The sequence below is a fragment of the Cornus florida genome, unplaced genomic scaffold, assembly GCF_030987335.1.
Source record: "Cornus florida cultivar Cherokee Brave unplaced genomic scaffold, ASM3098733v1 CherokeeBrave_3.0.0_Hap2_Chr04, whole genome shotgun sequence".
NCBI lineage: Eukaryota > Viridiplantae > Streptophyta > Magnoliopsida > Cornales > Cornaceae > Cornus > Cornus florida.
In genome coordinates, this window is record NW_026775574.1 from 93,603,855 (window position 1) to 93,675,943 (window position 72,089).

At 36.9% G+C, this 72,089-nt stretch overlaps 5 protein-coding genes across 5 annotated transcripts in view; 1 reads left to right on the forward strand and 4 right to left on the reverse strand.

The window, feature by feature from the left end:
• Positions 1–14,374: 14,374 nt before the first annotated feature.
• Positions 14,375–19,419, forward strand: LOC132305377 (uncharacterized). The gene is made up of 2 exons (XM_059803025.1): positions 14,375–15,267; positions 19,020–19,419. Exons 1-2 carry the CDS (start codon positions 14,375–14,377, stop codon positions 19,417–19,419), a joined length of 1,293 nt encoding a protein of 430 aa, XP_059659008.1.
• A 1,946-nt stretch (positions 19,420–21,365) lies between these two features.
• On the reverse strand, positions 21,366–40,804 carry LOC132303973 (nuclear transcription factor Y subunit C-1-like). The gene is made up of 2 exons (XM_059801433.1): positions 40,106–40,804; positions 21,366–21,615 (listed from the first exon to the last, which is right to left on the reverse strand). Exons 1-2 carry the CDS (start codon positions 40,735–40,737, stop codon positions 21,612–21,614), a joined length of 636 nt encoding a protein of 211 aa, XP_059657416.1. The 5' UTR covers positions 40,738–40,804; the 3' UTR covers positions 21,366–21,611.
• Positions 40,805–43,886: 3,082 nt separating this feature from the next.
• Positions 43,887–49,998, reverse strand: LOC132303974 (protein NUCLEAR FUSION DEFECTIVE 4-like). Its single transcript, XM_059801434.1, has 3 exons — positions 49,401–49,998; positions 44,974–45,905; positions 43,887–44,857 (listed from the first exon to the last, which is right to left on the reverse strand). Exons 1-3 carry the CDS (start codon positions 49,734–49,736, stop codon positions 44,359–44,361), a joined length of 1,767 nt encoding a protein of 588 aa, XP_059657417.1. The 5' UTR covers positions 49,737–49,998; the 3' UTR covers positions 43,887–44,358.
• A 15,195-nt stretch (positions 49,999–65,193) lies between these two features.
• LOC132303976 (ATP-dependent Clp protease proteolytic subunit-related protein 2, chloroplastic) lies at positions 65,194–70,496 on the reverse strand. The gene is made up of 9 exons (XM_059801435.1): positions 70,343–70,496; positions 70,118–70,161; positions 69,937–70,000; positions 68,299–68,419; positions 66,751–66,888; positions 66,525–66,641; positions 65,895–65,963; positions 65,693–65,788; positions 65,194–65,506 (listed from the first exon to the last, which is right to left on the reverse strand). Exons 1-9 carry the CDS (start codon positions 70,399–70,401, stop codon positions 65,369–65,371), a joined length of 846 nt encoding a protein of 281 aa, XP_059657418.1. The 5' UTR covers positions 70,402–70,496; the 3' UTR covers positions 65,194–65,368.
• A 1,354-nt stretch (positions 70,497–71,850) lies between these two features.
• The window catches only part of LOC132303977 (protein cornichon homolog 1-like), a 7,978-nt gene continuing 7,739 nt past the window's right edge, over positions 71,851–72,089 (reverse strand). Inside the window, exon 4 of the mRNA XM_059801436.1 lies at positions 71,851–72,089. This exon is cut by the window's right edge and continues 252 nt beyond it. The gene's annotated coding sequence lies outside the window, so the exon portion shown is untranslated.

Consider the following 72,089-nt stretch of genomic DNA (forward strand, 5'->3'; position numbering starts at 1 on the left):
AAAATGAAAAACGCTGAAAATCATAAACGTCACAATTTACCCTCCTTAAAGAAATTTCGTCCTCGAAATCTACCCTCCTTAAAAAAAAAAAAGGCCCACAGCCACACTCTTACCAAGATCGCCCTACAAAACTCCGAGACTATGAACTCACAGACATTATTGCCCTTGACACCGGACGTCATCCGGCAAATACACACCATTGTCACCAAAACCCAAAATGGTACTCATTTCTCACCTCATCATAAAACAAGACCAACTAGGCTCCACGCTGAACTCAAAACAAACATCAGTCCACTCCACACAGCCCTGAAAGATTCCAAAGCCCAAAAGAAAAACGATCACCACACCACCAATTACGACAACATTCAACCTTAACTCATTCATCAAAGGACACACAAAATCTCAATTCTATACATCCCCTTCAGATCAAGCACTCGATATCCAACACAGAACTACACAATCATATGACTACACTAGCGACTACTAATCGCGCTATACGACAATCATTATACTTATCAATCTCAAGATGACCAAACGATAACCCTCCCAACAGCTGCATAAACATTTGTCACCAAATTCATAAAGTATACTATCCTATACCCAAGACACAAATCCTCAAATCAAGATTTTCAATAATCAATGATCGAATCAAGAATCTTCAAAACACAATCTTCAACAGTCATTGGTTACATCACAACCCCTTTATCGGACGCTTAATCCTCCCTACCACACCTCATCACCTGAGACAAATCATCCAAACCCACACTGTCACACTAACACCACACCTAATACCATGCTCTTACTATTTATGACAACTTGAAATAATCATTGACCTTTAACCTGACATCGTACTAAAGATGGATTGACTCAGGAGAAATGGTTGGCCAGACCATTCTCATCATCGATCCAGTCTCAACATAGACGTCGTTCCTATCCTCAGGTCTAAACCTCAAACACAACCCTACACAGTCCACAAAACAACTATGATATCCACTCACTATCTATCCGTTGCTACACATAACCTTAATAACTATACAATCATAAACCTATCCTCAGAATCCCAATCATATCCCAATCATATAACCATAATAAACAAAAACAACCTGGCACTAACTGTCTCAATCATCAACCAACATTAATGCTCCCAAATCTTCTCATAATACCAATACCAGGTAAACAATTCCATAACATCACTCGATTTAAATCTGACCTCGTCAAAACATTCAACACAACCATCCCACGCCCGAGATCTCAAAACCAAAATCAATCATTCCCATTACCCTCAATGAAGTCCCATAATCATTCCCTAACTGCATAACATTCAACAATACCAACACCTGCCCTCAACACATCGCTACAATCAATCACCTATATAAAAAAAAAAAAAAAAGTATCTGAATACATGAGTTGCATCACATTACCTATTCATCCTCAACTTTTCATTCATGACAATATCTTTGCCGCCACCGCAATTAACAAACATTAGAAACACCGTCCCCATTCGGTAACCCGTGCCTCATCTCTTACCAGTCAAAACCATTCTCAAAACAAACACCACGAAACTAAAGGCTATACCTCCCTTCGTGGAAGTAAGTCGACCCCTTCAATCAGAACTTCATTCGACAAACTCTAATAGCGTAACACCCACTCACAAATCCGTCTGTCCACGAACGCGCACAACTCCTAGACAGAGACAAGACCCACAACAAACGACGTCCTTGCCAAGACTAGAACAAACGGAAGGGTAATAAACCCCGCTCTCACAAGAGACCAACAACTCGCACCTTAATGAACCAGACACCCTATCACACACTACTCACCAATCATCCAACCATGGACACCCAATCTCACCTGAGATGAAATGAACTCCTTATACCCAAGGAGAAGAACCAACTTAGGACGTATACGGAACCACGAACACCAATCTAAGCGACCTCTCCCATTACTGGACCGTCCTACAGAAACAACACAAAAACCTCGCACAAACTTCCCCGCAACACTATGCTAACCAAAACTAATCAGATAAAAACACCAACGCCCTTAACGTACTGACACTAGGAACCATCATTGGACGTTAGACACTATGTCCCATCTTACCCGATAATCTCCCAATGAGAAACTCTATGAAATACAACGACACCTGATCACGTGTTCCACCTCTACCCTTTAAAGTCGACACCACCTCAATCACTGTACGCGCAAGATCCGTGACCTCAATCACAATAACCCACTGACTCTTTAAAAGAAAGAGGTGCCTATAGGGCAACACCGCTCTCACTAGTTCTAAAAATTAAGCCGTCCACAATCGCCACAACTGGCATACAATCCCATCACCTACCTGTTAGCACACAACAACACTTAAAAAATTTTAACTTACATTCGGATCAAACGTCAAACCATTATGTTGATTAATGCCAACCATCACGTTATAACACTTCAACCACCATTCTTTCCAAACAACAATCCAAACCTACCATCCCACCGGCTATCAAGCCATTGCTAAGTGACTCATCCTCAAATTTCTTTAAGACATTACCATCATAACAATAAAATGAGCACCACTCTCAGTACTTCCCATAACAACCACTATTTACCACAAGAAAAGAACATCCTTTCGGCAATGCTATGCCAACATACCGTCAAAATAAAAAAGAGCATAAAGATCCAAAATGTTCAACACCCAATTGTCTCCTTAAATCCATCAACGATGCAATCAATTATCACTTTCTTTCCGAATACTGGGGTCACCCCTAAACTGACTTACTTTCCAGTACTGGAATCTCAAGTACTAATACCCCCATGATCATCCTTTCCAAAATAGCTGCGCAACTCCAATCCCTTCGAATCAACAAGCCTCTACTACCAACCACTCCTACAAAAATGATGCTAACTCGATAAGAAACACACATTACTCATGATACCGGACACCATAGTCAACAACCCGTTACAAGAAAAAGAATCATACGTGGCACACTATAGAAACAATCTCTAAGAGGAAAACAAACACTACGCTAGATGGTCAATCACATAAACTGCAGTAGACGACGACTACAAAACAATAGTCTCTCATTGGCATCTAACTGGACACTCAAGTCATACCTACAACTATGATTACCATCCAACACAATGGGATGGTCACATCAATTTCATCTGAGTTGTGTGCCTGTACCTCGCTCAGTGTGGTAGCCTTCTGGTGCCACCTGTACACGCTCACACACACCCGCCGACAAGGCCACAAAACAAAGAAATCAAATAGAACAGGCTGCCAAGCCCAAGGGGTCACTCCTCATTCTGGCTCAACACAATCTGTGACCAACACTCTATGGTCACAAAACAACATCACACTTAGTCTCAGTCTTCCTCACTGGAAATCATAACAAAAGGTGTAACCTACTCATCTTGTCGCCAACTCAAGATCAACCTTGACTTTTACTCCCAAAACAGCAATCCAAGAGACAAATTCGCAATCTTAAACATTAATGAACTTCTAAATAAAAATCCAAACACAAACCTTGCTCAACCCGCACAATACCTGAACCTTACAAGTCATGCACTACATACCACCTCACATCTCGTGACATCTAATCAACTTTGCTTACGTGAAAAGATCCCATGACTCACACACCATACCATACGAATCCATCATTCCAAGAGTCCACTCGCTATGCTAAGGGAAATATAACTCAAACTCTCGCCCTTGCAAGAAAATGGGAACTTCCATCTCAGAAAACACCTAAGATCAAACCCTTCCATCGTTACTAGCCTCTAGGAAAAAGACTCCTAATGGAACAATGCGTCTTAAACAAACCAGACTCAATAGATCATGCTATTCACATCACCCATGCTCACAATACTTACACCTTTCCCGTCGTAAAGGATAACTCGCAGAGCTAATACAACATAGGAACGTGTTTGCTAAACAATTACATACTGAAAACATAACACCTATTTATGGATCATTTAAGTTGGTAGTACACACATATAACATATAAGCATATGATCACGTAAGTAAATTAGCACATAGGCAATTAAACAGGTAAGCAAATGAACAAGTAAACATGCTTCTTTAAATATCCAGACACGTAACAAATAATCTCATACGTAATGCAAACAACCTCCCACGCAATCCTACATAGGCCTCTACCCGTCGTCCAAAGGTTTTTGAACCATCGCCCTGATACCATTTTATAATGACCCAGCTCCTCATGGATCCGGATCATTAAATGGGTCCTTACTTGACCCAAAAACATCCAAGGGTAATACGGTCATTTCACGTTAAATTTAAATATCAAGGTCCGAAAAGGGTAAGATGGTAAATTACCATATTTCAATAAATTAAGACCCAAAGGACGTAATAGTCATTTACTTGTATCCCATAATAAATAAAAATGAGGTTCGGGGCTATATAGTCCTTTCGATGGTTAAAACATAATTAATGCATTTTGGTAGGTCGTAAAATAATTACGTGTAATTTCACTTGGGTGCCAAAGTGTAATTTAAAAACTTAAATAGTAATTACATATGTGACGTAAACCGGTCGACGTATATACATCATACGTCGACTAGTTTGGGTTATGAACAGTAGTAATACCCACTGCCGAGACACCTGTCGATGTATGGGAAGCCATACGTCGACTGGTTTGGGACGTGATACCGGTCGACGTATAGGAAGCCATACGTCGACTGGTTTGGAACGTATGCCAAAAATGACCCACTGACAAGATACCAGTCGACGTTTGGGAAGCCATACGTCGACCGATTCTAGGAAATTTTCACTTCCACTTCCCACTGTCCAGTGATAACCTAAATACACCAACATTTGGTAATTAACCACCCACGTCACTACGTTCATGTACAAATTCAAATACATTTCAACACTAAATTGCACTATCAACCACCACGTTCTTAACGTAATTTGCCACACGTTACTTAAAATACACAAACTGATCGATTTTGAGTGAGTAAAACTTCATTTCATTCTCTCAAATAACCATATACACAATGAACCTCAAAACAACACACATTGCAAAAATAATACACCTTGAGTTAGTACTTTACAAAATTAGGTTCATTTACAAAAGATAAGAAAAGAGGCATTTCTCTACTCCAAGCTAAGGCTAAATTGGATTATCGTCAGCTACTTCTTTTTCATGACTTGAAAAATGTAGAATATGATGGGGTGAGCAATATGCTCAGTAGGTGACACTTAAGACACGTCTCTTATATCCCCGTGAATCCAACCAAAGAATAGGACAATAGGAATGGGGATCATACATTGTTGGAATAACACAACATGACAACAAGTCTCATTATAAACAATAGAATGCTATGGGATGCAATGCATGCCGATGTCACTCCCCATTTTCAAAACCATCACTTTCAAACCGTTAATGTAACCCCTTTGGTACATCCTCAGCGCCGAGAGAAGGATTGGCTACTGTCCCTAGACCATTGGTGACTCCGCAGCGTCATCGTGGGGCCCAGATAGCTCAACCACGCTAGGGCAATCTCCCTAGTTCCCTCTAGGTTACATTAACCTACCGGCCCGTTGGTGACTCCGCAGCGACCGGGTTTTATCAAAACAATTCTTCAACATACTTTCCCAAAACTCCCCTTTTTCATTTCAAAGTCAATCCTTCCCATTTCTTGTCCAATGTAAATGCATAGATGCATTTATATCATGCCAATATTCATCATTTCACAATTAGCTCAAATTTAATTAGCAAGACACAATTCATAAACATTTCTAAGGAAGCTACAATATGCTTTCATACAATAGCATCTAACATGATAGGCATATAAAGAATCATCAAATAGGCATGCACTTCACATAAACCATTTATCACACATAATTGCACAAATTTATAAGTATACATCACAACTAATCAATTGGCTAGAGACTATACAAATTGAGCATGCTAAACAATCATTTAAGATAGATTAACTCACAAAAGCACAAGAACTCATGGATTAAGAGCCCCTACCTCTTAATTGCACAAAGCCCTCAAAATGGCCTAGATTTTTTAAGTTGCTAAGGAGATCCAAATCTGAAATTGTTGGTATCAATGCATAGAGCTCGTCGTGCTCTCCGTTTTGCCTCAAACAACACTTAAATCCAGCAAGTAATGAAGATGGAATCATAGCTTGAAGTTTGATTGTGAAATTGAAAGAAAAATGCAAAAAAATGAGATGAGAGAGAAACTTACGAGAGAAGTGAGATTTTGAGACAAAAAATGTGGTCTCTAAGTCATTTAGATGGTGGTAGTGGGTCCCACCCATTTCCTTTATAATTTTCCTTTTTCTTTTGCCTTTAATTCTCACCACACACCTATATGTACACATATTAAATCATAACCATACACAATACATTAAATAAAATAAATATGATGCAAATGAATCCAATTAAAATCCCTATGCTTGACAATTCCGATAGCGAGTCCCACACGGGACCGTCCGGCTTGAAAAGCTGAAAAATGTAAAAATGGTCACCCCTACATTTCAAAGAGTCCTGAACTTAATTAAATGCCCCAAAAAAATTCTAGGACACAACCGGTACACTCCACAATGTTCGGCAAGAAAAATGTGAAAAGACGAAAATGCCCATGCGGCGACAAAATTCTAGAAAAATAAAAAACGCTGAAAATCAGAAACGTCACAATACTAATCGACTATATAATCATATGCAAGTATACGAACAGCAGTTGTCATCTTCTATATAGAAGGCAACCCTAGACGACCAGTTGCATCCTCTTTTTAGACAAATTAGTCATTAATAAGTACTTAAATGTTGCACATTTCAGCACCTAAACTAGGGTGTTTTAGTTCTTGCATCTATCTTATTTTCATATTTTAGTTCTAAATTATGTTTCTGTCAATTTTAGGTCAATAAGGTTCAAACGGACTAATTTTGGTTCATTAAATCCTTTTGGGAATCAAGCAAAGACATTCAAAAAAAGTTCAAAAAATTGTAAAAAAAAGTCGCAGCTCATTCCTCATATAGTGTGTTTATTCTTCAAAAGCGGTCAATCTCGGGCCTTTGACGATATTCCCAAAGATGAAGAAGCAAACCAAATAGCCCGGGGCCAAAATGGAGCTAAATAAGACTTAAAGGAAATTTCCAACTCTGGGGGATCGATCCCCAATCACAGAACTAAAAATGCCCTTGGGGGATTGATCCCCAAGGCTGTAGGATGGATCCCCCAGCACCTGGCAGCATTACGGGATTTTCATATTTTGGGCTTATTTTTGTAACTTATGGGCTTTAATAGAGTTTATTATTTAAGGCCCAGTGAGCCATTAGTTTAGGGTTAGTTATTATTTTATTTAAGTGAGTTTTTAATTTATTAATTAAGTAGTATTGTTTCTGTATCGATATATTCTCTTTGGAAAAACACGCAAAAGAGGAGAAACGAAGAACGGGCTAGGGTTTGGAAGAGGAAGCTCAGAAATGATGAAGCAGATGATAGAGATTGTTCCGTCTTCGAATCCGTCAATCATGAGTGGTTGATTCTTCTACTTAGGGTTCGATAAACCATAAGCATGTAACCTAATCTCTCTCTTTTCACTTTTTAGGGATAAATTTGTGTAATTAGTGTATAACCTTGAATGTTTATGAATAAATTCTTCCATTTGATTATCTATGTCAATATCATGTTGTCTTATGTGTGTTTGATTGTTAATCAAGTTCTACACTTGAATTATTTGTTAATTGATTCTTGTGATGGCTATGTATGGTATTAATTAGATGTAATTGTATTTAAATTGATGAAAAATTACTTCTATTTGATGGATGGCACTACATGTTTAGGTTAATTTATTGTCTAATTAGTTTTAAATTCATGTTTAATTAGTTTAATTTAAGTTTAATTAATTTAATTGCAATTCAATTATTAGGTAAGTAGACTATCCATACTTATGTTTGAATTCCATATTTTTTGTCACAATTGCATTATCTTCTAGATTAATGTAGGCTAGAATTGTAACTTGAATTGATGGATCATTCTTTGGATTGGTAAATTGCATTACACTTAGTTTATTTGTTATTAGGTAGGCAATTCAGGCTTGAAATTAATGCTTCATACTTTTCTTTGCAAGTATTAGCTACATTAGAATTACACTTAATTATTTCCCCAATTAGTTGAAAGTGAGTGAGTTAGGGAATGTTTTTAGTGGTGAATTCTACACCCTAAGTCTCTTTCCAATCTTTTAAACTCCATTATTTTATTACAATCATTTAACTTAAAATTAGTCTAATCACAAAATCAAATCTTTTTAGCAATCACATAAGCACTAAAGTAGAATTCAATTATGAAAAACCTATAATTATTTAGATCTCTTGGGACGATCCCTGCTCACTTTATACTCCATAGTATAAATGTTTAGTGGTTTTATAAATTTTAAAATATGATGCCCACTTGACATTATTTCTAAACCTAAAGTGTTGTGCATTATTTTGTGCACACGCTCAGTCGCACCATAGTTTTGGAATTCTAGCTGAGACTGAAAGGCGTGGTCTCACCTTTAATCAAATACTTACCATTACTGAACAAGATGAATGGGTATACAGTGATGAGAAATCAACAACTTGTGTTGCTTTTATTTTATTTTGGAAATGTATAAAGAGGCTGGAGTATTTGGTCCTATTTCGAAGTCAATTCAAATAACTAAGTTCACTATTGGAGATGCATACATGCTGAAGATTTTTGAGAGTTGCCCCTCTCTACCTCCAAGTTATGAGAGGCCCGTATTTCAATGAATGTAATGTTGTTGGTGAAGATTGTATTATGTGATTTTCTTAGCTGAAATGATATATAATTTTGTTATTTGCTAAAACAATATGTTCTCTGTTTAAAGTGATTAAAAAAAAAAAAATTGCCAAGTATCATTCCGTCTTGCTAAAGACGTTAAACTTAGCTCATTTTTCTTTTTCTTTTTTTATTTTGTAGGTTGTATATACATGTTCTTTTTCTTTGTTTCTTTAAAAAATAATAATAATAATAATACCACAAAAATTCAAAAATATGTGTTACCGGTATGCCCTTATAACTGGTTATGAATGTTTTCAGATTTTATCAAAGATTTCATCTCATATCTCTTTGCATTGTGTTATATATTATTTTAAACTGTATGAATTGCTTATCCCATGTGATATTTGATGTAAGTTTGCTAGTATGGTTATATAGTTAGGTTTTTGCATCCAAGTTTGGGCAAGACATCTTTCCTACTGGATCATTGCCGGATTTCATAATCTTTGCCATCACGGTATACTATTTCCATTATTTTTCATTGTTCTCATTGCACATTGAGGACAATGTACAATTTAAGTTTGGGGGTAAGGTCATCATGATTCATTCTATTTTAAGTTAAGCTTTAAATGCATGATGAGATTTGAGATGTGTTTAGCAATGATTTCGAACTTTTGAAGCATAGTACCTTTGAAAAGCAAGTTGTTAGAGTCTAATACTTCTTGTATGCTCTAGGATGTCATTTAGGGGTAAATTTTTAATTTTTGATATCATATTTGCTCTTGTGGTACACATCATCTTGTTGGATGAAAATGCTTTGAGAGTTGATTCTAGAATTCTACACATGCACTTGCACACACTAGCATTCAATTTGTGGGGTACATGCTTAGTTGATTATTGTCTTGGTTTATCCCAATTGAGCTAGTATGCTTTGAAAGTTTTCATTCTTGATAAAATGACCTTGCAAAGAAAAGAAATAAAAGCACTCACCAAAGGTGAGGAAAGAAGAAAAAAAAAAAAAAAAAAAAAAAAAACTGCATTCTTTCAACATGTCAACTGATTAAAAATGAAGACAAGGAAAGAATGTAAGATGTATGATTAGTCTGAGTTCGTAGCCTAGCCATTTTGAGTCATTACACCCTTAGGAGTGTCTTTACACTTAACACCCTAAGACCATCTGGTTTGGGAGTCGTTGGCTCAACGCTTGTTACATGGGGTGATTAGAGAGCTTAAAGAACTTGAACATTGCACATAGTCATACATTTAAAAAAAAAAAAAAAAAATGAAATCAATAAAAAAAGAATGTTTGATTGAATAACAAGGTTCATTCAATGTCTTGATGTCTGGTACTATATCTATATGCTAGTTTGAAGGTAAGGCTACGCCATTACTTTGATTTGCTAGGTTAGCAACACATTTTGATACCGGTTCACTCAAAAAGAATGATAGAATTGATTCAATTTGCATGATTAACTTGCTTGATGTGTGGAGGACCATTTTTGCTTACATGATGTTGAAATGTTGAGAATAGCTTAGAAATGGCAGAAATTTACATACTTGAAGTAGTCTACTTTCAACACTTGTTTGATATATGTCATTGCTTATCAAGTAAGAAAGAGCTGTTGATGTTTGTGAGTACCATTTCTAGAAACCCTCACTAGACTTCACTCGTCCACTAGGGATAACCTAGGGGTTTAAAAGGCTTGTTGCATATGCTAAATGCAACCATGATCCCTACGAAAGTGGTGTTATCTTTATTTGCTTTATTAGTTCATAATTGTATATATGTTTGTTTCATTTTCATACTGTAGTTCATTACTATGGACTAGCAATATCTAAATTTGGGGGTGTGATAAGTGCTTAAATGTTGCACATTTCAGCACCTAAATTAGGGTATTTTAATTCTTGTATTTTTTTTTATATTTTCATATTTTAGTTCTAATTTATGTTTTTTGTCAATTTCAGGTCAATAAGGTTCAAACGAACTAATTTTGGTTCATTAAAGCCTTTTTGGAGTCAAGTAAAAACATTCAAAAAAAGTTCAGAAAATGGCAAAAAGAGGTCGCAGCCCATTGCTCGTATAGTGTGTTTATTCTTCAAAAGCGGTCAATCTCGAGCCTTTGACGAAGTTCCCAAAGATGAAGAAGCAAACCAATTGGCCCGGGGCCAAAATGGAGCTAAATAAGGCTTAAAAGAAATTTCCAACTCTGGGGGATCGATCCCCGACTATTACAGAATTAAAAATGCCCTTGGGCGATTAATCCCTAAGGCTGTAGGATCGATCCCCCAGCACCTGGCAGCATTACGGGATTTTCTTATTTTGGGCTTATTTTTGTAACTTATGAGCTTTGATAGGGTTTGTTACTTAAAGCCCAGTGAGCCATTAGTTTAGGGTTAGTTATTATTTTATTTTAGTAAGTTTTTAATTTATTAATTAAGTAGTATTTTTTCTGTATCGATATATTCTCTCTAGAAAAACACGCGAAAGAGGAGAAACGAAGAACGAGCTAGGGTTTGGAAGAGGAAGCTCAGAGATGATGAAGCAGATGATGGTGATTGTTCCGTCTTCGAATCCGTCAATCATGAGTGGCTGATTCTTCTACTTAGGGTTCGATAAACCCTAAGCATGTAACCTAATCTCTCTCTTTTCACTTTTTGGGGATGAATTTGTGTAATTAATGTATAGCCTTGAATGTATATGAATAAATTCTTCCATTTGATTATCTATGTCAATATCATGTTGTCTTATGTGTGTTTGATTGTTAATCAAGTTCTACACTTGAATTATTTGTTAATTAATTCTTGTGATGGCTATGCATGGTATTAATTAGATGTAATTGTGTTTAAATTGATGGAAAATTACTTCTATTTGATGGATGGCCCTACATGTTTAGGTTAATTTATTGTCTAATTAGTTTTAAATTCATGTTTAATTAGTTTAATTTAAGTTTAATTAATTTAATTGCAATTCAATTATTAGGTAAGTAGACCATCCATACTTATGTTTGAATTCCATATTTTTTGTCACAATTGCATTATCTTCTAGATTAATGTAGGCTAGAATTGTAACTTGAATTGATGGATCATTCTTTGGATTGGTGAATTGCATTACACTTAGTTTATTTGTTATTAGGTAGGCAATTCAGGCTTGAAATTGATGCTTCATACTTTTCTTTGCAAGTATTAGCTACATTAGAATTATACTTAATTATTTCCCCAATTAGTTGAAAGTGAGTGAGTTAGGGAATGTGCTTAGTGGTGAATTCTATACCCTAAGTCTCTTTCCAATCTTTTAAACTCCATTATTTTATTACAATCATTTAGCTTAAAATTAGTCTAATCACAAAACCAAACCTTTTTAGCAATCACATAAGCACTAAAGTAGAATTCAATTATGAAAAACCTATAATTGTTTAGATCTCTTGGGACGATCCCTGCTCACTTCATACTCCATACTATAAGTGTTTAGTGATTTTATAAATTTTAAAATATGGTACCCACTTGACATTATTTCTAAACATAAAGTGTTGTGCATTATTTTGTACACATGCTCGGTCGCACCAGTCATCATAAGCTTTGACATCATTAAGAATACGAAAAAAAAGTTCTCGTCGCATCCTGAATCGCCTGTGAAAGTACTCCGGTGGATATGTGTAGTTCTTGTTGAAGTAATCTTTCATTAGCTGATTGTGGCTTCCTTCTTGATCACGGAATATAGCCGTTATAACCATTAGAAATATAGAAAATTCAGATAGCATAATAGAGTGCATGTTTTTTGTGAGCGAAAGCTGTCGATATGGCTCTTGAAAAAGTTGATGTGGCATTTTTAGAGAGTTAAAATTTGAAGAGATTGGTGCAAATGGCCTTAGATAACCTGCCCAAAGATCCAACCCACCTTAATCATTGTGGGACCGATCGAAACATAGGACTATCCAACTGTCAGTGATGCGTAAAGCACTCCACATTCATAGCTTGAATGGATTATTGTTACGATGGATACATGGAAAAGTCACCTCCCTTTATGGGGCTGATATTTCTTCTATTTATATACTATATACTAACTTGCACTTGATATATAATAAGTGTCTATTAGGTTTTGATTATTAAATTCCTGTTTCTCATGGTAAGGTGTGCCTACCCTAAATTGTTTAGTTTAAAAGATTAATATATGCAATTTTGGATTTGAAAAACTTGTCTCTCTCTCTCTCTAATCGAAACTTATTTAATAGTATTATTATACCTATAAGTTATCATAAAATTTTAAACCCAAATCAATTTCTCATGAATATGTTTTTTAATCACAAATGCAATTCATCCGATCTTTGAATAGAGACCTGAAAATAATTATTTTTGATAAACTAAGATCCCACACAAAACAAGTAGATAATGCAACAATTCCACTGTATTCAGCCAAGTTAGAGACATGGCAACCTACTGATTTACTTAATCAGATTGGTTTTTATGAAATTCAAATCCGACCCTTATGAATTACTTATTTATGAATCTGCCGCTAATCTGATAGACTGAAAAACTAATCCGAACTGTACGAATTGGATTGGATCAGATCAAATGAACATCTCTAATGCCCATCATCTTACCATTTAGTGTTTACTAGTTGGCGGCCACCATCACCATAAAAATGCGTCACGAACTCGAGGTACGTGGCTGCAAGAACTATCAAGAAAGTTTAGAAATGAAAATTCCATTATCATGGACTCAATAATTTAATTAGTCAATGTTGAATGAATATTGTATGATTCAATAGTGATATAAAATAGTAAGCCATGAATTGACTTTTCGATGTATCTTCTTTGAAGGCTATGATCAAAATCATAAAATTGAGATTGTGATCTGTATCATCTCAATAACTAAGAATCCTAAAGGCCAGAGGATATGAAATCCCATTGGAAGCAGCTTTGGGATACATGGGATCTCCGAGGCTTCATTATCTTAAGCCTTTCACTGCAAACATTCTTAACTTTTGTCGCCCCCTTGAGAAAGCGAATGTCAAGCAGTTGGATAATCATGCCCCTCTGGTCGGCATACTTGCTTGCAGACTGGGCTGCAAACTTTGCTGTTGGGCTCATCTCTCACAACAATTACAACAATTCTGGTGCAGTCATTAATGGAGATCTTCAGACATTTTGGGTTACCTTTCTTCTGCTACACCTCAGTGGCCCGGATACCATAACTGCTTTTGCTCTCGAGGATAATGAGCTGTAGCTCAGGCATTTGCTTGCGCTCATAGTCCAGTCTTTAGCTGCTGTTAATGTCTTCTTTCAGACATTTCACAGTAACAAGCTATGGATCCCAACAATGCTGGTGTTTGTGGCAGGAATTATCAAGTACTCTGAGCGGACACGTTCTCTGTATCTTGCAAGCTCGGGTAATTTGAGGGAGTCCATGCGACGTGTTCCTCCTGTCTACCACAAGGTCGTAAAAGAGTTCCATAGAGGCAGGGCTCCTGTGGTCAGGATTAATCGAGAAGGCACTGCAGGGGCAGAAGGTGTTCTGGAGGAGTTAGAAGTGATATCAGAGGCTAGTTCCTTTTTTGATAGTTTGAAGGAGTTGATGTTAATTCCATTGTAACCTTCGAGCTGGACGATGGCGAATACTTATTCAGAACAATTATGGCAGGAGATGCTTTCGGAATTATAGAGCTTGAACTGAATCTCATGTATGAAATTCTCTACACCAAGGTGAGTGTGGTGCATTGTAAATCAGGCTACATTTGCAGATCTGTTTGCTTCAGTTCAGTTGTTGTAGCCCTTGCCCTCTTTCATTCCGAGGAGAAGCAGGGATTCGATGGGTTTGATGTTGGGATTACCTATTTCTTGCTTCTTGGTGCCATCGTCCTCGATATAATTGCCATCGTCATGCTCTTTTTCACCATTATTACCCTCATGAGCATACAGTCCAATAGAACTTGGGTTAAAAAAATGCTCAACTTATTATTAGCTGTCAAGAATAGGAGGATTGCGGATGCAGCAAACCCTCCTCGTCCTTGCTATATGCAACTCTTGCACCATGGGTGGTCCGAGTCTGTCTCGCAATTCAACTTGATAAATTATTGCATACATAAACGTTCAAGATGGATGCAAAAACTCATTGATATTTTCCATCTTACCAACGTTTTCGATAGGCTCAACTATGTGAAAAGCGTATCATTCACCGGAGAGTTAAGAAACTTCATCTTCAACGAGCTACTAATTATAGCTAGGACATGGAAACATGGAGCAAATGCCGAGGAGATCTATTCAGGCAGAGGGGAAGGGGTTCTTCGTGAGAGAGGTCACCACAATCTACTTCCTTCTGTTGAAGAAGTCGAATATGATAGAAGCCTTCTATTGTGGCACATTGCAACTGAACTCTGCTACAGTGACACTAAAAGCAATGCTGCTGCTAGTACAGGGGACGACGACGACATTGGCAAGTATCGTAATTTTTCGAAGCTCCTGTCAGATTACATGTTATATCTTCTAGTTATAGAGCAACAAATGATGGCTGCAGTGGCAAGTGATGGGTATATAAGATTCATGCATACCTGTTCCGAGACCAAGCATATATTTGGAAGAAGGAAATTGTAACGACCCTAAACTAAAACTATTTATACAAAAATTTCCGCCTAAAAGTGGTCCTGTAAAGTTTTTGACTTATCTATATATATAATTAGTATAATGACTTTTCAACTGTAGGGCCCACCTAAGATATAAGGGTCATTATAGACCCATTTAATTCCAATTTGCTTTCTCTCTCAGGCGCTTAAATATCTCTCTCTCTCTGCTTCTGTTTTTTTTTTCTTTTCTTTTTCTTTTTCAACTTCAATCCTTGATTTCTCTCTCAATTCTTGGCGGATTTAGGTGCCGTTTGAGGCAAAACGACGAGCACGACGAGCTTTACGTGCTAGTACTAGAAATTCCAGCTTTTGGTCCTCTTTGGGAGCTCGAATTTAAGGACCCATTTTAAGGGTTTTGTGCAAATTTGAGGTAGGGACACCTTAATCCACTACCTTCTTGTTTCATTGTGAGTTATAATCATTTGTTATGCCAAGCATGCTTAATTAGAAGTTAATTGTATCAATGATTATTTTAAATGTTGTCTAGAGAAATTCATGTATTTGAATGTGAGTTGTTTTATGTGTAAAGTATGCTTAAATGTATTTTGTTATATCTTAATGTGTTAATAATTACTTGGGAGATATTGAACATGTTGAATGTTTCATTTTATGGTGTAGAATTTTAAATGCCATGACATTGAATGTATGGAACATAGATACATGCACATACCATTGGGTTTGCATAAAATGGGAGAAATTGTTCTTGAAATAAATATGGGGAATTTCAGGGAAGTGTTTTTGATGAAATGGTTTTATGCGAAACACGGTCGCTGCGGGGTTACCAACGAGCCGGAGGTTAATATAGCCTAGAAGGGACTAGGGAATCGCCCTAGCGTGGTTGAGCTAGCTGGGCCCCATAATGTCGCCGCGGAGTTACCAAGGGTCAGGGACACTAGCCAATCCTCCTCTCGTGTCGCAGCGGGGCTACCAAAGGACGGGCTGTATTAACAGTTTGGAAATGATGTTTTGGATTATGAAAATGGGGAGCGACACTAGCATGCATTGCATCTCATACCATTGCATTGGATATACTTGACATTGAATCGTTATGCTGTATTATTTCCCGATATTGTATGATCCCCATTTCCCATTGGCCTATACTTTGTTTGGATTCACAAGGACACAAGATGTGTGTCTTAAGTGTCACCTGCTGAGCTTTATGCTCACCCTACTATTTATATTATTTTTTTTCAAGTCTTGGAAATGAACTAGTGGACGACAATCTACCTCAAGCTTGAAAATTGTTAGAAGGTTGTTTGCTATTTTGTATTTTGACCGTTCTATATATATTCGTAGTTGTGGAAATATAACTAAGTTAGTATTCATGGCCTTGTAACTTAAGAACGAACTTATCTTTTGTTTGATGTAAATGAAACTAGTGGAATTATGGTATATGTTTCCATGCAATTGTATCATGTAACGTTGTAAGACAGGGACTTTAAATATTAATCTTGTATTTTGGGACTGTAATTATGATAATTTAGATTAATTGGTGTGTGCATGTTCCACCATGAAAGGAACTATGTTAAGGTATAATGAACGGATGAATGGGTTGCTAAATGATTTTATGTGTTTTGTGTATTGGGACAGGTTGTTGAAGGTCCATTTTTAGGGGAGGTTATGACGAATTTTTTTTAAATTTTGGCATCAACCAGGGTCGTTACAGGTCCTTCAACAACCTGTCCCAATACACAAAACAAAAAAATATACTCCAGCATCCCATTCATTATACCTCAACATAGTTCCTCTTATGGTAGAACATGCACACACCAATTAATCCAAATTATCATAATTACAGTTCCAAAATACATGGTTAAAATCTAAAGTCCATGTCTTACAACGTTACATGATACAATTACATGAAAATATATACCATGATTCCATTAGTTTCATTTACATTAAACAAAAGATAAGTTCGTTCTTAAATTACAAGGCCATGAATACTAACTTAGTTACATTTCCACAACTATGAATATACATAGAATGGTCAAAATACAAAATAGCAAACAACTTTCTAACAACTTTCAAACTTGCGGAGGATTGTCATCCGCCGTTTCTTTGCCATGACCTGAAAAAAATAATAAGTATGTAGGGTGAGCTATATGCTCAGTAGGTGACACTTAAGACACGCATCTTGTGTCCCCGTGAATCCAAACATAGAATAGGTCAATGGGAATGGGGATCATACAATATCGGGATAATACAACATTCCAACCAAACTCAAGTACAAACAATGCAATGCCATGAAATGCGAATGCATGCCGATGTCGCTCCCCGTTTTCACATTTAAAATCCATCACTTTCAAACTGTTAATATAACCCGCCCTTTAGTGACCTCGCAGCGACACGAGAGGAGGATTGGCTAGTGTCCCTGACCCTTGGTACCCCCGCGGCGTCATTATGGGGCCCAGCTAGCTCAACCACGCTAGGGCGACTCCCTAGTCCCCTCTAGGCTATATTAACACTCCGGCCCTTTGGTACCCCCGCGGCGACCGGGTTTTCCAAAAACACTTTCATCAAAATACGTTTCCCCAAAACTCCGTATTTTCATTTCAAAAACAATCTTCCCAATCATGTTTCATAGTATGCATGTACATCATGTTCTTAATGCCATGGAAGTGAAGGCTTTCACATTATACAATTGTACATACATTACAAGTACTCTAGGGAAATTACACATGCCATCCCATATCATTCTAGCAAGTTCTACAACAATATAAGCATGGTAAATCAATTTATCAAACAAGGAAATTAGTCAAATAAACATGTTCTCATACAACTCAAGTAACACATTTAATCATAACCTCACATATAACACTTACATCATCTTTAGTACAATTAATTCAAAAATAAACATGCTTTTCAACAATTTAGGAGGTATAATTCACAAAAAAGCAAGAACATCATGAGTTAAGGGCCCCTACCTCAAGATTGCACAAAATCCTTAAAATGGATCTCTAAATTCGAAGGCTAAAGAGAGACCAAAAGCTAAAATTAATGATACAGCAGCGTAGACCTCGTCGTGCTCTTCGAAGAGCCGCAAACGGCTTCCAAGTATTCCAATTGATGAGAAGAAACCAAGCTTGTAAATGATGGTAAAAGAAAAGAAAAAGGGAACTGAGTGGAGAGAGCGAGAGAACGTAATTGAGAAGAGAGAAAATGAGAGTCTGATATGTGAATTAAGTCATTTGTAATGACTTTGGTACAAGTGGGTCCCACTATCATATAAAAATATTTCATTTGCTCCCCACTATGTTGGCTGCCATCTCCTCATGATCAGACAAGAGAGATATATATATCATATGTATTTATAAAATTTAACTAAACCAAATCCCATTAATATTTTTTTTGTGGGTCCCGCGGCAACACATTACCAATCTCTCTTATTCTTTTTCACTCAATTCCCACGGCTGGCACTTAGTAGCAAGCTTCTCAGCTCCATTTGATATCATATATATATATATATATATATAACAAAACTAAATTATCCCATTAAATATCACAAGTGGGTAAAATCTGCAACCACAATTAGATAATTAATTATGGTAACCAAAAATATAATGAAATGAATTAAAATCTTAGAAAATTGGGTTGTCAAAGAAATCACAAGTGCAACAGGAACGTCCGAGTATCTTTGCTGTTTATAATTTTTTCTGCAGAGAGAAATCAGAAGAGGACGAACAGATGAGAGCCTGCAACACTATCCTGTCTATTGATACCAAATTTAATTTCGAGGAATATATTTACGTGAAATCCGTGCTGTTTGATGCCTGCCGGTTGTCCAAAGCGCTGAAAAAGTTGGGCGAGAAAGATAAATGGGAAACAATAAGCAGTGTTTGGGTAGAATTAGTGTGTTATGCTGCAAGTCGCTGCGGAGCATATACTCATGTCCAACAACTGAATAAAGGTGGAGAGCTCATTACTTTGGTTTGGTTATTGATGGTCCATCTGGGCTTGTGCGGTCGATTTCAAGAATTGGGATCATTCCAGCCTTTCAATTTCAACCCCGGAGAGGAACAAGTGGAAGCCACACCCTTCGACATAAGTGGGGTCAAGTAATAACCCATTGAAGATGTACTTTGCTACTGTACTCCCTTTTCAGCAATTTAATCGAATAATAATACTTTTCATTAAAATTATAAGCACAACATAGCAATCTCTTCTTACAATCTAAATCCAACTTCTAATATCATATTTTTAGTTTAAACCAGGTAGCGGTTGATTTTTCGGTAACTTCTATATAGCTTTCATTTACTATTTCTTTACGCAAATGATCGACCCTCCTTCTCTCTCAACTCTTGCGATCATGCAACACTTTGGAGAACGTGTAAAAATAGCCGATGGTAAAATATATTTTACTTTTTAATGGAGACATCATCGGATAAATATCTGGTAGTTCAAGTTCAACACATTGATCGGTCATTCGCCTCTGAGATCATGATTGATAGCAACTTCCAAAATGAATGCATCGGCCAATCAAAATGAATGAATTGGGCTCTGTTTAACCCAAATTATTCGTATTTGCACATAACACGGAAGAGTATCATCGCTTCCAAGTTTCTTGTCTCCTCAAATAGCTGTCGACATGTTTTAGTCAATTTCTCTCTGGAACCAAAGGAGACCCATCAAATGAAAACTTCTTGTTTGGAATGTGTTATGATATTATTTTTCTGACATTATTAATCTTTAAATTTGAGCTCATATCATATTTGGAACGCTTGATATTGATTTGGAATAGATCAAACAATATTTAGATTTTTTTGCCAAAACCCATGTCACCAAATTGGTAATATTGCGTGTTTTGATACTGTAGCGGAGGAACTAAACAAAATTTCGTTACCAAACATAGTTTCAATTTCTATTCAAAATACTCCTACAACAAAACTATTGTTTTTATATTGACCAAAAACATAAAGCCTAAAACACATCGCATTCCGAACTGGCCCTTAGGCTGCTGTTCTAGAGAACCAGGAGAACCAAAGAGACTGGCCTGCCCACGAGCCCGATAGGGTAGCCAAAAAAGAGCAAACAGTACACTATCTCGAAGCCTTTCATAATCTGTCAAAACTCAGAATTACATAGAATAGATCAGCCACACTCTGCATATGGTATGGTGTAACCCAAAAAACAAAAAGGACTTTATCCCTTCAATGAATATAAAAACTACGCGTAAAAAGCAAACTAACAGTTAACTACAAGTGGTTTTCACAATTACAAGCAAGAAAATCTTTAATTCACATCCCCAGAAAAGAAACTAAAACCATGGCAATTTTTACCTACAACCCGTATAACAATTTGAATTTTACAGCAATATCTGCAAGTGTTAATAAAAGTCATTAATTAACACCCCCAAAAAAGAAACTAAATGCCATTTTTAACCTAGGTTCCCTATAACTTTAGTTTACAGCAATATATGTTAAGTGTAATGAAAGCCAATATAACATTAGTAAAGTTGTTCTTTTACCAGAAAAAAAAAATAATAAATAAATAAATAAATATGAGTACCTGTCAAATTAAACAATGGTTTTGTCAATATATATACATATATATATATATATATATATATATATATATATATATATAAAACAATGTTTCTACAAAGAGGTGTGGTAAAAAGAGTTTACGACATATCAAATCCACCAAAACGCATAACCATGGGTCAAGACTCGAGGTCATGTTGTTCATTGAGAACTGAAGACTGAAGGGTTAAGATGAAGGGAGTTGGAGAAGTGTTGAAGTTTCTACTATGAAGGGGTTCAATTTGAACATGATAACATCCATTAAAGAATCTCTCTTTATGCAATACACCTCCTATCAAAGTCTTTAGTTTCTCTATGTAAACCAGTTACTTTCAGAGTTGTTGGCCAAGTGGAAAATAGATTGTGTTGAATATTGAAACAATCCTAAGCAAATAATCATAACAAACCTGAAAAAGAAGACCATAATCCGACTTCCAAGAACATTAATACAGAAATCTATCAAATTAATTCAGTAACATAAGAGACTTAAAAGTTAGAACTGCACATAAATTATCATAAGATGAATCACAGAAGCATCTTGTAACTGCACACAATCAAGTTTTTATCGGTTTCTAACATTATCAAATCATTATAGCAAAGCCTTTCACATATAATAGCACTCTAAGTGCATTACCAATTTTGTAATTAATAATTAAGAACTCCAAGTACCAATAACAAACTTGAGTCTTCCATTGTGCCACTCAGCACGATAAGCATCTGCAGATGAGCCGTCTAACTGCACAAAGCAAAAGTGAATCAAGTAAATACCAACATCTTTAGAGTCTGAACTATACATATACTCAATTGTATACTGATACACCTTAGGCAAATTACACAATAAGATAATGCTTTAAGCAAGGCATTCTTTGGTCAAATTAATGAATCTCCATACATTTTTCCGAACACAGTCAATTATAATGGAATTTTCAAACCAAACTAGGAAATTTGACGAGGCTAAAGATTAGGTAAAGTCTCTTCTTCACATGCATTAAAGAGCTTCGACAACCCTTAGTTGTAATCAATCATAAAGTTGGGTCAAGTTCCTTTATCCAACCTAAAAATTGGATTTGTAGGCATAATCATGCAATCTTAGAACAAGGAAATTAGTTTACAGAACCATGGCCGAAACCTGATTTGCCAGGTAAAATTACTGCCAAAAAATCAGCACCTTTGAACACAGTTTTAGATGGGGAAAATTACACTTACCGCTCCTGAGGTTCAGTCAAATTACACGCACCTCCCTACTTGTTTGACACAGACTGGCCTCCCAGGTCAGTGACATCCGTAATGCGCGGTTAACAGTCATGCCATTTTATGATTATGCCCTTTGTTTTTAGCATTATTTTAGTTGGCAAGTCAATGAAATGTAAAAAGACTACAAAGTCCATTAGAAAAGGCCATAAATATTGGGTATACCATCTTCTCTATTATCTTTTTACCATCTCTAGCATCCAAATGACTCCACAATCGACACATTACACACACAAAGAGTAATATATGCGAACATGTACATAAATATAAATGAATATATGCTACTCAAATCTTCAAAATGCTAAACCTAACCACCATTTCCACCACCCGTCAAAGCTAATAGCTCTTTTGCTCCAACTCGATCAAGATCGAACAGGCACGAACCCTTCTTGTTCTACAGCAGAGAGTGAGCAGATCTTTTTTTATCACATCTTAAGCTCTCCCTTACACTTCATCTTTGATTGTGTTGAAATATTTCATTTTTGGGTCTCCGTACATCAAATTTCTCATGGTTAGCAAATGACCTTTCCAGCTCCTATAATGGCTGCCTCACTCCTCTGCTTGCCCTCTTTCAACAAGTACAAGTACAAACTAATCAACCATCCGCCCTGTCTCTCTGTCTTTATATATATATAACATATCTTGGTAGTCCAAATGTTTGGATTATGTGGGTCTTTATTTTGTAATTGGTTTTTTTTTTTTTTTTGGGGGGGGGGGGGGGAGTTGTGTTTATTTTTACCAGTTTCACGATAATTCGAATTGGAATACGGATTCAATTAGTGAACTTTAAGATCAAATGAGTAGTGATTCTCTGAAAATCACATGTTACATTTGTAAAAGAGTTCTCCTGTGAATCAGGTAGAACCTAGAAAGATACTTTTATCTAAAAGAGCTTCGGCTTTGTTTGAGGTCCTTCCAATTGAATGATCACAGGGATGCGAATAGAGATTCTGAGTGGAAGGGAAGTTGTCTAGAGAGAAAACCTTACCCCTTCTCTCTCTCCCTTATAAGGCAAAATGTATATATATCACATGTATGTATCTATCACACCCATCAATTTCAAATGAAAAAGAATCGTAAGAGGATTTAAGGATATTAAGGTAATTTCATTTAAGTAAGGTTGTTTTTGTCTTCACATGATATGGTAGTTTTTGTCTTCACATGAAAGTTTGCTTATGTCAGCACCTTCTGTCGTTGACCGTGTTAACCATTAACGGAGGGGAGATCGGTGTTAATCACATACAAACTTTGAGGGAGGACAATGTAATTTGCCAAACTAGGAGGGACGTTCGTGTAATTTGATTGAACCTCAGGGGAGGACAGTGCAATTTTTCCTTTTAGATATGTTGTTTCACTATATAAGGTATAGTATTCATATAAAATTTCATTAGATTAGGAGTATCTTTGTTATTGAAATTGAGGCATAAATTTTATGCTACAAGATTTATACAAGTAGATCACCCATGCAACATAAGTTAAGCATCTGAAGTTCACGCTATTCAGAGATCTTTTGTTCAATTAAATATACGGAGGAAATTTAAAGAAAAATGCATCTAAATTGAGCTTACAGCACAGATGGTCCAAATTTGGGTGCTTAGTTGAGCGGTTAAATGTAGTCAGATTAGGTCAAATTATACATATAAGAGTCGTAATCAGATTTTAAATTACTAAACTTTACAAAGTCAAAGAGTCCAGATAGGTCAAATTTAATAACACTTGTCTTTCTAAATATGGCACTAATTAGTTGTTATACTTAAGAATTTTTTGGATGAGTACTTATAAAAAAAAAAAATTTTAAATAATTTTTTGGATGAGTAAGGATTTCTTAAGAGCATAAAAATCATTTGCTTAAAGTATATAGAGCATAAGAGACCTTCTTTAATACTCCCCTCTGCCCCATAATAGATGGGTACTCACAGTTCCCAAAGTACCCATCTATTATGGGACGGAGGGAGAAATCTAAATTGATAATGGAAATCTATAATATAACTACTAATTAAGAGTGTAATAAGAATACAGGAGGAGGAAAAGAACCAGTAATAATATATAATAAATAATTAAATCTCACTTGAAGGTTGGATATGTTCCGTAGCATTCCTTACATAATATATTTGAGGGGATGGATATGTTCCTTACCTCTATTGGATTCGTTTTCCTCTTGGTTGGTTGAATATGTTGCTTACCTATGTGGTTGGATGTAATCCTTACCTGAGTTTGGATGCATTCTCTTGCACAATGCATTAAGAGAAATATCTTACGCCTTCTATTACAATCTTATTTATTATTTAAATATAATATATATATATATATATATATGAGAGAAATATCTTAAACAATGGTTAAGAAACAAAGTTTATTGTTAAAACATGAGGATTAACTTATAATTTAATGACGAGAACATGAAGTTGAAAGAGGTTTAAGATTGCACAGGTTCATTGGGTATGGGGTTTTATAATTATTATGTGACATTATATAATTACACATTTGCATATTGAGGTGAGGTAAGGTAATTACTTGTTGAATGGTAATCTTGTTGAACTTGTGAGGACACCCCTTCCTTAAAATTACAAGTAATTGATGGTTGTAGAGAGTTGGTGGTGAAGACCGATATGTTTGTCGGCTTCCCAAATCCTCCAAATATACCGATACACAAGTTTTGATTCCAAAATCCAATAAATTTGGATTTTTGTAGTATTTTAATGAATTTTTTTAAAAATTTATAAACATATATGGATAGTAAATTAAATAATGAATCTTAAGTTGATGACAATAAAATATTAAATTTATTTAACACTATCATGACCAAAAATGCAAACGAATATGAAAAAAAAAAAATCAAAATAATGTTAACTGGATTTAGAAAATGAGTTGTTTACAATGTACAAAAGAAAAGAATTAGAATATAATGTGAAGATGCCTTTCTAGTTTCTACAAGTCTTATACTCGTAAATACAGCATATAGTATTTTAAAATATATATATACAAGTTGACTACCAAGGTTCTTGCTTTAAGGTTGAGGAAAGTTTTGGATGGCATCATTTCGGACTCTCAAAATGCGTTTGTGGGAGGCCGTCAGATTTTGGATTCAGTCCTTATTGCCAGTGAGTGTGTGGATTCCAGGTTGCGTTGTGGGGTCCCGGGAGTTCTATGTAAGTTGGACATTGAGAAGGCGTATGACCATGTGAGTTGGAACTTCCTTCTTTACATGTTGGAGAGGATGGGGTTCGGTGATAGGTGGAAGAGATGGATCCACTTTTGTATTTCCAATGCTCACTTTTCGATTCTTGTGAATGGAGCTCCTACGGGTTTCTTCACTAACTCGAGGGGCTTGAGACGGGGATCCACTCTCCCCCTTCTTGTTTTTGTTGGTGATGGAGGCCCTTAGTAGATTGATGAGAAGGTCTATTGAGTTGGATTTTTTGAGAGGCTTTCGGGTGGGCAGGGATGCTGATTCCCAGTTGGAGATCTCACATTTAATGTTTGCAGATGACACTTTAGTTCTTTGTGATGCGGATGCGGTGAATAGGTTTGAGAGGAGGTTGGCGGGCTGGAAGAAGCAGTATCTCTCTAAGGGAGGCAAGGTCACTCTGATTAAGAGCACTCTCTCATGCCTTCCCACTTATTTTCTCTCTCTTTTTCAAATTCCCTCTTCAGTTGCAGAGAGGATTGAGAGGTTGTAGCGAAATTTTCTATGGAGGGGTAGAGGAGAAGAGTTCAAGTTTCATCTGGTGCGATGGGAGCAGGTTTGCAGGCCGATTCGAAATGGTGGTTTGGGTCTCCGAAGACTGGTGCCTTTTAATAAGGCTGGTGCCTTTTAATAAGGCCCTCCTAGGGAAATGGTTGTGGAAGTTTGGTGTGGAGAGACACTGGCTTTGGAGGAGGGTCGTGGCTAGTCGATTCGGGGAGATGAGAGGAGGGTGGAGTTCTCTGGAAGTGAGGGGTCCACGGGGGGTGGGAGTTTGGAATTTTATTCGGAAGGGGTAGGATGACTTTGCCAAACATATTCGGTTTCATCTCAGGGATGGGAGGACAATTAGTTTTTTGGGAGGATGTTTAGTGTAGAAATGTTCCTCCCGCTCTCACTTTTCCTCAGCTTTTCAGGATTACTTCGAATAGGCAGGCCATGATGGTCAACTGTTATCATCTTGATAGTGGGAGACTGGTTTGGGATGTTCGATTCAGGTGATTGTTTCAGGACTAGGAAATTGAGGAGGCCATTCGTTTCTTGGAGTTGTTGTATCGCCAAAGGATTGCAGTTGAGGATTCGGATAGTTGGACTTGGGCTGCCAACTCTCAAGAGAGTTTTGAGGTGAGGTCCTTTTTCAGGTGTCTCTCGGTTGATCCTAGAGTTCGCTTTCCTTGGAAGTCTGTTTGGCGCTCTAAGGCTCCTCTCAAGGTGGCTTTCTTTGTGTGGACCTTTGTTTTGGGAAGGATCTTAACCCAGGATAACTTGAGAAGGAGAAACCAGGTGGTGGTCAATCGTTGCTATATGTGTCTTCGAGATGAGAAAACAGTGGATCACCTTCTCATTCATTGCACTATGGCTAGAGAGTGCTGGGATTTGATGATTGGCTTGTTTGGGCTTCTCTGTGTTATGCCTGGATCCGCTAGAGGGTTGATTGAGGCGTGGAGAGGTTGCCCTGTGGGGGCTCACATTCAGGATGCGTGAAAGGCTACGCCGCTCTGTGTGTGGTGGTATATTTGGCTTGAGAGGAATAGGAGATATTTTGATGGAAAGGAAATGTCGATTTCGGTGCTTAAATTCTCTATTCTTTCCACTCTTTTTTGTTGGGTTTCAGGAAGAGATCATAGATCTTTAGAGGAGAAAGTAGATTTTTTTGCCTCTCTGAAGGCTTAGAGGCCCTTTGTGGTCTTATGTATTTCTCTTGGGTTCCGATCCCCTTTTGAGCACTTATATAAAATTTTACTTATCAATATATATATATATATATATATATATATATATATATAATTTTAGTTAATTAAAAAATATAGATTTTTTTCTTGCATGCATGTGTCCCAAAATAAACTCAAATTCATGAAAAGCACATGACACCCTAGGTTATAGAAGAAATGATCAGATTCCAAAAGTTCCCATAATTAACAATCAGTTACACAAGATTACATCTCTCTCTTGCTGTACTTCAGTAAATTCTCTCCTCACCCTCTTAGTTTTCAAAACAAAATATTGGTCCCTTCCACCACTGTTTCCCTCTAACCTCTAGATGGATGAAGATGCAAGAAATTCATTCTCCTTTCTCTCTCTAGAATTCTTACACTTCAATAGAAAAGTCACCTCCTTCCAAAAAAAATCCCCTTCTTATCCACCCGTAATGGTCTATTTATAGACCATTACAAATATTCTAACTAACTGATTACATAGGGCTCCTATTCAAGGGTTTTCTTCCTAGTGGAAAAGACTTTCCAATGGGCTTGATCTTCTTCAGTGGATCCTCCAAGCTCGGCCCATTCCGTGGTGCTTTTGCATGGGACATACTTCAATTGTTTGATCTGATCCCATGCCAGCGAGCTATAACCGGCCCATGCTACTTATTGCATCCTCAACTGCCCCCATAATTACTCCCTATTGATTAGGGGGTAATTATTAGAGGCTGCTAATCATGACCTGACGGCTCGAGAAGATCGCGTGGGAGAACGGACGGATAGATTTGGGGGTCGGCGTTTCGAGATTCAAAAAACTCCTCGCTTTCCCGACTCCTCGGCCCTCGGGCCCACCTTGTCTTTATAAGCCTCATAGATGTTCCATCGATTCTCTTTACCGTCTCCATCTCACTTTCTGTTGTTCGAATCTTCTTCAGCGATTTCTTGCAAAAGATCCTCCTTCCAGCGACCTTACAGTACTCTTTGCCGTTCTCACTTTCTAAAGTTAGTTTTATTTGCATTTTTCTTTCGAAAGACCTCTTTCTCTTCCTTAAAATCTTCATTCATTCTCACCATGACTGTAAATCTAGATGTTTTTCGCATGAAACTTCACCTCCCTGACAATATACAAATTAGAAATTGCCCTAGAGAGGTGAATATTAGAACCGGTGCTGGCCTTCTTCCAGGCGAGGTTCTGTTTTCACACCTTCATCTTAACCTCCTTAGATTCCCTTTGCATCCCTTCTTTTGCTACGTTTTCAACAAACTGAAATTTTCCCCTGTGCAAGTAAACCCAAATTTCCTTAGGATTTTGTTTGCTATGCTACGTCTGATCCGTGACAAAGATCTAGATCTGTACCCCATAGATCTTCTCCTCTGTTACAAGGTTAGCAAGATCAGAACTGATGAACCGTTTTACCACTTTTTCCCCATTGAGAAGAGGTCCATCTGCACAGATATAATCAAATCCGAGAAGGGTTGGAGGAAAAATATAATTGGGGTTAGGGGAGCCTGGTTTCCTCCAGCTGCGGAGGATTTCCCTATCCCGAGCGCTTTTGGAGAGTGCTCTGTCTCTTCTTACAAGAAATACAAAACCCATAAGAGTGACTGTCCTTGCAAGATTTGCATTCCCCGTGTTTGTACTTTCTTGTGCCGTTCCTTAGGCATTCCTTGTGATGATTTGAGCTACGGTGTGTGCAGGGATAGGGATAACTACCTGAAGCAGTACATTCTGACCAACGTTCCCTCCTGCTCGGACCTCCTCACTTCAGACAACCTCCTTGCTCCTCAGCCCTCGGCAAGACAATGTGTCAACTCCAGATCCCTTCCTTTGGCAGGAGGAAAACTGCCCCCAGGCCTGTTATCACCCCTGTAGCAAATTCTTCACCAGCTTCAGCATCTTCCTCTGCTACCCTTTCTGATACCACTCCTTCCACCGATCCAATCATGACGGCTACTGACCCGATCTCCAACACAGCGACCGCCAGTCCGAACGTGACCCCCTCTGTCAGCAATCTTCCCGGCTCTACTACTGCTTCCGCACGAGAAAAGGCAAGAGGAAAAAGGCACCAGCCTGATAGTGCCCTCAACCTCGATGATGTTCCTTTGTCACAGAGGGTTAGGCCCTCTGGGCCGAATGTGCTATCTCTAGCAAGGCCTCCTCAGACTAGGCCCCCTACCCCTTCTGGGCATGCCTCTGCCTCAGGAACGGCACCATGGAACCCACGCTTCATTCGAACAGACGGATCGTCTGTAAAACCGAACGAGACCATGTTCAAGGATGGTCAGACCGCTATGACATACTACAGGAGCATGTGGACTCCCAAGGACATTGAGGTAGCCAAGAGTCTGTCTCAGAAGGAAGTGTTCAGCCGATTTTCCTTATCTGCCATGGAGGTAACTTCTGCCTCTTAGTCAACAAATCTTTATACAGTCTTTACACTTAGTTTCTTCTAACCATCTGTTCGGCTTAACCAGTTGTCCTGTATATCTCTACAGACCCTGTACGGGATGATGGCTATGCAGAAGCAGGTTGAGCTTGTGAACGCCAAGGTTCGTACGCTCTCTGACAGCCTTAATGCAACGAACAAGGAGAACGATGCTTTGGCTGCTCAGAAGACTGAGTTGATGGTTCAGCTTGGTAAGGTTGAAAAGGAGAGGGACTCGCTGAGGAAGGAGACCGACTCTCTTCAGGATGAGAGGAATGCATTGCAGCTCGAGAAGAGCGTCTGGCATACCGAGCGAGAATCCCTTAAGGTTGAAAAGGAAGAACTGCTACACCTTCTGAGTGATGAGCAATCCGCTCGGATGGCCTTTGAGAAAAGGGCTTTGGACGAGCGCAATGCTTTACTCGACACCATTAGTAGGGTAAATGGTGGTATGCTAGCTCTGCATGCTCGGTTTTCCAGAGTTGGGGCCCTCAGATATGCTCAGGGGTTCCGAGAGGGTTATAACGATCGTGTTCCGGGTGAGGGTCAGACTGGTTCTACCCCTGATGATGTTGACAGGGAGCTGGAGATTGACCCTCCGGGTATTTATGCCGATCCAAACTCCACCGCTGCTGAGGGCATATTTGATAAGTGCCAAGAGATTGCCTCTTCCCGGATCACTCCTACTCCTTCTGCTGCTCTGACTTTGGACATTCTTCCTCTGTCCACCATGACTCCATCTGTTACTACTGCTGAAGATAACCCTCAGTGGAATGATTCTTCCAACACTATTGAGGGTAGGACTCAGCAGAACGATTCTGTCATTCAGCTCGACTCTCCTCCCCGTGAGGATGGTGACACCAACAATGATGAGGAGACCGTCCAGCACCATCAAGAAGCTGACGAGGCAAACGCTTCTTAGTTAGAACCTTTTTGATGTATTGACTTTCCTTCTTTTGTATTTTTGCCATCTGTATACCTCATCGTTTTTGTAACTCTTTAAACTTTATTATTAATGAGATGGCCGACTTCTGATCAAACTCTTTCTGTAAATTCTTTGATTTAATGATCTGATCTGGTTCTTCCCTGTATGTCAGTGGTTGGCTTTCAGCTAGTGTGTCACAGCAAAAGTAGTTTTTTGTGCAAGTTTTTGGCGTTCGGCTCATGGTGCCGAAGGCCACTTACTTTGCTGAGTGGTTGTCGCTCGGCTAGAATGCCATTTGCCACTTTCACTCTTTTATTTCTTTTGGCAAGTTTTTGGCGTTCGGCTCATAGTGCCAACTGCCACTTACTTTGCTTAGATGCCTGGCGCTCGGCTAGAATGCCACTTGCCACTTGGCTTTTTATTTCTTAGCAAGTGTTTGGCGTTCGGCTCATAGTGCCAGCTGCCACTTACTTTGCTCAAGTGCCTGGCGCTCGGCTAGAATGCCACTTGCCACTTGGCTTTTTGGCGTTCGGCTCATAATGCCAGCTGCCACTTACTTTGCTCAAGTGCTTGGCGCTCGGCTAGAATGCCATTTGCCACTTGACTTTTTATTTCTTAGCAAGTGTTTTGCGTTCGGCTCATAGTGCCAGCTGCCACTTACTTTGCTCAAGTGCCTAGCGCTCGGCTAGAATGCCACTTGGCTTTGCTATTTTTACTTAATCAACCTCTTAAAGAGGAATATTATTTTTATAAATCTCATAAACTTGTACATTCGCCTGTATTCAATTGAAAATAAACAAAATTCAATATTGAAATTCAACTTTTTATTGATAATACCTCTTCAGAGAAGTAACATTCCAAGGCTTGTTAACCAGCCTTCCTGCCATGATCTCTAAGGTATATGCCCCCTTTCCTATGGCTTCTGCAATTCTGTATGGACCTTCCCACGGTGGCATCATCTTTTTAACTATCCCCACCTTCTTTTTCAGAACCAGATCACCCGGTGTAAAGTCTCTGTGCTTTACTTTTTTGTTATGGCTATTCGCAAGCGTCTGCTGGTAGGATGCGAGCCTTACCGCCGCTGCATCTCTTTTTTCCTCCAACAAATCGAGGTTAAACCTCAACATACTGTCATTATGCTCTCGGTTCCATGCCAAGCTTCGAACAGTCGGAACCAAGTGCTCGACCGGTGTAACTGCCTCGGTACCATACGCCATGGTGAATGGGCTTTCTCCGGTCGGTCGCCTTGGGGTCATTCTGGTAAGCCCATAGGACGTTCGGCAGTTCATATAACCATTTTCCTTTCTTTTCTTCAAGCTTCTTCTTGATACAAGCAAAGGTTGTTCTACTTGTGATTTCCGCCTGTCCATTGGCCTGGGGGTGACTTACTGCCGCCAGCTTTTGATTAATTCCATATTCCTCCAACAACCCTCTTACTTGCTTACTGTCACGGTTGGTCCCATTATCCATAACGATTGACCTCGAAACACCAAACCAGCAAATAATATTACTCCAAATGAACCGTCTCACGTGAGTTTGAGTAACGCTCGGGTACGGCTCTGCTTCCACCCACTTAGTAAAGTAATCTGTAGCCAGCAGCACATACTTGTTCTGAGCTCTTGCAGTTGGTAGAGGACCAACCACATCCATCCCCCACTGTGCGAAAGGCCATGGTGTGGCCATTACGTGCAAGTCCTCAGGTGGTTGGTGAATCAGTGGTCCGAACCTTTGGCACTTATCGCACCTTCTGGACAATTCTTCCGCATCTCGCGACATGTTTGGCCAGAAGTACCCTTGCGTCATTGCTTTGTGCGCTAAAAACCTCCCCCTTGAGTGGTTTCCATATACACCTTCATGAATAGCTCGTAGTATCTGCCGAGCCTCTGTGGGGGTGACGCACTTTAAGTACGGTCCGGAAAAAGATCTTCTGTACAACTGGTTATATACTATGGCGTACTTTGCAGCATTCGATTTGATTTTCCTAACCTCATCTCTTTGCTCAGGCAGAGTACCATCGTGGATGTAAGTTATGATCGGATCAATCCAGCTTGGATCATATGGAATAACATTCACTTGCCAAGGATCTGAGCCCGAAGGTTCTTCGAAAATGGATATCTGGTTTAATATTCCTACTGGAATCACCCTTGCCAATGTTTCTCCAGAACCCGAGGCACTACATGCTAGCCGATGGGCATCCTCATTATGCTCCCTCGGAATTTGAATGAATTCAATTTTTTCAAAGTTTTTGATCTCCCGCATAACAGCAGAATGATATGCTTCCATCGTTTCATCCTTGGTTTCATACTCGCCATTCACCTGCCGAACAATTAACTGCGAGTCACTAAAAACAGTCAAATTCCTGACCTTCAGCTCCTTGGCAAGCTTAATTCCTGCCACCAGTGCTTCATACTCCGCCTCATTGTTCGTGGCTCCGAATTCAAGCCTAAGCGCTTGACTTAAGGATGTACCTTCCGGCGTCTGCAGTTTGATCCCAGTGCCTGCACCCATCTGATTTGAGGATCCATCGACGAAGAGTTTCCATAAGCAACCACGAAGGTCTTCCTCCATGTCTTTTGAATCACATTCTAGTAAAAAATCTGCCACCGCTTGCCCTTTGACTGCTGTTCTGGGTTCGTATGTGATATCAAATGAGCTTAACTCTATGGCCCACTTCGTCATTCTTCCTGAGAGATCTGGTTTGTGCAGGATTATTCTGATAGGGAAAGTGGTTAGAACGATGATAGGATGGGATTCAAAATAATGCCTGAGCTTTCTTTTCGCATGCACTAGCGAGAGTATCACCCGCTCTGCCTTTGAATAACGCCTTTCAGCCTTAGTTATTGTCTTGCTAACGTAGAACACTAGATATTGCTTCCCTTCTGCATAGCAGATCAAAACACCACTTGTCGCGATGCTGGATACTCCGAGATATAAAAATAGCTTTTCGCCCGGTTCTGGAGCTGACAGGACCGAAAGGTTCTGCATATACTTTTTCAGAGCAGTTAACGCTAGGCGCTGTTCATCCCCCCAAACTTGCCTGCCATAGCTTCGTATTGTGTCAAAAAATAGTTTGCAGCGATCTGACAATTTGGAAATGAACTGGCTCAGTGCAGCAATCCGTCCCGTAAGTGTTTGCACTTCTTTGACTGTCGTCGGCTCAGCATTCTTAGTCAGAGCTTCTGCTTGGGCAGGGCTTGCCTCGATGCCTCTAAGATTAACCACGTGCCCCATGAATTGGCCAGAACTTACAACGAATGAGCACTTGGTTGGATTGAGCTTCATTCCATATTGCCTCAGCACATCAAATACGTCTCGTAGATGTTTCACATGGTCAACTTTCTTCTTACTTTTTACCACCATGTCATCAATGTAAGCTTCCACGGTCTTCCCTATTTGTCCCTTAAAAATTTTGCTAATAAGTCTTTGGTAAGTTGCTCCGGCGTTCTTCAATCCGAATGGCATGACTTTGTAGCAATACGTCCCGCGTTCGGTAATGAAAGAAGTTTTTTCTTCATCAGCAGGGTCCATGGGGATCTGATTATAACCTGAATAAGCATCTAAAAAGGTCAAACGTTCATATCCAGTAGTTGCATCCACCATTTGATCAATCTTTGGCAGCGGGAAGCTATCCTTTGGACAGGCTTTGTTTAAATTGGTGAAATCAATGCACACTCGCCATTTCCCATTCTTCTTCTGCACAACGACAACATTTGATAACCAGTCAGGGTAGTACACTTCTCTTACAAACCCCGCATCAAGCAGCCTGTCAACCTCCTCGGCAATGATCCGGTTGCGCTCGGGAGCAAACCGTCGCTGCTTCTGCTTTACAGGTTTTGCATTGGGATTAACGTTCAAAGAGTGACAAGATACAGAAGGATCGATCCCTGGCATGTCTAGGTGACTCCATGCAAATACATCTGCGTTTTGAGACAAGAAATTAACTAACTCCTGCTTCTCCTCCTCAGCGAGTCGTTCCCCCACTCTGGTTGTTCGTTCCGGTCGGAACTGATCAATCTGCACATCAACCAGGGGTTCTTCAGTCAAGTCCACTGGCTCCTCCTCCCCATTCTGCTTGGAGGGAGGCTCCTGTAATTGCTATCTCGGACTTGCTGAACGAATGGGAACTTTCCCTTTTCCGGCATGCTTCAGCGTTACTAAATAACATTCTTTAGCTGCAACCTGGTCCCCATGAATGTCAATCACTTTGGTCACGTCTGGCACCAGGCATCTCATTACCTGATGCAGAGTGGAAGGAACACCTTGAACTCTGTGGATCCACCCTCTGCCCATCTGAAGATTGTAAGAGGGATGAATTTCAACAACCACAAAGGTTTCCATCAGAACCCTCTCGGCAGCATGTACCGCTACCTCCACTGTACCGACGGGCTCCACTCGTTTTCCATCAAACCCTAGTAGAGGATTCCCGGTGGATTTTAGCCGATCCTGCTTGATCTCGAGCCGATCAAATGTATCCCTTGGCATGATGTTCGCACTACTTCCAAGATCAATCAGAACTCTGCGCACCAAGCATTTGGCCACTGTCAAACTTACGACCAACAGGTCCTCATAAGGGAACTGAACACGCAATAGATCTGTTCCGTCAAACTTTATCTGCGTTGATGCGCTCTGTTGGTGCAGAGTGTTTACACTGCCTATCCTTCTCTTCATCTGTGCCTGGCGAAGGCGCGTTCGAAGCAGTTCATCTGACTCTTCAGCAGGCTTAGGCCGATCGTGAATTGCATTGATTATTCGGACTGGTTGCGTGTTATGAGAATTCGACTTCTGATTCCTCGTCACTTGCTCCATTGGTCGGTTTTGTTCCACCGCTGGGCCTTGAATATAACTTGCGAACTCCCCTCTGGCTATCAGCATCTCTACCTGTCTCCTTAGGTTCCTGCATTCGTTAGTCTGATGGCCAAAGTCAGAATGAAATGCACAGTGCTTAGACTGATCCCTGTGTTCGAGGGGTTGTCTGATTGGTAAAGGAGGTCGGAACCTATCTTTATTTTCTTGGTACAGTCTTGCTAAGGTAACTTTCAATGGAGTAACCAGCTCTTCCTCTCTGGGCCTCTTCTCAGATTTCCACGAGGAGCGCTGCGGCTGAACTTGCTTTTGCCTGATCTTTGCTTTGGTCTTTTCCTCCGTGGATATGACGGATGTCTTCCGAGCGTTTGCTGCCTCTTCTTCTTCCAATCGCACAAATCCATCGACTCTTTCATTAAGTTCATCCATAGTTTTCGGCGTATTCACCACCAAGCTTGTGTGGAATGGAGTGCCACGAGTCATGGCCAGTATAAATGCTTGAACTGCCGTTGAAGGGTGACATTCAATCACCATGCTCTTGGTAAGGTTAAACCTGGTTAGGAAAGCTTGGAGACGCTCATCATCATGCTGCTTCATTGTGAATAGGCTCGAAATGTCATTCGCTGGACGCTTATTTCCATAATATTGGCTTATGAACCGATCACACAAGCTTCGGAAACTATCCACTGAGCCCCTCAGCAGGTTCTTGAACCAATTGAGAGCTGGTCCAACTAGACTGGTAGGAAAGCACTTGCACATCAAAGAGTCATTCTCAGTGTTCAGAGCCATTTTCAACTGGATGTGATACACATGATCGATCGGATCGGTCGTTCCGTCGAACAGAATGAAAACGGGCATGGAAAATTTCCTCGGACTCGGAGCATTCAGAATCTCATCGGTGAACGGTGAATCAACCGTTCGAGCTGCTGAACGGAGTGCTTCATTTTCCCTCTAGAACCCCGCGGTTGCTCTCTGGTCTACAGATCTCCTCTCTGAGCCGTGATAGTCAAACGTCGCCATGGAAGGCCGATAAGTTGGATCGAATGATCTGTCCTCAACAAAATCTCTGCGCCATGGAGGCATAGCTTTGTGACGATCCAACTCTATTGCTTCACCTCGGCTGAGCGTTTCTTGATGTGGATCAAAAGTCATTGCTTCGTTTCGCCTGATCTGCTCACGCCGTGGATCTACGTGAGTCGATCCTTCACGATCATCAACACGACGAAGATTTGGCGGCAAACCGTTTGGCCGGATTTCCTCGCGGTGAGGATCTATCAGATTGTTTCCGACCTCCTCGCCGTGATGTGCCGCATCGGTACGTGCACCTTCTTCTCCTACCGGGAGCGGTCGCGGAATTACTGGAGCTTCTTGACGCTACATTTCAGTCCTTAGATCCGCATTTTCTCTCCGGAAAGCTTCGATCATGCTCATCAACTCATCAAGTTTCACCTGCTGGACGTTCTTTACCGTATTGGAGTTCTCACCCCCTATCATGATTCCGGATCGAAGCAAAGGCATGAATTACGAACTCCGAAACAGATCTAAGCGTCACCGATGCAAATTCCGTTAGATCTGGGCTCAACTTCACCAAATCGTGGTCACCGTGTGCTAGATCTGAGCTTTTCTAGCTTTGAACTCACCGGATCTGACTGCAATTGAACAAATCACAGTTGTGTCATTCCGAAGCAAATGCCTCAGAATCGACAATAAGCAAGAATTCTCTCTGAACAAACTACAATCTCACTGATCTGGATTCAACTTCCAGAAATCAAACTGTGTGCTCACAAACTTGATTGAAGTAACATGATACTGATCAGGCTCGAATCGATCTTCTTCGTCGTTCCCACAGACGGCGCCAATTGAAGATGCAAGAAATTCATTCTCCTTTCTCTCTCTAGAATTCTTACACTTCAATAGAAAAATCACCTCCTCCCAAAAAATATCCCCTTTTTATCCACCTGTAATGGTCTATTTATTGACCATTACAAATATTCTAACTAACTGATTACATAGGGCTCCTATTCAAGGGTTTTCTTCCTTTTGGGCCTGACTTTCCAATGGGCTTGATCTTCTTCAGTGGATCCTCCAAGCTCGGCCCATTCCGTGGTGCTTTTGCAATTGTTTGACCCGATCGCATGCCAGCGAGCTATAACCGGCCCATGCCACTTATTGCATCCTCAATGGAGTTAAGCGCAAAGGTCAATTTTAACTTCTCTATCAACCATTGTTGTAACCCAAAACAAGATCTACCAACATACTTTAAAAATTAAGATAGATCTAATCATATCAAGTGAAAAACTGAAAGTGACTTCAAAGAAGAAAAGGAAAACTACGAAAAAGATGAAGTGTCCCAAAGAAGTACTTCTATTATAGTTTACCTCTATATTAGTATAGTAACTCTACAGTAAAAATTTACAAAATGCAGTTACAAAATGCTACTGAACATGCAAGCAGTGACGGACCCAGAAAATTGATTGAGAGGGGGCGGCTTTGAACAACAAGAATATATAGTGGGGTATTATCAAAATTTGAGTGCGGTTTTATGATTTTAACAAAAAAAAGTATAGGTAATTTTGTAAATAAAAAAGATTTCAGTGGGGGCGGCCGCCCCACTGGTCTCATAATAGGTCTATCCCTCCATGCAAGAATACATGACAACAAAAAGGAACTACAACTAATTGCTGCTTGAAAATCCTGACTGCTCTTAAGCAAAATGCAAGAGAAGAATATAACTTAAATCTCTAAGACCCACTAAGATTCCAACTTGAATCCTCTTGATCCCAGGGTTTTTGGCACGTAATTGAAGCACAAGCATGAGAAGCAAATCAACCTCCACAGCTTCTGAGATTAAGAACTAGGTACGGTTTAGATCTAAATTCAACAAACTGTCTATCCATAGTAAGATCCTTGGAAATTTCTCCATTCCAAAAGCCATGACAAAAAGTATAACTATCAAAAGTAACAGAAAGGAAAAGAGAACTGAACAAGGCACCAACTATACACCTCTATAAAGAACAAAAAGGATCCGCTTATCTACAACATCCCAACAGATCTCAAGTGAATTCACTCTTTTTCTTTTTTCTCTTGTTGACTAGTGTGGATATTATGGTGGTTATGAAGACGGAGGTAATACGCAGAATGATGGAGAACCTAAAGATTGAGTTTGGTGAAAATCCGAGGGAACTTTAAGAGAGAGAAGGAGAGAGTGGCACTAATGGAGAGAGCCATGAGAAAAATAAAGAGAATCCAAATATCATTGCTGTCCTCACTCTCTTCTAGTGACGTTTCAAACGTTCTTTCAAACTGAAAATAGGTTAGGGCTCCTATACTATTTATAGGAGTGTGGGAGGAATAAACTGCTGTTTATATCAAGCATATACCAGAAAACATAGCTAAATAAAAATGTTACCAAATCATAGCAGAAAATTCAAGGGGAGTGGAGCATGGCAAGCATGTGAAGAACGTGTGCCTAACAAGACACATGGTGTCCCACTGTAAAAATGACCAAGGTATAAACCTCAAAGAAAATACAACAAGCTTTCATCTTCAGACCAAGCCACAAATCACTAAAATTCTAGAATCAGCTACACTCCAAATCCTGAGATCACACAACGATTGTGCACCAAACTCAATGAACTCTGATAATGTTCTCTATCCAAGACATCCTATGCAAAGCAAACAACAGAACCCATGTCTCCATCACTGCCCTACAACAGATAAGATATGATTCTTCACTGAATTTTTATCACCTTGCACTTACATCCCCAGTTAAAAATTTTACCTCAGCTCAACAAAATATCCATTCTAAGGATGTTGCAATGAGTTGCCTTTTCTGTGAAAAAAATCCACCTTGGAAGGTAATTTGGTGTTCCATATACGTTACAAGGAAAGCAAACCTCTAAAAAACCACTAAGAACCTTATAGTGATTAGTGACTTAACATCAAATCTTTTTAATCGCAAAGCTCTCATCTCACTTCATCTGCCTCCTCTCAAGCCCTCCACTTTATACAAGATTTCCCGCAATTCAACCATTGCTTCTATCTCATATTCATGCACTGACCTCCTAAATCTGCCATCCCAATTCATTCCATCTCCCGACCATGCACAGTCGTCTGTCACCACATAAATTCCTCACAGGATGTAGTCACCATCCACTAATTGTCCACAATCTATGTTGTATTCCAAATCCATTTTACCCAAGATATTGAAACAAAATCCTTCTATGAAAATGAAACTGATCATATCCCTTCATCATGCCAATCTCATGATCAGCTGCACTGCTCTATTCACGAATCACGTATACAACCATCTGGAATCAATCCCCTAGTTCATGTCACGTACGTAATCTAGACACCATAAAATGCTCATCTTGCACCAACTTTTATCAAAGTACCTTGTGGATGTGAAAATATGACTAGGATAACCATCTTCGACCACTCTCACAATCAGCTAAAAAAAAAAAGTTACTGACAAACTTGAGAAGCAATCAAAACTCTAATAAAAACAGCTCGTCCAAATTGCTCGATTCTATTGGTTGATTTGAGAATAAATTGTAACAAGAAAAAGGTCTATAGACAGCAGACCAATAACTCGAGTAGACCACACTCAGAACAATGAACACCACTTCAGCACAATGAAGTGAAACATAAGATTTTAACAACAAACATGCTTCAAAGTTATCCTCAACTCCAAAAAAAGAACATAAATTCAAATTTTGCAAACTAATCTAAAGAAAATTTCAGACCTATAAGCCCCAACATAGTAGGAAAATAACTCCTTTATACATAAACAACACTAAGAACGCATAAAACTGCCAAAACATCATCAAAAGCTCCAAAAACATGCTAAAAGGACAAATTTTTACAAAATCCAATAACCCAATAACACAAAATGAACCAACTGAGTCCGCAAAACTTCAATAAGGAGAAAAATTTACCTTTGCCCGTCGAGATTCCCCTGCCCATTGCTCCCTCCACTCCCATACGACCCATCCTCCGCCGCCGTCTGCCACACCGACTGCCACGCCTGCGACGGCGGTTGCACGTACATCCCCGGATCCATCGCCGGTCGACCCATCATCACCCCCGGCGGCGCCGGATGACCCATCGGCGGATAATAATACGGCACCCCACTGGCCGTCGAACCCACCATCCCCAACCCCGCCTCGTCCTTGATCTCGTCTCTTGGCACAATGTCCACCAAGAAATCGAAGATATCGGTCCGGGTAATCGCCGCCGCGATGTCGTTCTTCTGGAGGGTCCGGCGCTTGTTCTCCTCGGCGTGAAGCCACGACCGGATTGTGAGCTCGAGGATGAAGAGCTCGCAGGCCTTGGCGAAGAGGATCGGAGCCTCGGCGGAGATCATGCGGACGTCCTCGTCGGCCTTCATGATCTTCTTGATGCGGGCGAGTGGGAGCTGGTGGTTTTTGAAGTCGTTGACTTGTTCGATTTCTTGGCGCTGGTAGTTCCAGAACATCTGGAGCTGTTGTTGTTGCTGTTGGAGGAGGTGGTGGTAAGGTGGCTGAGGAGGGTAGGGGGAGGACTGTGGGGGCTGCTGGTTGCTCTCCATTTGGATGGTTATTTTTCTGGGAAAGTGATTTGGGGTTTGGGTTTTTGTTTGTTTTGAGGGAAAATAAAAATAAAAATGGGGTGGGGATATTTGGGGGAGAAGGGATAAGGTACAACAGTAGTACCCATGCTACTTGTGTGTCTATGACTAGACACACAGTCACACACACATACTTGATCCTCTAACAAATTCTTTTTTGAAAAAATAATAATAATAATTAATTAATTAAAATAAATAAAATTGGATAAAGAAACAATATATTTATACTAATATATGGTTTTAGTTCATTGGTTGGTAACTTTTTGTTAAGCAAAAGTTTGCCTCGTAGAGGAAAACCTTACTAGCATGCACCATTTTCAAAACATAATCCTTATTTACATAAATATATTTAATAAAACTATCTTCTTTTTCTTATTAGCATATTACATTATTATTATTATTTCTAGATGATTTTAGAAACTTGAATAATACTCTCTCGAGTAGTATAATAGAGGAAAATTTAGCTATACCCAAAAATTGAGCTGAATGAGGTTTGATTTGGGCTAAACATAATTAATATTAGACTATTGTAATGTTTGGATTGATTTGGTCACATCTAAATTTGAACTTAAAATTTGAGGTTGGAATTCATTCAGTCACATTTTTGAATTTGAACCAAAAATTTGAGGTTGGAGGTGTAGGTTTAATGCTCCGTTCGGTAAGAAGGAAAAAAATTGAATGAAAGGTAGAGAAAAAAAGGATAACTGAGACATCCTGGAAGAGAAGCGTTTCTCTCTTTTTATTGAGTTAGATGGAAAAGAATGAAAAAACTGATAATTTAATTTGATAAGTAAGATAAAAAAAATATAAAATTTTAAATTGTTTTTACTATTAAACCCATCTCTTACTTTATTTATAGATTTATTAAATACTTATAAAGGATAATGTAGTAATTTAAAACTTCTATAATAGGTTCACTGCCCATATTCGGACGAATGAAAATTTGTGAAGCGAGAAAGATGACTCATCCTTCTTATTATCCTTTCTTTCCTTATATTATCTCCACCGAACTAACCTTCCTATTTTTCTTTCTCCCCTTTTCTTTCCTTCCTACCAACCATAACATTAAAAGTTTGAGTAAAAATTAAAATAATTCTAACTCTTAACATCACACCATTCCAATATTTTTGTCTTCAAAATTCCTTTGAAAAGTGAGTGCATTGAGAAACGTTGGACCAATTTTATTTACTTCTATTTTTGAAATATCCTTGATGCTTGTTTATAGTGTTGAACACAACTTTCAATAAACAGAATATGAGCCTGTGGACCACCTCATACATTCTATACCAGAAAATGATTTGTCTTCTATGAAAAAAATAAAAAAATAAAAAATCTTTAGAGTTGACTGTTCTTCTGAAAATAGCTTTTCATACTGTGCTTTGAAGAAAAAGAAAACTAGCATATTCAGTTGGATAATAGTGATTCATCCCATGTATTTCTGTATATTTTCCAAATATATTCAGTTTTGTGATGGACATCACAAAACTGAACTAACAGGTTGCAGCAAAAATTCCAGCCTGGATTCACATTTCTAGCCATCTGGGAGACAAAGAGAGGCTGGTTTGAAAATTAATATCAGCTGATGTATTGGTGAACTGCAAAACATGATCTCGGGTTTAGGTCTTTACAATCATGAACTCGGATTTAAGTCTTTAGGGAATTCCGTGCACCAGTGCAACACAGTTATATTGTACTGCAACGGAGCTATTTCACAACGCAAACACCTATGCAACAATATTAAAAAAGTTATGCAACACATTTATATCAAATATATAACACTCAATACAACATAATACATCATGTTAAACCGATATAACACCATTAGATTGAGAATGTAACACATTTACGTAGTTGTTACATTTATTGATTTAAAGTGACTACATTCACGATGTAAAATTGTTGAATTAGACACAGGACACTCAAACGACGAAAATGACATAGGAGGGGGCCCTGATTCCCCAACTCATCCAACCTATGCATCCGTACCTAACCGAAGAGCCACAACTCACCATCTCAACATCCACTGAAGAGCAAATCTTTCTATTTGGATACTGCACGGCCTCCTTATGTGGTCAGTTTCGAGTTGAAAAGATTTCAAGCACAATTTGAAGCCAAATTGCGTAACTTCTTTAATGGACTTTGTTTCTGCAAGCTCATCACTTTCCACTTCAAAAGCTTCTGCAACTTTTCCAACCACTGAAGATAACCCAGTTCAAAATGCTTCATCTACAATCAGTAAAAAAGAGTGCGTGATTAAAAGTATCATTTCAGATTAGACAATTGAACTAGGTTTGGCAACACATCATAAAGACAAAGTTGGGATCAATAATTCAAGCCTTTGCTGCAATCTGATAAGAATTGTCATAACAACCATCTCCGACGGGAATTTGTAGCGAACCTTTTGAATGAAGCAATTCACAAATGAGATGCAGAGTCAACACAAAGTTGAAAAGACTTCAAATATATGAAATAATGGTACAAGAGCTACCCAAGAAGCTATTCAAGTAATCACTTCTCATGTACTGAAGAAGATACGCCTTTTGAATCGAGCAATCACAATGAGATGCAGACTCAAAGCAAAGCTTGGAAAGACTTCAAACGTGAAATGATGCAGTTTTTTCTTTGGTCCTATGGGGAGCTAAAGCCCATGACAACGGAGGAAACAATCTCTCTGATACATCGGCTCTCAGCAGCCATATTACTGGCCTCTGGGTTTTGGCATGTCATGGACCTTCACTTCATATTGATAAATATAACTCAACTGGCTAGTTCGTCAGCTAAGAAATTACCTTCCCCGAAGAGTTGAAGAGACAATCCAGAGCTGTACAGATCAAGGTCTTGCATCAATGAAATAAGGCAGCCAAGTGATCCCATCCAAAATTTATTCCATTACAGCATCTAAGCATAATCTGATAGTCTGTTTCTACAACTATTTTCTTGAATCCACGTACCCAAGCTAACTATATACGCCATTACAAACGACCCAAAGCACTTGTCTGCAATAATATTTTGGATATGCAATAAGAGGATCATTAGCTTCAGTCAGACTTCATGTGTTGGTCAAATCAATACAATTGTTGTCAATAATTTAACTAAGAACCAGAAAGGGATTGATAAACTAGATATATTTCATATTTTCTCGAAAGTACAATGGTGGAAGCTACAAACACAAATTACAAAACCATTATCATGGCTAAATGTTATTTATAAATGATTTGGCTGGAGATTTGAAGCACACTCATGCATTCAAGCCTTCAAGGACACAAGTTCCAGTAAATCATATGTTGTCCAAAACAATAGAGAGACAAGAATTCCACCCTCATTTGCAGCACTCAACGTTATGGAACTTGGTCTCAAAAAAATAATAACTGAACAAATTGATAAAAACAATGTTCTTTGTAAATGATTTCCTTCTTCTCCTTCTTCTTCTTTTCTGTTACTGTTTTTTGGGAGAGGGAGGAACTTGCATCTAAACAAGTTGCTTCAGCTTTCTTTCTTTTAACGATATATTTCTATGGGTGATAAGAAATCTATACACCCATATGCCTATGCAAAAATCTATCTTTTGCCTCTCCTCGCACTTCAAGTGCGAGATCTTCCATAGAGTTGGGCATAAACACTTCTAGTCCGATAAACAACAATTGAACTCAGTACAACTGCAATGATGCAAAGCCCTGACAATATGGCACATGTGATGGAGTAGCATATGGTTCCCTCACAACTGAGTGACTCATCATCCCTTAAAGGCATTTTGAGCAGAGGCCCCAAAATTGTCTGCTTGAGAGAATCTTGTTTTGCTGCTTCATAGTCATATATACCACTAGCAATGACACCGGAGAAGATCAGAGAACCTACGGGACTTGCCAGGGTAAGGAAATTATACAAGGCACCAAAACTTTTCAGGCCAAACAGTTCAGAGACGGCAGCAGGCACAATTGCCCAATGTGCTCCATATCCAAGTCCTATCAACACGGTCACAACATAAATTGCCCCAGGCCAAGCCATTGCATAGAAGAAGAGCCCAATTGCCATAATGACCTGAACCACAGCCATGGTCACTGGCCTTGGGTAGGCATATTTCCTGATAAATAAAAAACCATAATCAGGATGAGAAACCAAGTAAAAAATTTAAACACACACACAAAAGGAAAAGGAAACTTTGTTGTGACTTGGGATAGAGAGGATTAAACCACACACTTTATGATTATCTCAGAGAAGTATCCACCACCAACTCGGCCAAGAAAGTTCCAAATACTAATCATGGATACAAACACCTGTGTATTGCTAAACCCCAGAGATTCACACATCTGACCCAGATTATCAATAACTGTCAAACCAGAACCAGAAGCCAGTACAAGGGAGGCAAAAATAAGCCAAAAATCTGCTTTTACTAATGCCTGCATTAATGTGAAATCCTCCCCTCTGCGTGGGCCTTTTCTCCGCTTGACCCTCACAGCTCCTTCTGCAGCAGCTTGAAACAGTTTAGCTTGCAAGTGGGCAATTCGTTTTTGTCTTTCTGATGATGGAAGTAAGTCTATGTCTGAGCCCTTCTCATCTTCAACCTCACTGAAGATAACCTCGTTCCCCTCCTGCTCAAAATTATTTGATTCTTGTTTCTGAGGCTCATTGAGAAGGCTCTCCTCTGTCGATGACCTTGGTTCCGCGAAAAAGACCAACAGAATAGGAATAATAATTGGAAGCAGTACTAGAACAATCAATACAATAGCACACAAGGTGACTAAAGTTTGGCTCAAACCAACTAGATCCTCAAGTAACAAAACCCCCAACACGTACGCTGCCAGAATGAGGCAAACAGTATAGACAAATAAGAAGCTTGATTGATCAGATGCTCTAACTTGTCTGTGACCACCCACTGGTCTAACAATGAACATAAGAGAAAAAACTACAATTGATGGCCCAACTGCAACCATAAAGATTAGTGATGCTTCATCGGGAGCATTGATCATAGCATAAATTTGAGTAATAATTGCACCACTCAAACCAGCAAATCCCTTCAGTATACCCACTACCGGACCACGGCTTTTGGGAAAGTTCTGCACGCAGGAAACTAGAGCTCCTGTATTGAAGTAGGTCTCCCCATTTGTTCCCACAAATATACAAATACATAGCTGCACATAAAAAAACTGAGTTAATATTATTAAGTAGTTCAAGAAACTCTTGAACTACTAAATTCATGGTGGGACTGATAAATAGTGCATAACAAATACATTTTCTGGCACATTCTAGAAACATGTAATGGTGGACACAATATTACTAAATTGAACCCCCGTAAGTACCGTTGGCAAGTGATTGACAATTTAATTATCAGTAAGGTGCTACATATTAAATAATTTATAGCTAGTAGATACTAGATATGGAATAAGAAAGAATCGAAGAAGAGAGGCTCTAAATTATCCAAGATACAGCGCAAAATATGAATTTGATGTTAAAAGACGATAGGTAATATACTTACAGATAAAACATCGCTACCATATAATATATTGATCTCCCTAGTCAAGGATAATAGAAATAGTATAATAGATCATGTACAAATCTATATTAATCACGCTAGTCGAGGATGAAAGATGTAGATCATGTACAACCTAACTATGTCTAGACGGTTTAATTATAAAATAAAAAAATAAAAAAAATTATATCCATATGCCATACCAATGAGAGGATGATATCAAATACATTAAATACAAATAGAATCTACTGCCACATTGCTCAGCTAGGTTTCTATATATATATATATATATATCAACACATATTCAAATGGGATTAGGGCAAGGGTATCAACAAACATTTTGTAAGTATGGAAAAGTAACATGAAAAGAATAAATTTCTGATCCAAGTTCAAACACTCAATTCAGTAGTGAGTGCTTTAAATCAATCAATAGAAGGTTTAAGATTTTGGTTGCTGCTGCTATGGAAGACTGAAGACTTCTTTTTTCCTAGTTGAAGACTGAAGACTTCCTTTGGACTTTAAATCTTGACTGATTATATGAGTATTTGTAATGATAATTCATGATTCTGTAGGTTATATATCTAATTTTTCACATTTTTCAATGTGGAAAACAACCTTATTTCTGCAATGTCGTGTGATTGGTTCAACATATGGTGCTGTAGTGGTGCATAATGTACCACAGTCATCATCATCTAAACTTACTGTTGCACCTAAAGAAATCATGGTCTTGGGTTTCCTAGCATCTCTTTAACATTTCAAGCGCTTTAAAATTATTTGTACAAACAACCAGAAAAACATTTAAATGAAAGATGGAGATTTAATGTGTCTGTGATGGCGTTCAGTCCTATATTTCATTTCATTAAAAACAACAGCATTCATTCTTGTTCGTACATTGAACTTCCTGTGATACAATTTTCTGGATTACTAAAACAACTGGGATTTGGCATGTTTGAAAATTGAAAGAATATGAGCAAATCTATTATAACTAGTCAGCATATTCTCGCTTTTGCATTGCAAGAGATCTTCAACATGACTTTGATATCAAGATATAAGATATCAATGAATCGCTTAATTAGGGTTCACAAAAATGAGCATTAATTTCCAGGGCAGCCGCCTAGAAGTCAAAGCTTCAATTAATGGATAAAGATTTTGAACCCTTCATTATCCACGCCTTTTCGGCTTTTTTCTCCCCCACACCATATCCCACCACACCAGCATTTGTGTCATCAGTTGGCTCTCTCATATCTTATCACCTATTGGAAGAAAATTTAGGTTCTACGAAATGTTGTCATTTGTCATTAAATTTTGTTACATTCTATCCATCTAATCATCCTCAAACAGATTACACAATTCTTGATTACCCAAAATTCTTTGCTTCTTCAAAAGCAAAGTACATTTTTAATGATCTTGTATTAAAAAGACATTACTATATCCAAGAAACGCTCAATACGTGGTCATTGAAAATACTTACCATGAAGATCTAGCGGAGTGAAACAATACTCAAATTTGGCAGCAGCCAGTAACACTTGGAGAACTTCAACAATCTCAGTTTCAGTACATAAAAATAACTTTTACAAGCACATATTGTGCAATCTATAGAAACTATAAGAATTATCAATCAAGTGACTTCTATTTTTTGGGAGTTGGAGCTATGGTTAGAAAATTGGACCTTTGCATGTTCATCTCTTCCATGCTTCCACAACACACACACACACACCGTATTACTCTATAATTTCTTCAAGGCATATCAATTTTAAGTAAAATCCAGAATATTAGCTGAAATACCAAAATACAAAGTGACTGATCTCACGCTGCAGATGCAAAATCTAATTGAAAACAAACAACAGAAAGATTTTAAAATGAAGACCTTTTGTGTGTATTAGAATGATCATGTACATACTAATTTTGTGCTTTATTATAGCCAATAAAAAGATAAATTATTGACCTACTTATAGCTTCTCGCACTCTAAAGGGGTAAGTCCATGGTAAATTTTTAAATATAAAAGGTGAAGTGCAGGAAACTAAGTTTCAAATGTGAGTACTGCAGCTGATAGAAATCAAAAACTTGCCACAAAAAAAAAATCAAGATTTGAAACAGAAAATTCATGATCTTGGTGCCAACAAGATGACCTCTATGCAACTAAGTCAATACAACTATTCAGCTTGGTTGAGGTAGTTTTCATTCTGGAAAAGCAAGTATGGAACATAAGACTAAGTTCCTAATATGTTTACAACTAACAAATTGTCATCAATTAACCAGATGATAAAAATAAATCAGGACCTGTATCTAACAAAACGGTGCTAATAAGAGAATAGAACTAAGAATTGAGGTAATAGACCACCTTCAATCCCAAAATAACGCAATGATAACAAAAAAGAGAACACATTACAAAATGCAAACACCCGCCGTTTTATAAGAGTAGTCGATCACTAAAAAGAGAAACCCAAGACAACCAAAAAGAAAATAGTTGCAGTTCTCATTTTTCAATCAAACAGCAAGAGTGCATCTCATTACAGTACAAAATGCATTGACAGACTAAGGATCAGAATTTTCATCTGAAACTGCAATTTTGATCAAGCTTTGCAACATTTTAGAAACACAGAGAACTGCAAAAGATCTAGAAACGCGTGGAAATGCTTGGAAATTTAAAGTGAAGTTTACTAACAGTGACTAAAATAATCAATTAACTGATGTTTCAACCTTTTAACATTTTCATGTATGATAACAACATCAATCACTATAGTTTCCAATCTGATCTAAAATTAAAAATACTTGGATACCCAATTGACTTGAGTAAATCAAAAGCCCAACCTGAAGTTACAAAAATCAACCTTTTTCCTCCAGCATATAAACCACAGTCTCCAAATTATGTACACACACATATAGAGGAAAGATAGGAGAGAAAACTGACCACCCATAAAGGCAAAGAGGGCAATCTCTGAGTAACAATGAGCCAAAGCAAGCCCTACCCAACAAGGTTGATGTTTCAAGTTTTAACGTTTTGATGTATGATAACATCAATCACTATAGTTTCCTATCTGATCTAACATTAAAGACACGTAGATACCCAATTGACTTAAGTAAATCAAAAATCCAACTTATGCACACAGTGACACACACACATATACAGGGGAGAGAGAGAGAGAGAGAACTGACCACCCATAAAGGCAAAGAGGGCAATCTCTGAGTAACAATGAGCCAAAGCAAGCCATACCCAAGAAAGTTCTGAACCACACCAATGCACAAAATCACCCAAATAGGTAAAATCTCACACAGACTACCAGCTATGAACCCAATACTGTCCCCCAAATCTTTGGCCACACCCAAAATAGCCACCTCTCTCTGAGTATAACCCATGGTGCTCTTCACCACAGGTGATATGCTCCCAAACAAGTACCCAATCCCGGCAAAGGACTGGACCCACATTGAAGCCACGAACACGAGCCATCTGTTGTTGAAGAAAGCTTTGATTCTGTCCTGTAAATAGCTCATCGCCGCTGATAAGATCAGTGATCAAGAATGGTGATTTTACATGACATGTAGAGATTTTTATGAGAGTTGAGAAGTGGGTTTTTGAGATTGTTGAGAAGGGATTGGAATTTGGAAAGTTGGTGTATGATTATTGATTTGATATTTCAGTCACCTGCCAAATTAGAAATGAGAAACGTAAACGTGTGCTTTGTCCACTTACTCGCTTATCTGTAATATTGCTTCTTAAACTTAAAGACCATTGACACCTGACAGCAACGTTTGATTTTCCATTTTAGTTTAGGAGTACAACTTTGTAACATATTCCAGTTTGTGTAGGAAAGAGAACAAAAGAAAGAGTGGTGAGAAATTGCCTAGGACTTTTAATAGAATCTTATCCATTTAATGACAAATAATTTAAATTTGAAAATGATTACAATAACAAAGCTCAATAATGTACATCTTCCGAAAAAAGAAAGCTGACTCTTTTTGCATGATAGTATTGAGTCTTTTAGAACATTTTATAATTTGGTATTCATAATTCTCACTCCACATTTTATAATTTGTTATGCATGACTCTTGTCCGGAGATAAGTGTTTTCTTTGATTTAGAATTGAAGTTTTGGACCTTTAAAATTTGAGATGAATGCCTTCACCATTAGCCTATTCCTTAAGATTAAAGTTTAATTTTGCGGTAAAGCATAATTTTTCTCCTCCCCACATCACATATAAAAAAAAAAATTATCTATGTATAAATGTAATAAATACATTTTTTTTTTCTCTCTCTATCTTTTTGTTTATATATATTGACAAATAATGCTCTCCTATATTTTTGTTGAGTAATCTTAGATTTGCCGACCTGTTTTTTTTTCTCCTGAAAGGATTTGCCGACTTTGTTTTGCGCTCTAATCACTATATCTAATAAGAATTCTTAGTTAGTAATGAATAAAAATATAATCTCTCATTTTCAAAATGTTTTACTGAATCTTAAACTTTTATCATTTTTTTTTTTTTTTTTTTGTTCCATATGAATCTGAATCTCGATTTTTGTTAGTTTACTCAAAAGAATATGTTTACTGTCAGTGTCGAATCTGGTTTTTTATTATACTGTATCAAAATATATACAGTAAATGATTGTCTCCATTATTAATATTAACCAAACAAGTGTTGGTATTAAAGTTGAAGAGACATTACTAAATGACTAACTAGGTACTGTTGACTATCATTTCCCTTAAAAAAAAAATTCATTTTCCTGTTGAGTAATTTGTCGTTTATATCAGATCTTTGTGGTAGGTAAGGTCAATTATCAATATACAGAACCTTCCAAAAAAAACCAAAAAATGATCAATATACAGTTGTCACGTATGTAGTACTGTAATGGATTTATAGACGTACACAGAGATGTTGGTTATATATAATATATATATATATATATATATATTCACCTGACAATGGTTAGAGTTGGGAGAGTTAGTGAGGGTGAGAAAAATGAAATTTGTACCTAGAATTATAGGGTGGAATATTTACGGTTGGTTTTTTATCACTCTGATGCCATTACCACACCTAATAAATGTTGGTAATTGATTTTGGGAGTAGGATCCTTAACTTAAAATTTCCCAATATTATCTTAAGTTAATTATAAAAATTTTGATATTTGACTTTTATCACATAGCTATGATTCATAATATACCACATCAGCAAATTAAAAATAAAAAATTAAAATTAAAATTGTTTAACTGATGAACAGAGAAAAGTAGTTAACCAATGCTAAAATTTTTTCAACTCTTCTTTTTTTCTGGTCTCTTAGGGTGTGTTTGGTAGGGTTGATTTGGAGGGATATGGAGAGAAAAGAAAAGAGAGGATAGTGTAACTTTGTGTTTGGGTAACTTAAGTGGAGGGATAGGGAGGGATAAGGAGAGATAGGGAGGGATAGCTATCCCTCCTTATCTCTTATTTGCTTTCTCCTCAAAATTGAGAAGATAGGGAGAGATAGTGAGAGAAAGGATAGTGATTTTAGTGGTATTTTGATAATACTAAAATTATCCTCCACAAATCAATAGACAGATTTATTATTCCATTCAAGTCACATGGTTATGAAAGGGTAAAAAAGTAATTTGTCTATTATCCTTTCTTTTCTTTTCTCTCATCTATCTTATCAAAACAAAAATAACTATCACTTAATAGAAATTATTACTATCATTTCTTTTCTTTTCTCACTAATACTATCCTTTCTTTTCTTTTCTTTTCTCTCATTACTAATACTATCCAAACACATATGCCTGAAATTAGTGGGCTCTTCGTTGCTACAAATAATCTTCCACTCTTTTCTCTCTCTAGCTTTATGATCCGTGGGAGGAAATTACAAATCAAAAAAGAATTAAAACAAAGGAAAGACAGTGAAAGGTGAAAGGATCGAAAAATCTAATTGCATGAAAAAATAAAAAATAAGGTGGGTGGTTGGAATCTTAAAGTTGTCTATTGATGTTTAGTTTTTTTTTTTCTCAAAATATTATTGTTTTAAGCCTTTTTATCACTAAATTATGTAGAGTGTTGTCAACCTTAAATTTAGGTAAAATAATACATGTTAAAATCATAACAATTTAATTTAAGATAATGTAGAGAAATTTTAACTTAGAGATTAGATTATGATATTGTTGACAAATTTAGTATAAATCTATCAATTTAGCAATGGACAAATTGCATAAAATTCTTCATGTACCACTCTTAATTAAAAATTTGATATAAAACCTCCCCAAGTAGACTAATTTTATTGGCCTTTCAGCAATTTAAATTTTTTCGAATTTTATTTTATTTTCCCTTATAGCAAAAGTAAATTAGAGAAATAGTGGTTATATTTTTTTACAGTTTACTCTTTGATTAAATTAGAGAAAAATCGTGTTTTAAAAAAAAAAAAAAAAAAAAAACCACCTATATTTTTCAAATTGAGCAAATAAGGATATTTTCTCAATTTGAAATCTAAAATTCCTAAACCTTTTGGTTAATAAAACATTTTGTATGATATAACTAAAGGATAAAAAATTTGGTCAAAATTGACCGCCAACACATATTAGGGAGTAACTTTCACATATTTTTAAGTGTCAGAAATTTATATACGCATACTATATGGGTGATTTTTACACATTTTTTATTATGGCAAGTTTTTTTTTTTTTTTTTTTTTTTTTTTTTTTTTTTTTTTTTCACTTTACTTTTAACCAAATGAAAGAGATCATGACATTTGACACATTTTAACTTTGAAATAGCTCTAAATGATAAATTAAGACACTATATATGTAAAAGAATAAAATTTGTCACAAAAAAAAAGGGCCATTAAAATTAAAGAGACATGAGTGAACATGTAAAGAAAGAAACAAAGATATTTGGTACTTAATAGTTATGGTGTGTTTGGATATCCAAAAATATTAAATTCAAACAGTCTCACTGACCAAATATTGTAAATCAAGGTTAGAAATCTACTAAATTAATTAGAATAAAAAGAGTCACTCAGGCTTGTAGTCTAGTGATCATCACAAGTTTTGTACCATTGTAAGAGTTATTTGCTAAAAAAAAAAAATAATTAAAGTAAATAGTCATTATCTCATACAAGGGGGACCCTTTTATTTATTTATTTGTTAAAAATTCCTTTTTTTAAATATATGTAACCGCCCAAACACACCCAATTGCAACTCCTAATTTTAACCAAATTGTAAATGATGATATATTAATAGAGAAGTCCACTTTTTTTTTTCTTTTTATTATTATTATTATTTAAATAACCACAAAACCAAGACATTGTTTACATAAGAGATTAAAAGACATTATTTACATAAGAGATTAAAATTCTTAGAATATTGTTGACCAAAATGCCACTAAAAACTATAACATCTTAGGAAATACTCTTTTTATTTATTTTTCTTGATTACCAATGAGAGATAATATTTGTACTTTAAATACTAAAGAAATTGCGATTGATCAATTCAAATTTAAGGATGGTCCAAATCACCCTTGACAATCTTTTATTAAGCACAATAATTGGTACTTAAAAATGACAAAATTCTGATTTTATATATATATATATTTCAAAGTTCATATATGGTACGGTGATCATTTTTCAAACCCAACTGCCAATCAACCATGACAACCATTAGTCTACTGGGGTGTCCAAATCCTCTACCCTGATGTTTTAAACTATTTTTTATTCTTTTTGTAAAAATATAAAATAAAAATTATTATTTAATTGGTAAATAAATAAAAAAATAGTTAACAATAATGTAATACAATAACATAAAACGTGCTATAGAAATGTGAATATTATAATGGACATTGCAATTTACTAATCCATTAGATGACATTATTTAACAATAATGTAATACAAGAACAGGAAACGTGCTACAAAATGATAATATTGTAACGGACATTGCAATTTAATTACAATCTCTCTTTTATTGATCCATATTAGTGAATGAACCTTTTTGTATTATTGTCTTTGTTATTTGATTATATTTATACTAAATTTTTTTCAATTCCTAATTTAAAATACCGAATCAATGCTCCCAAATACGACATTAGTCATTTTTCTTCGTACATATATAAACATCATTTTCATTGCCAATTCTGTCACACACATCTTTATATGCATGTGTACGTTCAAAGTAACACCTACGTGTACTATCGAAGTGATTCATGTACAGTGCTTATCTATTTCATGAATGCCTTATCATTAAAAACGCGAAATTCTTTAATTATGTTCAGTTGAATAAAATTTGAGCTTTAAGTAAAAATTAATAGAATTGAAGAAAAATTTAGTTCAATTTTGTGTAATTTTGAACTAAATTTCTCTCTAATTCCAATTACAAAACTCCATTTATGCGGCTGAATATAACCTCCATGATTATTGTTGTCAAAAGAAAAGGGCGGTGGTAATTGTAAAAAAATAAGGAAGAATGTTTCATGGAGTAATTAAATGTTGGGTAAATTACATTGACCTCCTTTATTAAATATTTAACTGAAAAATCTTCTTTATCGTTTCAAAAATAACATTGACGTGTAATTTTGATATGAGTAACTCTGATTTCCCTTGTCATAAAATTCACAGCATGATTCGCTGACATCATTCTTGAAATTTATTTAAAACTCAATTTTACCCTTAGAAAACTTGAAAAAATATTTATGTCCATGTACTGTAATGGTAAATAATACTACGTAATAAAAGTACAATGTGTGTAATTGTCATTTAACACATTCAGGGAAGTCAATACTGATGGAGAAAGATAATGTTTTGTGTTTTTGGTCCTTTGTTAACGTGAACAGATAATAAATCAGTTCGTTTCTTTTTAATTATCAAATCAGAGATGATGTAGTACATGCTTATTTACCAAATCACAAATGGTGAGTACATACACCATTTTTTATTTAGTAATGAAAGAAATCGTAAACATTTTTTATTAGACCACATCAACAGAATGTACATCAAAATGAACAACCAGGGCAATTCCGTATTGATTCAACAGGAATCCATAATATGTGATAATGGAGTATCCTCGTATGAAAAAATAAATAGGTAAGGTCTGAAAGCAAAATTCGTAGATATAAAATTGTTTTTTTGCAGTGACGACATTCTTAGACGTAATAATTCTTTAATCCTTAATTAAAATAATATTTTGTTCTTTTAAAATAAAGTTCTCCAATTAATTGGGTGATGGAGACCCGAGATTGACTATTAAACATAACCAACCAAAATGACAGATTGGCTATTAAACATCATGGGCTGCCCAATTGGAGCACGACCTTTCTTGATTGGGTATGAAAAACTGAATATGTCAAACAATATATCGTCATACAATCCAATAATTTGGAACTAATAGCTTATATTATCAGTTCTTAGGTATCATTTTTTAATCAGATCAAGTTGAGTGTAAAATAATCCATAGTACTTTTGTGGAGTGCGAGTATTTCATCCTTTTGAAAATTCCAAAATCAACTTTAAAAATTAGCTCTAAATCCTAAAAATTAGTTCTAAATCCTAAAAATTAGCATTTTTGTAATTAAGTTACTTGCCGTTATTTTTTGAAGTGGAAGTCCAACTTCAGGCATTCACACTTCTAACTTATAATCTAACATTTCTTGAAAATTCATTACGACCTAGTCAACGTCCTGATTAAAGTTTCTAGAGGAAGATTGGATTGTTTATGGATGTAAAATTTAATTTGCTGAAATATCTGTAAGTTTTTATCAACTGAAGAGAAGAGAGAGAAATAATGTTACGACCCAATATTCGTCAATTGGACGCATAATATTGCCTCTTGTGCCGACCTAGGATGGCCTAGTGAAAGCAATTGAGGGGCTAGTTATGGTAGGTAGATGATTTCTTTCTGTTGGCTTGCGGAATTGACACGCTTGCGGAATTTAGATTTCTTGAAAAAGTTTTATTAATTTACAAAAATGCCCATTATTTTGTAAATTTGTTGCATTCCCAACTATGAAATGGTAATTTCCTCTTTTAAAAAATTCATATACAAATCAACTGCATGCCAAAATACCCCTCTATATATGTATAATGACAAAAGAAATCCAATCAGTCTGTCTTGTAAGGGTAGAAACAGTTGTCATTGGGTACATATATATATACCAAATATAAAATTGCACAAATATTACTATCTGCAAAGGGGGATCGATCAATATAAATATAAGGGTTGAACAGACTTACAGAAAACTTTCTTTATTATTATCCAAGCTAGTACAGAGAAATATTACAAAAGAGAGAAAAGAAAATTGGAAGATACATTGATGGGAAATATTGCCCTCTATTTATACATAAAATGGACTTGAAATTAATACTTTGAAGTCCGCATAGTGCATGGGGTCGTGTGCTCGAATAATGCAGTCGGTCGGCCCACCACTAAGTGTTGTTTCCTTATCTGATGGAAAGTAGACATCTGATGAAGGAAATACTGTTGAATCAAAGACTTTTTGGAAAAGTTCTTTGTCTTCTTCTGTCGGCAGGATAAGAGGAATCTTTACTTTTTGGGTGGATTCATCTTGTCCTTCAAATGTCCTGTGAGAGAGTCCCAATAGTCGGCTATTGAAATCTCGTCTTCTGAATTAAGATCTTCATTGGGATCTTGTGCATAACCTGCTAGACAAGAAAACTGATTTCCGTCTTGACTGGTCTGGCTAGAGACTGATACCATGGATGCATCATCTCTTACTGTAGGGGTAGAGGATTCAAAAGATTTAACAAATTTATTCCTCATAAAATCCATGCATTTAACCATTAAATCAGCTTCGGTAATTAATGGTTGTTGTTTTCTGATCATATCTTTAACAAGTTCAAATGGGTTAAAGATTTCAGGTTCTGGAATAGTTAACTTTGGAATCTTATCCATATATTCCATTGTTTTCTTTCTGATCTGATGGAGGAGGGCCTGGATAGGTTCGTGAGTCATGCCTGACCACCATCTGTAATAAAAAATCCTCTGGAGGACTGGTAACTTGTCAGTGGTATAACCACATTGGAAATCCCATTTCCAAATCCAAGGGATTCCAAATTCAGTAAAGAACAATAGGGTGGATTTCCCTACAGGAATATTATCCTGTCCTCGTAATTGAGGATGAAATTGTTGCCATGGCAAATATAATTGACTGATTGATTCTGGCAACATATCCAGATCAGGGCCAAATATAGCCCACCAGGGTATAACCCAGTTTGGAAAATCAGTCTTAACTGATTGAGGACATATCTTGAAGAACCAAGAATGCCTATGCTTCGGATTTTGATAAAAGAACGAATATGTCCATGCTGAGATATAATCCCAATAATTGTAACTGTGACCATAGGATATTTTCCTTGGCAAATTGGGATTTAATCCCCAGTCACTAGGCCTTATAAGCCTCTTAAAGATAGCTTTACTATAAGTAAGAGGACTATCTTTGGAATTCGGAAATTGCTTGGTATGGTTGATCTCCACAGAGGAAGTTTCAGTAAGAATGGCTTCATAGATATATCTATGGCGACCATCCGGTGCAGCATATTGTTGAGTTTGGAAATATCTGGATTTTACTTCCCAAGGATCTGGCATCCATTGCTCATCTTGAGAATCCAGTACCAATACTGTTTGAATATACCTTTGATTAGGTATCCATGGAGTTTCTTGTTCAAGAACCTCTTTCATGGTTGGTTTCTGTTTTTGTTGCTGGGTACTGCTGCTTCCTTGAGAAGGAGTTTTTAGTAGATCAGCAACATGCTCCAGATATGGAAACTGATCGTCAGTTAGTGGTATAACCACTTTGGCCTTAGCCTTGTTTTTGCCACGAGCCTTTGGAGTATTACCCCGGCCCTGCCCATGGGGGGGCTGATTCATGAACCCTGCAAAAATTCACGAGTTAGAAAATCCGGTAAAGAATTAGAACTGCCTTTAATATATTCAATAGAAAAATCAAAAGCAGATAAATCAGCTTGCCAACCAGCAAATATCTGTTTGGAAACTAAATTTTTTACATCTTTTTCCAGTACTTGTTTAGCAGCACTACAATCAATGCGTAACAAGAATTTCTGATTAATTAAATCATCTTGGAATTTATAAATGCATTTAACCAAAGAAAGAATTTCCTTTTTTATGGTTGAATAATTTAATTGTGCATTTTTCCAAGTGCCTGACGTGAAGCGAACAAGCTCCTCTGTTCCTGTATTTGGATTTTTCTGTTTAAGAATACCACCGTATCCAATATTGGAGGCATCTGTTTCCACAATTTTGAACCATGAAGAATTGGCCAGAGCTAAGCAAGGAATTTGTTTGGCTCTAAGTTTAATCTTCTGGACGGCCTTGGTATGATCCAAAGTCCATGAGGAAGGAGATTTCCTTAACCTGGTGTACAAAATTGCTGTGTCCTGTGCAAGATTTTTGTAGTGGCTTCGAATATAATTCAAGCTTCCCAGAAATCTTTGAAGTTGAGTTTTATCCTTGATTTCATCTGGAAATTTAGAGGCAAACTCAATACTGCGATCAATAGGTCTAATTTTTCCATCACAAATTTCATGACCAAGAAATCGGACCTTAGTTAAAAACAATTTTAGTTTAGGAGCAGAAACTACTAAACCACTTCGGTAAATGATATCTTTGAAAATTTTCAAGTGTTTATAATGCTGATCAATTGATTTTGAAAATATGAGAATATCATCAATATAAACAATCGAAAATTCAGTAAAAGGATTAAATATGTCATTCAAAATATGTTGAAATTCTGAAGGAGCATTTTTTAATCCAAATGGCATCACTGTCCATTCATACTGTCCGAAAGGTACACAAAAGGTTGTTTTGTACCTGTCTTCTTCGGTGATTTGTACCTGGTAATATCCAGATTTAAGATCAAATTTAGAAAAGATCACAGCAGATTGTAACCTATCTAAAAGATCTTTGATGTTGGGAATTGGGTATCGGATCCAACTTAAAGTAAGGTTAAGCGGCCGATAATCAATAACCAATCGAGGAATTCCTCGTTCTTTTTCAGCATTTTTATTGACATAAAAAGCTCTGCAACTCCAGGGGGAGTAGCTAGTAGTGACAAGCTTTTTAGCCATTAAAGAGCTGATTTCAGTTTTACATAATTCCAAGTAGTCAGCTTTCATGTGGCTGGGACTAGCTTTAGAAGGAATCATGCTATCGGTAAACCCCTTGTTATAGGGTAAAGAAACAATATGCTTCTTTCGGGCCCAAAAAGCATTAGGAATCTCACTACAGATTTCTTTTAGAAAGTGTTGTCGTAGTGACTCAATTTTCTGTTGCTCCTTGGGTTGTACCAATCTTTGATTAATTGCTAAGGAGGATACCTCCTGTTGCAAATAATTCAGTTGCTTTTCCTTAAAGATAATGTTATCTTTAAGAGCATTGATATGCTTGTTTACTGGTGGGGTCAAGAACTGGAAAGTAATTGACTGGCCATGTAAAGTAGAGCATATTCCATGAGAATCAATTTTCCCAATTGGCATAATCAAAGCTAAGAAGGGAGTGCCCAAAATAACTTGTTGTGCCATGTTTCTGATGAGTAAGAAAGTAGATGGTAGACAAATACCTTCTTTACAAATGAAAACATGATTAAGTTTATACTTAATCTGCATCTTACCACCACTTGCACTGGTAAGACCTTGAGTGGTTTTCTCAAAATATTGAGTAGGAACCAATCCTTCCTGTATGCAGTTCATGTCTGCACCACTATCAACTAAGGCAATTGCATTAGTGATTGTGTACTCTTGATTAATTACCAAATTGATAGATATATACCATTTTTGGTAAGTAACTTGATTCAAGAGTTGAAGATAATTAGTACCTTCTGATTGAGGAGCTTCATCCTTGGATGAGGAAGATGGAATTGCAGATTTGGCTTTTAAAAGAGTAATTTCCAAATCCATCGTAGTCTGACGAGACTTTAATTGACGAATTTCTTCTTTTAAAAGATTAATCTCCATTCTAAGATCAGGGAGATTAGCAGGACGAGAATTTTGTCCTTGGTGTTCTAATCTGCTTAGAACTTCTTTCATGCTGTAACGATTTTCTGCTCGCAGAAAATCTGGATTATCCGTATCCTCATTAGATCTTGCCAGAGCAGAACCTATTTCAAAGACTTTCATCTTGATTTGAGGATCCTGGATATGATCTATAAGATCCAATAAGGATTGTTGAGTTGAAGTTAAAACATTTAAGCTTAACCCGTTCATCTCAACAATTGCCTTATAATAATCATCATGCGAAGGATTACAGGAACATCTAAGGTTTTCAATCTCTGCTTCAGAGGAAGAAGAAGATTGTAATTCCATGACAACATCGCCGTAATCACTTGATGATTCTGGTTCAGAAGAACTAGTATTAAGTAACAATTTACTTAATTGAAGTCTCAGTTCCTCTTCTATGTGAAGACTACTGAGCTTCTCCTTAGTTCTGCATTTGTTTGCATAGTGGCCAATACGTCCACATTTGAAACATTTAGCCTCAGCCTTGGGCTTTCCTTTACCCTTTGCTTTAGGAATATATTTCCTTTTAGGCTTAGTATACTGTCTAGAATTATCCTTTTCCTTTGAATAATTCTTTCGTTTGGAATACTTCCTTTTGTAAGGTTTTTCAACCTTATTTCTTTTCCTTGGTTTAGGATAAGATAAGGGAGTCTGGTAGGCAAATTGATCACAAAATTCACCTACTTCCTTTCGACCAGTTAATCTTTGGGATTTTAACTGGGATTGTAACTTCAGATCATTACAGAGAGCTAGACCTTCTTGGATTACAATATTGACTAATCCACCATAGGTATAGTTTCTGTAAGGGATAGAGATACCATTATTCATATCTCTAAGCTTTTTCCGGATTCTTTCAGCAAAAAAGGTTGGTAAACCATCTACAAATTTGGCTTTCCAGTGCTCATGATTTGCATCATTTAGCTGGAGAACCTTTGCCAAGAATACATCTTTATACCACCGGAAATGAGTTAAAGATGGACATCTTAGATTTTGCAGAAGTTCACGACTCCGTTCACTATTAGCACCTTCAGGGCCAACAAAATGTTGGATAATAGTGGTAATGAGTGTGTAAACGGCATCAGGAGCAGGGCCTGAATGTTGAGTAGCTTCATCTTTAACAATCTTGGTAGCAGAAAAGATTTCAGCTTTCTGAATGTCAGTGAGAACATTATCCCACCATCCTTTAAGGATTCCTGTAAAACCAGCAACGACAAACTTAGCAATGGTTGGGTCAGTATTGTTGTTGATTTTACAAACTTGGCTATACATCAATATTTGATGGATAACCTCGTAAATCTGATAATCAGATTTGCCATCTATGTTCCATTCATAAATGGTCTTGCCATGAAAAGATTTCTGTGTATGAAAATAATCTTCTTCATACAAGATATCTTGAGGTGTGGGTCTGGGATAATAATATCGACTCGGAGCAGGGGCTGTATTCGAGTGGATATTCTTATCATAGACAATTCTGTTGAACTCAGGTAGCTGAGTAAGATCCTTTAGAACTTCCTCAATGTGAGGTAACACATTCTCAGAATCAGAACCAAATTCAGATTCATCATGGGACAAAGTCTGAATTTTGAGTCCTTGAATTTTTTGAGTAAGAAGAGTAAGAAATTCTTCATTCTTCTTAGGATGTGTCAGATTGAAGCCTTGAACTTCAATTGCAGGTTTTACCAATGCTTTGGATAAGGAAGCTTCTGGAGGAGAAGTTTTCACAGAAATACACTTAGTATTAATTGTATTTAATACCGTGTCTATTCCCGTTTCAATCCTCCCAAGCTGGGACCCTATCGTTTGTAAGCAAACATTAGTATAATTGTTCTGTCTGTAAACATGAGTAATGTCCTTTTTAGTAGCATTAAATGATGGATCAATTACTCTAGGTTGGCTATAAGCCTTGGTTTCCACTTTAGAACCACTGTCAGGGTCAATTCTTTTCAGAATTAAATGATCAGGGGGAGGATGGACAGAGTGGAAAACCTTATCTTCAGATGTGGTCCATGGTTTGAGAAAATCATCCAATATGTTGATATTAACAAGAGAATGATTGGTCATGTAGAACCAAGAAACAAAAGGTATAACCATTTTGTGTTCTTGTAGAAAGTCATAAAATTGGGTTTTAAAAAGTTGTAATTGATTTTGGTCAAAACTTTTGAAATACCAATTTCTGAATTCTTCATATTGATCCTGTTGAAATTCAGTATTAATGGCAATTCTATCAGGGACAAAATCCATTAAAACTAATATTCGTGAGGGTCATTGATGTCTGTGGGATCTTCAAATTGATCCTTAACAGATTCGTTTCCGATTCCCATTTCAGATGGAGTTGGGCTGAATTCAATTCCAAATTGGTGACGAGACATACCTATTGGTGTCTTCTCGTAAACCCCTCTTGGAATCTGATTCGGAGATTGTTGTATTCCTTTCAGCTTGAGCTTGGAATCAACTGCTGCAGGGAGTCCTTCTTTACGATAATCTGAAGAAATCGAATGTCGAGAAGGAGGACAAGAAACATGATAAGGAAGATGACTTCCTTTCGAAGATGTAGATTTGGATAGATCTATGGATTTTCTGAAATTCAGAAAAACATCACCATCTTGGTCCTGAATAACACAGTCTAAGCTATGATTAGCAATTGGCTGTGCTGGAACGGCATTAGAAATCGTCCAGTGTTCAGGAAATGTTATCTCACTCCAAGGAATCATCCGTTTTGTGGCAACATTTGATGTGTACATGTTAGTATCCCATAACGCTGTTACTCCTTTAGAGTCTTTGCGTATGGCCTTGGGACACATAGTATCAAGTACTTTGTAATGGATGCGATAAATAACACTTATCACTTCCGATCCAGGTAAGTAATCATATCCATAAGTCTGAACCCTAAGACTAACTGCCTCATGGATATTTTTATCTGTTAAAGATAAATTCAGACTAGGATAGACATCAAAATAAACCGGTCCATGACATAGACTGGTTTCCAGTGCACCCATCAAAGAAGGGTGAAATTTCAGACATTGAGCATCCCTAAGGGTTGCTTGAATACAAGCATCCATACCTAACAAGGTTAAAGGTTTAAAAGCAATTTGAATTAAACCTATATGGATGTACTTATATTTATGCATGTGCCTCTGAAGGTCACGGGAAGACAATAATTTAATTATTATATCCTTAGTGCTTAATTGCATGGTCTGTTCCATGGTCTTAATAGTCCATAGATCAGCTAAATTAAGCATTCCGATTTTGTAAATGCTTTTTGCACTTACTGGAGGGATAGTCCATTTGTTCAATTGATTTTGAACATTGGTCCATTCCACTACTTCAGTATTTTTTACCAGTTCTGAGTCCTGGTTATCCTGTAGTCCTGAGGAAGAGGACGAAGATGGTTGTAACATGTCTGTTAATTATTGTTAATACTTTTTAGGTTCTGGTAGCATGATTATTATCGTCATTATATACTGAACAATATAAATATTATTCTGTCCGCATTATGTTTATCCTATAAATATATATATATAGTAGCATCTCACATTCAAGAGAGCTCAAGATAATTGTGTTAAGCTTGAGGCATGGCAAGATGCAATATAGGATTATTACTACTGGGATGAACCTTTTGTGTATATAATAAATCAAGAACCACAATGTTTAAATAAACATTTCAATAAACACCAATATAAGTAAAGCTTTTTTAGTATTACTCCAAACTACAAATGCATGAAGTTTGGCAACCACAAAATTTACAAATGATTTATCTTAAAAAATTATGAGTGAAGGAGGCAGAAGGGAAACAAACAAGCATACACAGTAACTCCAAACTAGAAGATTTATGTAGCTCACCAGCCCTTGGAATTTAACTCGGCACTAATCAAAGATGGATTCTCCGAACTACATAGATGCTACAAAACCGGAAGACAAAACCTACCTCCTAAAGTTAGGAGAAGGTTTCAATTAATATTTCGTAGTCAAATTTCATTCTTCGAATGAGGTGGATCTCCACGTGAAATTCACCCATTCAACATATGAGGTTTGAATTGTCATATTCGAACCATTCCTTGGAATTCTAAGCAAAATACAACTTTTGTACAAGCAATCTACCTGTCCCATCGCTATAAATGGCCAACAACTCTATGATAACAGTGCTCACGGTGGTAGGCTCACAAAATTGAATGATTCAAATAGAGACCCCATCTTTTGAAACACTCCTTTTAGTTGCAAAATTGATAGCATATTTTTCCCAAACACTAATCAACATAGAAATATATGAAGTGTAATGTTTTATTTTTGAATGTTTATTGTGTAATGTTTTATTTTTTAATTTTTAAATTGTTATGAAGTTTATGTAATGGAATATTTATTGTGTAATGTTTTACTTTTAGTAGCAAATATCTAACAATCCTGTTTCTTTCACTCACTCATGCCAGGGGATATGAGACCAACCCTAGTGCTAGTGGCCTTGGGGTGAATTATTGATGCTCTTTTCTAACACAAGCTATTGACCTCTACATCATGTCACATGCAAAATGTCAATATGCACACACACAAATAAATCATAAAAAAAATTAAATAAAAAAATAAAAATAAAAAATAAAAGAAGAAGATTGCTTTCATGAGGCATACTTTTGCCCCATGTGCCTTCCACTTTGTAACGTCCAAGCACCCTCACTTGATTACCTCACAGACTACCCATATCAACTTCTAAGAGTATGTTCTGCCCAATGAAAGGAATCTGAGAGTTTTCCTGATACATTGTCTGTACAAGGTATATAACTTCTACTAGTTAAATGCAATTCACAAAGAGTCTAACTTACAGATTTATGGCAAAAGATCTGTATATACTAATAAGACATTTGATTCCAAACCACAGATTTGATCATTTATGGGCATCAGACATGAAACAATATACTAAAAACCCTAGATAACAGTATTACAGTATGCAACCAATTTGCAAGGCTAATAAATTATTTGGACAAAATAATAGTTATCCGGAAGACTTCAGAACACTCATTTATTCAATTTCAGAATCAATCGACACCAAAAGATAATTGTATTACATCAATTACTGAATGAATAGCTTATTATGCAAGTAAATACATGCAAGTTTGGAAAGATTCTGAACTGAAACTATATCGGCGAATCTGGTGCAAAAACTACCCTAACCAATACCTGCTCCTGCATCTTGTCGTGGTGCATCTGCTTTAATACGAGGCGGCCTAACTATACGATCAATAAGCCCGTATTCCAGAGCCTCCTGAGCATTGAAACGCTTCATCCGGCCTAAATCCTTGTTAATCTGCATATTTTGATTTACGACATAGTAGGCTAATAAATCAGAAAGATATTATAAAGCTCGGTGAAACAAACAATTGAAAATCTTTCGACTTTTCTAGTGTCTTTGTCAGAAAGAAATGATTCAAAGCGTTTCTTTTTACTCTATTTCAGAAACCCAATGACTCAATCTTATGGAACAAAACTACACCTTATCAACAGGCTGGCCTGTCTTCTGAGACAACTCTTTAAAAAGGTAATCTCTGATTCTGAGAAGTTCATTTGCTTCATTACGAATGTCATCGGCCTGTCCCCCAAGGAAAAAAAACAATTGCATATATACATAAACATGTGCAAGGAAAGAAAACGATAAGGTTGGAAACACAGACAATTATGATAATAAATCGTAATACCTGACCACGAGCAGCCCCAGCTGGAGACTGTAATGCAATCCTTGAAAGAGGCATTGCAAAGCGATTACCCTTCATAAGAGAAAATTATCAGATATAGGATCAACAAATAGAAAATTCAGAATTTAGTTGTTTTAGTTAAATATGGTTAGTGTCAAGGGTCAGAATAAGGGCCTAGCAATGCAATACAGTCACAGCACCATATAAATATGTAATCAAGGAAGAGACCAAAATCTCTTAAGGTGAAGAGTATCCTAATGTAATGATATACCATCCAATCTATCATATTTCAGAAATGAATGTACAACCAAAATAAGGAAAATCTAAAAGAAGTCTGTAGAATGGGTAAAAGTTAATAATTATAGACAAAAAGTGTTCTCCGTATTCCTTTTTCATCAATTGAAGCAGCCAAATGTGTGTCCAACTGCACACACTGGCACATGAATTTTTGTATAATTGCTATGTTTTACTCAATGGTCACATTTCACCTGCAACATATTTATCAGCATGAAAGAACATTACCGTCGCCCCAGCTGCAAGTTGTGCACTGGCACATGAATTTTTGTATAATTGCTATGTTTTACTCAATAGTCACATTTCACCTGCAACATATTTATCATGAAAGAACATTACCTTCGCCCCAGCTGCAAGTAGAAAGCCTGCCAAATTATAGGCATAGCCAACACAGTGGGTTCCAACTGGACTTTTCAAGCTCTGCATTGTGTCATAGATAGCCATGCTTGGAGTGAGCTGCCAAAAGAGTGCATGTCTTCAGCAGGGAAATAATAAGAACCTGAAGAATATTTTAACAAAAGAAGTAAAACTTGATCGTAAATGACTTGATTTATGAATAACTTACATCTCCACCTGGACCATTGATGTACATATACATCATTTTGGAAGATTCTATACTGTCAAGGTATAACATTGTTGCCAGTATTTGATTGCTAAACTCTTCATCTATATGTTGCCCAATGAAGATAACACGTTCCCGATACTGCACCCAAAGAATTCAGTGAATTTCTTACAAATATAAAAATGTATAGATCAGTGGGAAAGTGCACCAAAGGAAAACAAAGAAACAAACATCCAGGCAAGATAGAACCCGCCTCCAACTTAGCTCAGAGCCTCACACACACAAGAAACAAGAAAAAAGCAATGCAAAATGCTGTGAGATCATTATAAAACTATAAAAAAAATAGATAGCTAGAATCTTCTGACCCTTAAAGAAAATAAGGCAATCCTCGGGTTACACAGACGAGCACCAAACAACCCATGCGTGACATGCCAGACTTAATACTCTCTCCCCCCCTCCCCAAATAGATAGAAGCAATTACTAAAGCAAAAAGGGGGTGCAACCCTATTAAGAATTGGTATCAAGCCCACCCCAACCCGAAAAAGGGCCTCAGGCCAGTGCAGTCTTTGTCTTGTTGAGCTTTGGCCAGTTAATGGGCCTACCCGACTAGACATGGTTGCTAATTGTGAAGCCCAAGCCTGGCCCGGTGGTCCTGATTAATTTTTCTTTTTATTTTTACTGTTTTTATATAAAACTAACTAAAAGAACTATGCCTCCACCGGGGCTTAAACTCTAAACCTCACCTTTAGGTAGGTGAAGCACAAACCACATGGACCAATGCTTTCGTAATTATAGAAATATATATATGCACCAATGCTTTGGTTGTTATAGAAATATATATATATATATATATATATATATATATATATATATATATATATATATATAAAAGTTATAGTATTTTGGGACGTGTATTTTGTGTGGATTAAGGACAATTGTTCAGTATATTCATAAGTTGTCCTTTTACATATATACAAAATTAATGGATTTATCACTCTACTGATATTATCCAAGAGAAAAAACTTGTTTTAAGGCTCAAAAAGGTGTTTGTTAACAAAATAATTCACCCAAACCGCCTTTGGTTGTTTGCAATGAAAAAATCCCAAAAAAAATATCCAAATAATAATAAGAAGAATAATCGAAATCAGACAAAATGAATACAAAAGTTATGACAGTCTAAAGTTTTTGCCACACAATGAAAAAGAAAAAGAAAATGTTAGGGTTAACGTGATAGTATAGAAGTAATTAGGGTTCAATTTTAAAAATCAGAATATACGAGTTTTTCCCTTTTTTACAAATTTTCCGGACCCCAACGGGCGGGCTCATAGGCCACTCCTATGGGCCTGGGGGTCGGGGCACCAATCAGGCTTGCTTGATAAGGTAACAGGTTGATTTGGGCTGGATGCATAGTGGGCTTTGGCCTCTGCTGGGCGAGGCCGCGGGCCAAATCATTATACCTAAACCCGAGTAGAAAATTTAGTCTGTTGTTTATTGGGTCACAAAATAGAACTCCTACTCATTTAATTAGAGGAAGTAGCCATAGTGACTCACAAGAGCATTCCATAAATCAACCCATTGCCAAGTTCCCTCACCGGGAGTTCTGTAGGGCACTCTTGGTGTCCCTATTGGCATCATTCCAACACGTGATCGTGTTGGTTTAGAGCCGCGAGTCCTGAAAACAGAGAAATGAGTCAATGTACAAAGTTTCACATGCAGCAATCACAATAATTCATAAGGAATAAATTTCCAAAGTTTCACATTTGTGCAGCAATCATAATAATTTGTAGGGAATAAATTTTCCACAGCCCATGCAAAAGCTTCTGGAAAATAAATGCATGCTTGAATAGAGCATTGTAGTAAGATAAAAATAAAAAAAAATAAAAAAAATTTATTTGATAAGTAAAATGTATTAGAAAGCGTTCAAAAGGGGAACGCGTCCCAAGAGCTGTACTCAAACCAGAAAAAAGAAAGTGGAAAAGAACTATGAACTCAAAGAGCCCAAAAAATCCACAATTTCCACAATTTATATGTAAGCCCACTGAAAAGGGAAAACGAATCCATGTCTATCTTCCCATGTGTATGTTACAATTTACATGTAAGCCCACTGAAATTAAACAAATTCTTCCTCTTTTTAGGTTTGCATTCTATGATTAACATTTCTTCAACTTTGAAATCATTTGTGTAGATAAAGCACACAAGTACAAAGATATGCATCCAAGTCAGCACAGACAAGACGCCTTCAGTTTCTAATACATGAAAAGCCCATTGTGTAGTCCCCGTTAATCAAGAATGTAAACTAGTTTCTACCCAAACATATTGTGATGTCGTCAGTTTCTAATACATCCATCATCATCATCATCATCCTTGCCTTGATCTCATATGAATGGGGTCTACAACATGAATTCTCTTTTTTCATTATTTTCTATTACATGCCATTTCTTCTCTAATATTTAACTTTTTAAAATCATTTCTAATAATTTTATTCCATGTTAATTTCGGATGGCCTCTCTACCTCCTACCCTCTATGCAAATTATCCTTCCTCTTCTGATCGGTTCATCTATAGGTCTTCTACGTATATATCCTTACCACCTAAGTCTACTCTCTCCAATCTTGTCACTAATAGGTGCTACATCCATAATATTATTATATTGCTTAATAATACAACAATTTATGAGTGTGTGTGTATGTGTATGTGTGTGTATCTATATATATATATATATCTTCACCACTTGTACAGTTTAAATTGTGGTCTATTTCCTCTAAATAATATGTTTCCTTGCTTACATAATCAAGCATGTTGATTACCCAAGAACAAGATTAGAGGTTCTTTAACATATTTCTCTGCCAGTTCAGTTGCTTCGCAGCTAAATGTAGAATTTTTTTAATCAACCACCTCACATATAAACATAATAGTCATCCACTATGTAATAGAAAAAAAAATGACAAATTTGCAACTTTCACTAACATAAGATATAATCCTACTTAAATTTGTGAATTCTAGACTATAAGTTTGTCTCTGTACACACAGTTTGAAATTATAAGTCTTAATCGGATATAAAAAAATTCAGGATAATTGCAACAGATTAAGATATACAGAATTGGTCAATACAAAACCTAAAATTTACAGAGGGTAGACGAAACATCACAAATAATTTAAAGTATAGAAATTAAAACATTAAGATAAATACCTGCATTGGATACTCTTATAAACATTATTGTGGAATTCAACATTCAAGTTAGGTTTTGCAAAACCTGCCAAAAATTTTAAATTTAAAAAAGAAGAAAGATTTTGAAGAAACGGGGCAAAAAATAAATAAAAAATTTAACGACGAAGAAATTATCATAGATTTTGGGATTAAGAGCAGAGACCTGGAGATTGAAGCTTTAACCCTACAAAAACCTTGGTCGCGCAGCTGCCAAAAGAAACAAGGGAATTTTTCAAAGACAAAAAAACAAAATTCAATTTCGGTTTATATGAAACATTAAATCTATATATACACATATACGTACACAAATATATATATATATATATATATATATATATATAGAGAGAGAGAGAGAGAGAGAGAGAGAGAGAGAGAGAATAGAGTGAACCTGAGAGACGGAATAACTTCAGTTGGAGAGTGTAGACTTGTATGAAGCGACACAGCCATTTTAGAGATTGAGAGAGAGAGAGAGAGAGAGAGAGTAGGACTATAGTTGATGGTTCGGTCTATATCCTATATCGAGTCTCTTAGCAGCGAGAAGGTTAGATTAGGGAATGTGGTTTATGGGTAATTTCAGCGGGTAGTCGAGTTTTATGTATAAAGCTTATTATGCATTTTACAAGTAATAATTAATTGAGTGGTGCACTTTAAAAGTGGAAACTTTATTTTATTTTATTTTTATTGATTGGTTTTTCATTGATTACCCAACATCTCTAATGTAAAAAAGGTAATTCACTATTAAAGAGACATCAAATTCTAATTTTAATTTTTTTAATTTTAATTCTTTTAAAGTTGTTATATGAATGTTGCATTTGGTGATATAATTATGTTGTGTTATGAATTTACTTGATATAGTGATTTTTTTTTTTTTTTTTTTTCTTTTAAAATATGATATAACTATGTTACACTAGTGCACAGAATTATCTAAATAAGAGGAGATTCGGGTTCAAAAAGAGACGAATCTAATACACAAGCACAAGTTGAAATTTAAAATTTTATATATCATTTCCATTTTCTTTTCCCTATATCAAATTACATTTTAAAATTTACATTTATAATATTGTTTAAGAATGAGAAAAATATGAGAGATGAAAATTTTCTTCCTTTTTTCTTTCCTAAATATGCAAAAATTAAAGAAAAGCTAAATGGGTTAAGGGGCAAAGTTTGAAACACAATTTGTTCACTTTTAATATGTCAAATCTTACTTGTCTTTTTTCATTCGAATTCATCATATAACATTTGCAACAGCTATTATTTTTTACATCAAGAACTCCTCCAACCAATACCTCAAATGCCTACTTGACATTTGGCATTACATTTTAGTTTATGGATCCCACAAACAATTTAAATTTGACATATTGAGCATCTTCACCCAAAACTTTAAATATTAATAAACTAATAAATTTGACATCGGAGTACGCCAAAATATATGAAATTATACATTTTTGAGATATGAAATTTGAAGCATCATGCTCTAATACACCCTCTCTTGTTTTTTTTTTCTTTTTAAATGAAGACACTTTTTCACGAACGGCTCTCCAGGAAAGGTATATACGCCAGTAACAAGTCATATACTGTGTTTTTGAAGATGTAATAACTAAAGAACTTTCACAGGTACATTCCTTATAAAAGTTGAGCCTCTACAACCTTAATTTCAAAACATCAAAGTTGAGCTTCACTCCATAGCGCCAACATTTCTGCCAATTTAAAAGTACATTTTTGTGCCACAAAACACAATTAAATGTGAACTTCCAAATGAAAACACTTCTATTGTGCCAGACAGGCAAAAAAAAAAAAAAAAAAACCACCCTAGTTCATACATCTCCAACAGTTTTACGGTTTTGCAAGAGATTCTCAGAGAAGTTTTCTTGCTAAAGTAATGTTGATCCAATCGAATACTCGAGACCCTCACTTGAAAACACATATATGTTCCGGCAAAAACAAGTTAAGGTCTCCTCCCAAACATTGTTTAACAAATCGCTGGCAGACATGCAGGAACACAAAAGAGCCGTTCACACCGGTTTAATAGAAGCTCTTGGCAAGCTGCCAATGCCCATTACAGACTTACAGTTCCAATGAGAAAATGTGAAGAAAACCCAATAATGGCGAAAACATATACACGGGAAAAAAATATC

Bases quoted from the DNA above. Each gene is read 5' to 3' on its own strand.
- LOC132303974 (XM_059801434.1), bottom strand. From the start codon at position 49,736: ATGAGCTATTTACAGGACAGAATCAAAGCTTTCTTCAACAACAGATGG. The intron at 45,906-49,400 runs GTCAGTTCTCTC...TTTTATGTGCAG, and splicing joins CCTCTTTGCCTTTATGGGTG to CTATGTATTTGTATATTTGT. The intron at 44,858-44,973 runs GTGTGTGGTTTA...TTTATTTATCAG, and splicing joins TTCTCTGAGATAATCATAAA to GAAATATGCCTACCCAAGGC.
- LOC132305377 (XM_059803025.1), top strand. From the start codon at position 14,375: ATGGCAGGAGATGCTTTCGGAATTATAGAGCTTGAACTGAATCTCATG. The intron at 15,268-19,019 runs GTATATAAGATT...TTTTTTCTGCAG, and splicing joins GCTGCAGTGGCAAGTGATGG to AGAGAAATCAGAAGAGGACG.
- LOC132303973 (XM_059801433.1), bottom strand. From the start codon at position 40,737: ATGGAGAGCAACCAGCAGCCCCCACAGTCCTCCCCCTACCCTCCTCAG.
- LOC132303976 (XM_059801435.1), bottom strand. From the start codon at position 70,401: ATGGCTGTGTCGCTTCATACAAGTCTACACTCTCCAACTGAAGTTATT. The intron at 66,889-68,298 runs GTGAGTCACTAT...CTTTGGGTGCAG, and splicing joins TTGATTTATGGAATGCTCTT to TATCGGGAACGTGTTATCTT. The intron at 66,642-66,750 runs GTAAGTTATTCA...CTCTTTTGGCAG, and splicing joins TCAATGGTCCAGGTGGAGAT to CTCACTCCAAGCATGGCTAT.